The sequence below is a fragment of the Pseudoliparis swirei genome, chromosome 3 (assembly GCF_029220125.1).
Source record: "Pseudoliparis swirei isolate HS2019 ecotype Mariana Trench chromosome 3, NWPU_hadal_v1, whole genome shotgun sequence".
In the NCBI taxonomy this organism is placed as follows: Eukaryota; Metazoa; Chordata; class Actinopteri; order Perciformes; family Liparidae; genus Pseudoliparis; species Pseudoliparis swirei.
Window position 1 is genome coordinate 10,286,692 of NC_079390.1, and position 72,089 is coordinate 10,358,780.

General features: G+C 40.8%; 2 protein-coding genes across 3 annotated transcripts; both read left to right on the plus strand.

The window, feature by feature from the left end:
- The first annotated feature begins 11,424 nt into the window (after positions 1–11,424).
- Positions 11,425–47,052, plus strand: fgf11b (fibroblast growth factor 11b). 2 transcript variants are annotated; one of them, XM_056408012.1, is made up of 5 exons: positions 11,425–11,617; positions 37,069–37,179; positions 37,990–38,093; positions 46,596–46,794; positions 46,896–47,052. In XM_056408012.1, exons 1-5 carry the CDS (start codon positions 11,425–11,427, stop codon positions 47,030–47,032), a joined length of 744 nt encoding a protein of 247 aa, XP_056263987.1. In that variant the 3' UTR covers positions 47,033–47,052. The 2 variants fall into 2 exon arrangements, with proteins under 2 accessions (XP_056263987.1, XP_056263996.1); XM_056408021.1 differs by lacking the exon at positions 11,425–11,617 and adding an exon at positions 35,847–35,877.
- Positions 47,053–60,349: 13,297 nt separating this feature from the next.
- On the plus strand, positions 60,350–64,364 carry LOC130190431 (claudin-7-A-like). The gene is made up of 4 exons (XM_056409846.1): positions 60,350–60,798; positions 62,858–63,022; positions 63,110–63,194; positions 63,452–64,364. The coding sequence occupies exons 1-4, from the start codon at positions 60,576–60,578 to the stop codon at positions 63,600–63,602; spliced, it is 624 nt and encodes a 207-aa protein (XP_056265821.1). The 5' UTR covers positions 60,350–60,575; the 3' UTR covers positions 63,603–64,364.
- The last annotated feature ends 7,725 nt before the right edge of the window (positions 64,365–72,089 follow it).

Consider the following 72,089-nt stretch of genomic DNA (forward strand, 5'->3'; position numbering starts at 1 on the left):
GTTCTTTAGCCCAAACGTGTTTGGCATTAAATATGATGGACAGTTATGTTATCTGTTGCAACCGAGACAAAGGATTGCAGCTCATATGTGAATTCAAAATCCATGCCCTATGTTTTAGGAAAATATTGTTTTTCAATTTGCAAGTATATTTTTCATAGTATGCTAACACTATTTGGATGTTGCCATATTTAAAAAGAAAATGCAATAGGAAGGAGTGTTTTCCTATTCTGTATTCACATTTCAAATCTTTCTTTTAATGAAATATGTTATATAAAGGTGCAAGATACGACAGATACAAGGATTTTGATTGCTTCTCAATGGTTCTCAACATGGCGATAACAAAAAAATAAACTATTGCAAACATGCAAACAGAGCTAACAGTGTTTACCTGAAGGGGAACCGCAGCTACGCTTCCGCAACAACACATCTGCCAGCTCAGATTTCACCCCCGATTGTTGGGAGGGGTGAGTGGGGCCAAAACTCCTGTAGTCTGAGTACAGCACTACATTGTTTTCCACTGGAATCTCTTCAATATCTCACAATATATCCTGTACTAGAGCAGTGATTCTAAAGAAATTTCAGTGATGTACCCCTTTTTTAAATATGTTTTCAGCCAAGTAACCAGCGCAAAATCAGGTAATACACAGCGTTGTGCCATCAGTGTCTGATTTAATATGGAATATATCTAATTCAGTTAATTTACACTTATATTGTATTGAATATTTATTATATAACTATTTTTAAATGAATCTTTAATGGGTAGATTTGTTCTACTTTTTTCTGTCGTAGAGGATATACTGTATGCAGCTGTCTGGGTCTAATGCAAACCTAATAATCCACAAATCCCTGGATATTCCTCTCCCACTGTGATTGACAATTTATTAGCATTTTGTAGAAGTCTACAATTATTAACCCACATAAAAAAATACTTCAAAAATAATAACGTATCATGTTCATGTAGACACCTGAGAACTGTGGTGCTATCAACCTAATTTCATAAACCGTTGACATCCATTCTCCAGATGATAATCGTGTTTTTTAAAGGTCTACCACACCTATTTTCCTTATAGTTTGATCTCTTCCTTTAATTCTCTCACCCTTATTGCTCTCCAAAACTGTAAAACGGCATGCTTGTTTAATGGAAGTTTTCTGTTCACAGCCCTCTGCAGTATTATAATCAACCAATGTGAACACATTATGTCTCCAACTGTAATCTGACTAAAAATGGCCATTGCGCTAAGCCTCACAACTAATGCTTTTATATAAAGCTCTAAATATATATTGGATTAAAAGAAGAACAAAATTAAAGCATATTTCAGAGCTGCGGTTACTGGTTTCCCAAAATACAGGAAATAAACTGACTGGTGCTGCTTTTAAACAAATATTACTAATTCATTTAGTCTAATAATAGAGATAAATTAGTGTTACTGACCCCTGTGGGGGAAATGAGAGGACAGTGCTTGCCTTGTAATGCATTTAAACAACTGAGGTTTTCCCATGCCAGCAGATCAGACTGGTTAGTGGTTACACTGGGAAGCCTCCAGGTTTTTACTCTCTGTGTAAGAAGGGTGATCCTGAAAAAGAGTGAAACTACCATGGGCTTGTAAAAGATCAAATCTAAATAATGACATGTTTTCACCTTTCTTCTGACACAACCCTGGGGACATCAAAAGTAGCACTAGACACAATTAAACCAGCACTGAAGGCTTTAAGTGGATTTGTTCAATGGCTGCTCTGACCACCTGATATGTGTGACAGATGAGAAAAATAGCTGGAAATAGTTTGTGACCACAGACTGAGGCCCATGCCAGCAGTGTCAGTGACACAGATGAGCTGTGCACCTTTCACAGAGATCAAGGGTGGAAAAAGAACCCCACAGAAATAGAACGCCGCTCCGACTGTGGAATGAAAACATGTTAATATAAATTAGATGAACTGCCTCCAAGTTATTGCAAATCCAAGATTCAAGATTCAAGAGTGTGTGTGTGTGTGTGTGTGTGTGGATCCTTCATGATTTTCTCACCAGAGTGTCTGTGTTTGTTGACCAATGTAGGTAATCTGAGGTCATTTTTTGACAGAGAAATCGCACAGAGATGCTTCACCTGCAAGGCATTGTATTCCAGTCGCGTGCAAACCTTTCTTGCTTTGAATCTTTTTTCCTGGCATTGTTTTTGGCTGAAAATGCATTGGGCAATGGGCATTTTATCACCCATCAATCATTTTGCATGTTTGGACAAACGTTTCTGTAACGGAGGCGAAGCAACACTCAGAAACCAGATAGGATTAACATACCCATACTAACGTATTCATAAATATGCTAAAAATAAATTAATACGTCTCTCAATACATTGTTTGTGCAGTATGAAGTATTACTATTTGCTACTCAGTACTAGACCAAATGCTGATGCTGATGGGAATTTCATTTTGTACGTTTTTTGTCATAAACTTCTGGACAAATTGAAATGACCTGATGATGTCACAAGATGAAATTACCAAATGGGATGTATGTCTGTACCAAACATTGTGGAAATCTATCTTATAGACCACAAATGTCAACCTCATGGTTAGTAGTGTTGGATGAAAGGTCACAGGATCACCAAACTCTGTAACACCCATCCTCTGGAAACCATGAATGTTTCATGGCTAGTTAGAGATTTCTGTCTAGACCAAAGTGATAGACTGACCAAAAGACTGACATTACTAACATTTGTTTATTTCACATTGGTTAAATCATATTACTATTTCGAGGTGCTTCGATATGAAGAAAAAAACACATCTTTTATATAGCTTTGCCTGACTGATCTTAGATGTGAGGAGGAGGAGTTTGTTTGTGCTCCTATGGCCGCATACATGCTGTGTCACGGACTCAATAATCCACAGAATCTCGTCATGGATGTGTCATGTACTTAACATGCCTTTGTTTGTCTGCTCCCACATTTAAGAAGAATTGAGAAAAAATGAAGTTAGTACCTTGTGACACTCTAGAAATGTGTGAAATAACAGTAGAAAGTAGCAGAAAGTGCTCAGTGTGGGGAGAACAGCGGTGGTTTCGATTCCAGAAGTTAGTTTGGAGCCTTTTCGAGGTGGTATGATCCTAATTCAGCAGAACATCTGTGATGGGAGGTGCCCACTTGATAACCCCAAAGACATGCTAGCTTCTACCAACTTCTCTCCTCCACCGTCCAAGCTGCCTCTCTACAGCAGTTCCTCTCCCCAAATTGGAGTAATGTTATATTAGCCTGTGTGTAAATATGTGCCAGAATCACACATATAAAGATATCTATTTTTTACAATTTAATTCATTTTGGCATGGTAATCTGTCATCAGTAGAATGAGAGAAATCACATTTCTGAATGTGACTAATACGACTTCATACAGTCATGTGTGGTGAATCCTGAATAAATTATTCTTATGATCTGCAGCACATGTGGTGCAGTGAAATGCCAACAAGACTGATGGAACACCAGAGAGACCTCCGGCAACACAGAATCAATATTTATATTGAATACAATCTCAAAACCCACTTAGGTGACCTCATTTTGCTGGCATTGAACCATGTTATTTTTGCATGCCTGTTTTGCTTTGGTTCTCTGTGGAACCTCTTCATATATTCATGAATACATCATAATAATAAATGCAAAAACTGCAGTATTTACACATTTGTGCACACTGAACCCACATGCATAGAAACTTTTATTTCCACATTCCTTCACTTTCTGTGTTTACTGAGAACAGTGTTGGAGGGATGATACGATTTGGGTTCCAGCTAGATTAGTTCATACATCCAGAGTCAATATTTAAACCCACACAGTTCAATCCCATTCCTAATCCATGAAATTAAAGGTCATCCTCATCTGACATTGCTGCTTTCATTCACTTCATTCATGCCATAGAAATGAGGAATGAAGAAAGAAGCAGGAAGAAATTTATTGATGATATAAGAGCAGAGATCATCCCTGCATGCTTGGATTAATCACACTAAACATCACTGTTGCATCTGACTTTGTAGTTAAACATGTCTCCTAAATGCATCTTTAAACCAATCAGATGGAACTTTTTCATGTCACACAGTTAAGTGCTTTGAAACGATCATTAGACTGATTTAACAACTCCTAATGCTGAGTGACAGACATTTATTATAGAGGATAACAAATGCAACCATTTACTCCATCCAGACCTCGGCGTTAAATCCAGGCTGCAGACTGAAGGCACCACTTATGGGACTTTCATCAAGCTGGTCTTCTTTAATAGGAAATATATGTCCTCATATATTTGTATTTAATTAAAATGTAATCTGTTTAGAGAGCTAAGCATAACAAATATTTTGTATACCGTAAACTGTGTTTCTCCAGATTACGACAGTCACAAGGCTGCGTAATTACTCCTATATTAATCGAGATCACAATTTGAAAGCAAATAAATAAATGATCTCAATCAACTGCGAATTTGACGATTAAAAGCCCAAAAAATTAATAAAGCAAGCTCTTCCTAAACGAACATCCAGCCACTAGGGGGTGATAGAGAGGCGCTGTCATGCTGCTGCACACACGCGGTCCAAGTGCAGTCTGTATAAAACTGTCCTGAATGCTGTGGCAGCAGTCCAGAGTTGAACTTTAATACACTGTATGTTACTCCTTTTAACGGAGAGCAACATTAATTAATACATTTACTGAAATGCAAATATTTGTACATTAACGGGAATGTGTTGGAACCAGTTCATTTGTAGGCTATATGTTATATGTCCATTAGCAACACCTAGTGGCGTTTGTAAATAGCTGAACGAAGTAAATCATAAACACGGAGTAAACGGAAGTTACGTACAGGAAGTCCCTTTTGGCCCACGAACTCACGGAGTGACAATCGATGTACGTGAAAGTTTAACTTTTGTGCGCAAAGGTACAACAATGAAATGTTCATGGTGCTTGTGGGGACACAGGTCAGATACAACATCTTTAGAGTACCCTTAGTCTTCCTCATCATCAGCAGCTCGATCAGTCATCACAGCGGTGGCTGCCAGCAGGGAAGGGTATCCAACAGGAGAGAGAGTGACGGTGTTTAGGGTGGTGATGGTTGAACCAGCTGGGGTGACACTGGGCTTTAAACAGCATCAACACAACATCTGCTTTCATCAAGAAATCTTTCCTCACTCTGACAGAGGCAAGCTTAATCCTGCAGATTTACCTGCTGAGATTTGACCTGAGGCAACAGTGGAGATGAAGGCAATGAGGAAAAATAGCGCAACACTTGCAAATAGAATATGGAAGAGCTGAGTTCCTGTTTGTTCATTCTTACGGTGGAGAATAATGTTAGAAAAGTTCAACCTTTGAATTTGTTTTTAGGTCACATGGTTGCAATTCAAGACTATAACGCGAGACCGAAGTCTGTGATCGCTGGAAGGGAACAACAGATGAATAGAGGTTGCTCGGACTATTAATAATAATAATAATAATAAAAATAATAATAATACTACAATCGTATATAGCGCTTTTCGAGACACTCAAAGACACTTTACATAAGGCATAGACAAACAGAACAAAACTAAATAGAAAGACAAGGAGCAAACAAAACAAACAAACAGAACATTTCTGGTAAAAAGGAAACCAGTGGTGGCAGAGGACAGGAAGGGCCGATGAAAGAGGCAATGTTCCTGAGATGAAAGAAGGCCGTTTTGTGGTTGCTGTGGGATAGGAAATTAGTGAACATATTAGTGGAACATATTGTGCATGCTGGGTCTACATGACTTCTTAAAGCTACAAATCGTTTCTCAGAATATCAATATATCAAATGACAACCATGAACGATTACTGTTTCTAATTTGCTTCTGTAACACAGCTTGGCAACACAAAATGTCAAATAAGTATGAATATATTGAGAAAAGCATTCATGAAAAAAATCCAGCATAATTGGCATTACTTAAAATGCTAAACACGCAATGTGGAGAAGAGAAAAAAAAGAAGAGCAAATTCGCAGCGACTCGAACTCAAGATCAATTTAACAGTAAAAGAAAAACACAAAAGAGAAAAACAGACAGACAGGGGAAAAAATCTGCATCTATCTCACACACCAAGTAATTCTCACGATTAAAACCTAATTACGCGGAGACTGATCTGAACAGGGCTAAATAAAGAATGAAACTGAGAATGATATGTGCTGCTCAAAGTTAATGAGCAGCTCACCTATGGGTCATGGACATTGGAAATATTATTTTTGGATGCAAGGAAGCGGGCCTCAGTCAGATTCCACATGGTCGCATAATGGAGGGGGATTAAGGGAGAATACCTCCTGTCATCTGCGGACAGCGCGATCAGCTGAGAGGGGACTGAAGAAGAGAGAGAGCGATAAAGAGAGGAGGAAGGAAATGACAGAACAAGGCCAATTGTTTGGATGTGCTTAACTCTTTCTGGCTTTGTGTGTTTACGTAAACACGACTGAACGTCTGAACTCTGGCTTCTCAGGATAGGTAGATTATATTGAAGCACATCTGGTTGAAAGGACACATTCCAGTATCAATGAACATGGAATCAATGTAACAATTGGGGATTTTTGAAATTTATTATTAACATTATTGATTTATGTCAATTTTCTTTGGGATCAATCAAATAAATGTATGATATATTAATCATCTGTATCCATTGTTTACTTGATCGTTTATTTAACGCAATACAGACTATAGCTTATCCTTGATTGGTGCAGAGAAGTATGTGACATTACCTTCTTCCCCCCCGATGAGAAAAGAACTGGCATAAACATACACGGAAATATAATTTTTTGAAATAATCGAAACTGTATGGAAATTTGGTGGATTACTTACAAGGTAGCGGAGTAGAAGTATGAGGTACTATGGTACTTGATTACATTTACGTGGTTACTTTTCACTACTGGGATTAGAAAAGAAACAAAACATTCATCAAGCAAAAACCAAGAATCTTAAACTCCGTCACATTCTATTTATTCGTCTATTCGTCTATTTAAAGATATGGAAGACTTCGTTCGGTATAACACAGAATGCGGGAACACACGGAAATTGTTATACCAGGAAAAAACATTTCAACATGAAGCACTTTGAAAGCGGATTTACTTTTAACACCCTCGGCTTCCACGTGAATTGATATGCATGTAGGGATTGGGACATGGATTGTTTTTAGCAAAACATCTGCATGTAATCCCCCCCGTGTGTGTCACTCAGATGATGACAATTCTCACATGGACACGTGGCGGAATGCTTACTTGCTATTATTTTAAATGTTCTTACATTCATTTTGATTTATGCACATTGTTTCTTTTCCACTTCACCCGAGAGGGTTCGATAAAGACAGAAGGGCCGAGGCAGTAAATCCTAGATAAGATGTGAGTTTAAGAACCTTTAACGGAGCGGATGTGCTCTGATCGCTCTTTTAATGAAGTATCGATCCTAAAAATAGGCGAAATCACATCGTTTTTAACGTACGGGTACTTCGCAGGGGCGTCTCTAGGATTTTGATACATCTGGGGCTTAGCCCAGAAGAGTGAAGCAGATGAGTGAAGCAGCGAAATGTTTAGATATAGAAACACTCTCAGACAGCAGCTTGCTGTTACGTGCGCCTGCTGCCAGCCTGACTCCGCTGTTTTGGGTGAATGACGTCACGTGCGACCTGGAGGTGTTAACCACTTGTGTGCCAAATATATATATATATATTTTTTTTTTAATTAACATTCGGGGCTAATTAAAAAACATCCGGGGCTTTAGCCTAGGGACGCCACTTTGTTAGTATCGCTACACCGTGCAGCGTGACAGCAGCAGATGTAGCGGACTAACATTCAAGCTAACCTAACTTCCCAAACGCTGTGGACATCTGAACGCTGATTGGCCGAGACGCGACACGTCCCATCAAAGATGTTTTATTGCGAAGAGCACCACTTCACATTCTCTCCGCGTCTCACTGCAATCTCAACGGCAGCGGGCAGGGTGAAAAAAATAATAAATCGGAACGCGTCTCTGGTATTGTTCAGGGGGCCGGTCCAAATGTGGAGGCGGGCCGAATCCGGCCTGCGGGCCGTAGTTTGGGGACCACTGATTATAATGATGGAAACACTTGTTAACCTTGAGATTGTCTCCTGTCTCAAAAATCCCCACTTAGCTTTCTTTTGGTGTAACTTGGCATGTACTCGTGACTGGAGAAAGCGAAAAGGAGAACAACCTTTTGGCAATGTTTGTAAGTCCATTACGAAATTGATTCTCCAACCAACGAAGAGAGGTGAGCACGTGGCTGAGAATGATCGGAGAACGCAGGAAGGAAAGAATCATTAAAAAGGCAGAAAAAAACATCTTTTCTGTTTACTCGTCGATACAAACCGCATTATCTCATCGGAGACCAGACGTCCGCTGTCACCTGTCAATCAAGCCCTGACAGACAGTGACCTTGCTCGGCATTGTTTGAAATGATTTGGATCGACCGTGCATATTTAAGTGGCTTCCGCTGCTTGTTTCACTGGCAATTGGCTTTTTGAAAGAGGTGGCATGACAAATAAAATTGGATTGATTAGCTTTCAGATAAGTTGACTTATTGGGTTTGAGTCTGAGGGGGCCGGACTGGAGATGTTTATCGTGTTTTGATGTCTAGTTGTACTACAGATACATGGCGGGCAATGACGATATTTCTGACAGTGAATGAGTTTTGCACATAATGGCCCTCATTCACCAGGCAGTTGTTCTCTTACGCTGAAGGTGAACATGCTAAACAATTCATACTATTAGCATCCTATTTACATTTATCCATCAGAAAGTAGGGCCTGATATTAAACATTGGGCAGCACGGTGGCTCAGTGGTTATCACTGTCGCCTCACAGCAAGAAGGCCCTGGGTTCGAATCCCGGTCGCTCCAGGTCCTTTCTGTGTGGAGTTTGCATGTTCTCCTCGTGTCTGCGTGGGTTTACTCCGGGTACTCCGGTTTCCCCCACCATCATAAAGACATGCACCGCAGCCTCACCCCGGTTCGTATGGATGTGAATGAATGTTGGTGGTGGTCGGAGGGGCCCTAGGCGCTGATTGGCTGCCTCGCTTCCGTCAGTCTGCCCCAGGGCAGCTGTGGCTACTGATGTAGCTTACCACCACCGGGATGACTGTGTGTGTGTATGACTACTGGACTCTGGACTCTGTAAGCGACTTCTGGTATTTAGAGAAGCGCTATATAAAATTGAAGGTTATTATTATTATCCCGCGATAAATTCCATTTATAGAAATATATATAAATATTTGAAAAGACTTGCTATTTGTATTACTCCAAACACACTATGTGTCTAAAATCAGGTTGTTCTGGAGAATAAAGATGGTAAGCATAAAGCTTGTTTTTGTTGCAACTCAACAAGATGAGAAAAATGCTTGACCGCAGGGCAATGTCATTTACCTGCTATTTTCTGCCAAAGTATGTCAGCATGATTTGTGCTCTCTACTGATACTTGTGGAAGTTCCTAAATTATTAAAGAAATCTCTTATGTCAGCCCTCACATTTGTATCTAAATACAAATGAGGGAGCTGGATGAACACACTCTGTACAAATATCCATGTTTGCTTTTTGTTATGGGTATTTTGCAGGTGGGGAGAGCTAGGGTGATATGAGTGTGTGTGTGTGTGTGTGTGTGTGTGTGTGTGTGTGTGTTGGCGGGGTTAGCTGTCTAACTCAATCTGTCCAAGCTCATGTTTCTGTCAGGGTTAGCGTAAGCCAGCAGTCAGATATGTCAGACACTAAATGCCAGTTTCAGGGAACAAAGTCACTTGATTTTTTGCCTCCATTTCATGTGAAGAGGAAACAAATCTCAGACAGAGCGTGGAGGTTATTGCTATATGAGCGAGTGTCAGCGAAGGAATGGAGAAGAATACTGACTAGGGACAGATAATCATACAGCAGGCAAGATACAATGTAAGCTGAGGTGCCCTGTGTGTGTGTGTGTGTGTGTGTGTGTGTGTGTGTGTGTGCGTGCGTGCATGCGTGTGTATGCATGCGACAGAAGGTGACACATGGTGATGGTGTTCCTCTTTTGTAGACAGAGAACTGTCACAATCTGCACCTTACGTGCTCCCTCTCTCTCCCTCTCTCCCTCTCTCCCCCTGGCACTGTCTCTCTGTTTCAGAAGAGCAGTCAGAATGATTGAGTTTTCTCCTTTTTTTTTTTTTTGAAGGGGGTCGTTGCTGTAAAAATAACAAAACTGTAGCCTCCGCGAGCAGTGTTTTTGGTGAAGTGGCTGTTGCCCGTCTCTCACCCATTCCCTCTCTCCCAGTCAAGATCATTCTCACACATCACAGCCTCTACCTCCCTCCCTTATGTCCCTCTCGCTCTTTTTGCTCTCTCTCTCTCTCTCTCTCCCTCCCTCTCTCTCTCTCTCTCTCTCTCTCTCTCTCTCCCTCTCTCTATCTCTCTCTCTCTCCCTCCCTCTCTCTCTCTATCTCTCTCTCTCCCCCCCCCCCTCTCTCCCTTTCCCTCTCGCTCATGAATGTCACCTCTACTGATGGTGGCTGCTGGAATTCACGCACACATACTCTCACAACCACTCGCTGACTTTGGATGGGAGGAGGAGGGGGGCGAGGAGGAGGAGGGAGGGGGGGTTCGGTGAGGACTGTGGGAAAGGAGCGTGCAATCGGAGGCAGAAGAGGAATCTCTGTCTGTCTGTGTCCATGTCTCTGCTCTGTTCCCGGCTTCATTCCTACAAAGACCTCCGATGTCCCGCCTGCTGTTCTACCTCTGGAATTAAATCGGCTGGATTACCGCTCGGACTCTCAACTCATTATTCCATGCTGCCACATTTAAATGGGAGGCAAAGTTGGACCTCCGTGGACTGCACAAATGGTGACAAACAGTTTGATTCTTCTTGCGCTTTTAAGAGCTTCCTAGCATTCAAAATGACTTCACTTTTCTTCAGTAAAAGCATTTTTATATGTAAAACTATTTGAGCTCCTTCCCCTTTGGTGTCGTCTCATCAAAGTAGGTTAATTATTATTTTTACAATATTCGTTTTTGGAACTTAGCTATTGAGGTGTATTTTAATGTGCAAGATGAGTGGGGAAGAAGGGTAGAAACATGTCTCCATTGTCACCCTTTTGAAAATCCGTCATTCTAACGTTGGTCTTTCTGTTATTTTTAAGACTGAAAATGTGACTGTGGCACTTTTTCGTGTGCTCTGTGAGGGTCATATTTAGATTTTTGGTCCGAGTGAAGTCTTTACAAAGGACTGCAGGTGAACTTGCAACTGATCCAGTTCTTCACTCTCCAAGGGAACCCTCCAACTAAACTCTTCCCTGTTAACCCACTTTAACGCCCCGGCCTCCCCTGTGGGGGATTCTCTAAACCGCCTGTCCTACTCTAGTTTTTGGTGGAAAGCAAACGCCAAACCAGCAAGGGGGGCTACTGGAAACGAAGACGCCCCTCTCCCAAAAGGTGAGAGGGGGGGAAGATGGCAGCTCTCGCCAGCTCTCTCATTAGACAGAAGCGGGCGGTCAAGGAAGACCCGGGCAAACGACCGGTCGTCAACAAGCGCAAGCCCTGTCCTAAGAGCAACAAGTCCCTGTGCCAGAAACAGATCCTGGTCCTGATCTCCAAAGTACGACTATGCGGGGGTCGGAAATCTCGAAACGAGAAAAGACCAGGTGAGTCCTTGCTATCCTTTTCATCTTTCTCTGCTTGTTCTTGTTCTCGATCACATGTTGGCATATTTGGCTAGAAATGAATGTTTTGATTTTTAGGAAACAACTGAAAATGAAGCAAATGACATTTAGACTTTTACAATGGATTATATTGTTTTTTTATAGTCAATTGGAGAAAGAGTCCTGCAGTGGTATTAAGTCTATCAAAGATGTGCCTATTCAAAACTGCAGATCAACATTATAACAAGTAACACACCTTTGCATTAGGAACAATAAATCCCCCCAGCATTACAGACAGTTGTTATGCACAAACAATATGTTTACCATATATCCCCAGATACAAGTTATCAACTTAACATCTGTTGGCGTAGTTTATCTTATGGGAGCCACCTCTTGCAGCTTCACCGGTTTGATACACTGACCAATGGTCGCTGCTGCACTCAGCTCGGCAGAGTACAAATAAAAGTCATTGAATAAATGCAAAACCCAGATGAAATGGAGCTTTGGCTTTCCCAAACATATACTTACGCAGAGACTTGTAGGAACAATAATATGTGAAATTGACCAAAACCATCCTTACAGTTTTATGCAGCACTCGTGTGTGTATTGTGCTCCTGCAGATTGTGGAATTCAAGGCAAGTTCAAATGCACATATTTCAGAAACTAATTACCACGTTCACGTGATTGCATATGTTCCACAACAAAGAGATGTTAAGAAATGTTAACATATGTTTACGCACTCAACTACTGACATACTGATTTGAGTTTGAGGAAGTTAAGATTCCTGCTTTAAATGTATGAACTGAATGTATGCACCATCCAGTAAGAGACACACACAGGCGGAGGAGGTCAATTGAGATTTGGATATTGATGAAATATGAATCAATGCACGTTATGTGGATAAATCAATCAGTTAATTGTGTGACTATATGTATAATTTGTGGTTAAAATAATAAAAAATCTCCGGCAATTAACAATAAATTAATAAAAAGGCAAATTCCGTTGCACTGGGCTGCCGTACGGAGTCACATCACCTTCATGGATGCAAACCTTTTAAAGTTAAATCTATAGCAGTGGGTAACTCCGTCTGGTTCTCTGATGTGCTTTCTCTTTGAAAGCAAAACTTCAACAGAGAATTATGTGATGTGTTGCCAACTTCAGCTTCTCTCTTATCGATGAAAAATAAAAATGTGCCACCGCACAAATCAGCACAATTAAAAGTAAAAAATCCCCTTGATGTGGTGCATGTGGATGCAGTGTTGTTACCTACTTGTTACATATTACGATTCATAAATGATTGAATGTCTTACTTTGTTTAACATTTAAAACAAAGTAAACAGGTTTTATTTCTACATTTGTAACGAATTGTGTATTCCTTTCCATGATAACCTTTCCCCTAAATGTGCTGTTGCATTAACTCACACTCTAAAAAAAAAAATTTGAGTCAACTTAAAAAAGTGAGGCAACCAGCTGCAAAGCCTTTTTGAGTTCACTCAACTAAGGGCTAATGTGTTGTGTCAACTTATGATCAGAAGTTCACTCAAAGTGATATCTTAAGTTTGTCAAACGTAACATTACTATTCAGACGTACTTATGTATTTAAGTTAACACTACTTAAAATATTGCATTTGATAGTTACATCTACTCATGTACTTAAGTTCAAAACACTTAAAATATTAAATTGGAGAAACTTTAAATTGTGTGTTCTTGTAGATTAAAAACATACATCAACAGCACTGATCATTTTTTGTTGATAAATGTTTTGTTGAGAGAACTTACTTTTAACTTAAAATGTTTTGTTGAGAGAACTTACTTTTAACTTAAAATGTTTTGTTACTAAATTTCACTGCCCATTATTTGAGTTCACTCAACATTCTTTGCAACGTTGCCTTTATTTAAATTAATAAAAAATGTACACCGTTTTCTTTGGAAAAGTCAACAGTTAAAGAAAACAAACTTCTTCAAACACAAAATGTTTATTAACAATAACTAAACATTTGTTTGCATAACTATATGAATTCCAGGTGTCAACACTTGAACATAGACAGCAGAGGGTCAACATCCTTAAAAATCAAAATGGCTGCATAAAGAAAAAAAAGAAAAAATCTGTTTTGTGAATCCAAAATCAAGGCCTTGAAACAAGCTTTGGAACATGGTTGTGACACGTGTGTAGCCGTCACGAGTAGGTTCCCCCCTAAAGCACCAATAAGCAACAAGTAGCCAGAGGGATATTCGGTAATAAGGTTTATTCCGACAGCAGACTGTGTCTCTGCTCTCCACGCTCCTCTCATCTCCTGTCTGTCCAGCTCCTTTATGGAGACAGACTCAGATAACCAACACAGATCGTCATCAGCTGGACTGATTACCAATCTGATTACCATTCAGTCCAGCTGATGACAATCAGACACCGTTCCCTGAACCACACCCCCGCTCCACCCACTCTGCAGCCGAGCCTTAACACCCCCCGCTGCCACAATGGTATATGATGGAACATATATACAACACAGAAGGACAATGGCATTCCCTTGAAACTGGGCTGCTTGAGAAAACAAGCATAGAGACTATAATAAATATTCACCGCCTCTTTTAAATTTTCATTTTTTTTCTTCCCATTCTGTAACAATACAATTTAAAAGTCAAAAGACATTTTTATGCCGATTTTTAAAACTAAAATATACCACTTTCATACAAGAGTCACCTCCTACACATTAGTATTATAGTATTTCAATCTTCATAGTCTGTTAAATTAAATAAATAAATTGAGCAAAATACAGGGAAACATTTGCTCTCACGGTACAGGCTCCCTTTAATTCAATAAGTACTACTGACAAAAACCTGAACTGGAGCAAGTCTGCCTTTAAACAATGGACAATATCCTTCCAAATCTAATCCATATCTAAATATAATAAACAAACAATGGTATCAAAAACCAATGTATTTTAAACAGGGGCTAAAGAAAATATTTTTATATTATTTTATTATTTAAAATATGAGATTAAAGTAGTATATATATGTATTTACATATATATATATGTATTTATATATGTATTTGTATATATATATATATATGTGTGTGTGTTTTCTGACATACATGCGCAGTGGCCTTAGTTACCTCAGCAGATGCCCAAACCACTATAGTAAGTTTTCTCAACTTAACATTTTAAGTGGATTCCACTCTTTATTGATGAAATTGACATTTTGAGTTAGTTCAACTTTTTTCAAAGGCATTTGTTGACTCAACTTTAAAAAATGTGTTAGGACAACAAATTTGAAGTTGGACTTTTTAGAGTGCAGGAGAGAGTTGTGTGATTTCCTCTTTACATGTGCAGTGTTCTTTAGACTGATATAGACGGCAGAATCTTTGTATTCTTGACTGAGAAATGTTATGCCTTTTTGAAATGCACAATTTGTAAGTATAGTCTGCTTAAGTTAAATGATGCATATTAATGTTGCTGAACAAACACCTTTCATAAAGATGCCACATACTTTCATGGCTGATTGAGGAAGGAACTGCCTTCCACCCCCTGGAGCTAAAGACTGCATCAAAGCAGACTGCACATGAGAATGATGAGCGATGAGAAGAGCTTTGTGCAAAATGAAATGAAAGTCCTCATTTCATTCTGCACCACGATGCTACATATGTCTGCCGTGCTTCAAACAGCATTGTGATTCAAACACTTTGATGGCCACCCTACGGCGAAAAGACCGATATAATGTAGGATACGATACCGTAAAGTATTTATTGTGAACATTGTAGAAAGCGCAACCTGGAATTTGTCTGGAGATTAATTAAGTCCTGCTTCTTCTGTGGCATGTGTGCTACAGTCGGGTAATAGACATGAAAAACTCTTGCTGGTGGCTCAATAGGCTTCCCCTAATTTACAGACTTTGCAAATGGGACATAACAATGCTAACATCCTGTAATATTACAGCTTTGTTTCATAGAAAAAAAGGTCATTGGAATTATTGTGTAGCTTCTGTTCTGTGGAGCTGGATTTAGGTTGTTTACATAATATTACCAGATGTTCGTCTGGTGTGTCAAAGGAGCTGATTGTGGACATGAATGAAAAGGCTCTACGCTCACATGAAGTCACAGTTACTACATCATGGTTTCATGAAATCATTATCAGTTCCTGCCTGGCCTAAGGAATTGTTTTGTGTTGCTATCAGCTCTTTATGGCTGTATGAAATGCTAAGTGCTAATGGTAGCATGGCAAGGTGCTCACTAGGACAATGTTAAAATGCTGATGTTTAAACATGGTAAACATAATGTGTACCATGTTCATCATCTCAATCAAGCATGTAAGCATTAAACACAATTGCTAATCAAGGCTCTACTTGTTGTACATGGATGGTAATGAACATAAAGGAGAAATTGAAACTTTAAACTCATGATAGCACTATGAACACCAACACTGTCAAACAATGATCTTCTGGGCAGCTTGGCTTTTCTGTCAAATTTCAAAGCAATCTATTCATTACAGAAATGTCACTAAAGTCTAAACATGTTGGTGGTGGTGCTTGTGGTGAGGTCGGCGTCACCAAAGACATTAGGATTCATCCTTTGGGTGCCATGAATGTATATGGTTACGGTCAGAAATATACTCATCTGATTGACGTGTAGATGTACTGTTCATGGTCTCATACGGGCAAAGAAGGCAATACTTGGTACAATTTACTCGACGGTTACTCTTGTTTCAAATTGAGAGCAAAGAAAAATCTGCCCGACCCGTTTAAAGTACTGCCTGAAAGACATTGGGACGTGGGTATACATACTTTTAAAAGTGCTGTGGGTCTGAAAAAGGTTTAGAGATCAGACATAATTCATCAGCATTTATGCATCAAGTGCATAACTTCCGCTTGTTGATACCTTGTTACCAGGAAATACAGTGAGACATTGCCCATCTCCACCCATCACTCTCCTCATCTGCTGCTGAAACTTTGATCCACTCCTTCATCACCTCCAGAGTTGACGATTGCAAGAGTATTATTTATGGCATCCAAAAATCCTGAATACACTCCAGTACATCCAGAACTCTGCCGCTCGCCTGCTCACCTACTCCCGCTCCCGTGATCATATCACTCCTGTTCTCCAGAACCTTCACTGGCTCCCCATCCCACAACGGATCCAATACAAAATCCTTCTCCTCACTCACAAAGCCCTGCATAATCAGGCCCCCTCCTACCTCACCGACCTGCTGCACCACCACACTCCATCCCGTCGGCTCCACTCTTCTGATGCCAATCTCCTATCCATCCCATAGGACCAAGCACCGGACATGGGGTGACAGAGCCGTCTCTATATCTGCCCCCTCCCTCTGGAACTCTCTCCCCAAACTCATCCGAGACTGCACCGACCGTTTCATATTCAAATGATAAATCAAAACCCACCTGTCCAGAACTGCTTTTAATGTGTGATTGTGTGCTCTATGTGCTTATCGTTTTTATTGTTATTGTATTGTATAGCTTTTAGGATGTTTTAAATATTTAATGTAAAGTGTCTTTGAGTACCCTGAAAAGCGCTATATAAATTAAATGCATTATTATTAATATTAATATGTTCTCCATGCAGCACAGCCATCACAGGATTCTGTAGTTTCTCCCCCAGCTGTGTGTTTAGTTTTTTTAAACAGGAGAAGTTATTCTCAGCTGTCATCATAGCAGCACACCAGCAGCACACATAAGCTATATTTACTACTGCCATAAAGCTACACGCTGGTGAAATGATAGGGACGGACATAAACCCTGCTGCTTATACATGTGGTTAGCACAAAGCTCACACTGGATGAGATCCATGACAAACCACCTGCCTTTCTCCTCTTCATCTTCCTCCTCTATAGGTGTCCTGTACTGTCCCTTACTATACAAGCAGTGTTGGGCAAGTTACTGAAAATTAGTAATTAGTTATAGTTACTAGTTACTTCTTTTAAAAGTAATTGAATTACTTTACTAGTTACTGTATATCAAAAGTAATTAGTTACTCGGGAAAGTAACTTTTAAGTTACTTTTATGTCTGCTTTTTTAATGTCATGAACAGTACTGAACAGTCAAACACAATAAACATATGTTGTAGACCTATTTATTGCAATCAACAGGGCAACAGGCCTTCAAATCAAGCAGGAGTACAAAAGTCCCTTTTTTAGTTAACTTAATACAAAATAACTGTCTCAGTGATTTAACAGTGGGTTTTTTTACCACATTAGGCCCAATGAAATAAAAGTGATTGGCCGACACAGTATTAACACTAATTAAAAGAGAAAACAAAGGTGCCTTGAGGTGCTGCATATAATTGAGGGGGGGGGGGGTGCTAGTGAGGCGTGTACGTGCTGATCTGGAGTCAGTTTGATAGGATTTGGGTATAAATAAATTATTTCATTTAAAATATGGATTTTTATTTAAAGATATTCATGTAATTTGCATGCAAAATAGGTCTACCCGAACCAGCGGACACAAAATTCAACCAGCGGCAAAAACCGCGGACCTGGCAACACTGGAAGTGGCTGTCAATCACAGTGTGGCACCGTGCGTGCTGGTCGAGGCGTGCCTGTGATTGGCGGAGGAGAGGGAGGCGTGCCTGTGATTGGCGGAGTAGAGGGAGGCGGGGTTAACCTGTCGGAAAACGGAAGTTACGGGTGGTTGGCGGAACCGTTGTTGTTGATGACGTTCGAGCTGCTGAGCTGAGAGGAGCACGCTGTCTGTGTTGGTGAATGCCCAATAAAGGGAGGAATAATAACGTCGTCCCGTCTCCGTGTCATCAGTCCATAACGTCCGAGACGTTACATTATCATTGCGCCACCAAGGTCCTGCGATGTCAGATCAGAAGCAGCTAAAGTAGCCTAGCTTGTCTTCTTGTCTGCAAGTGTTCATTTTTCACAAAAGAGAGTAACGCGAGTAACGAACTCATTTACATTTCAGTAACTGTAACTGCGTTAGTTGATTTAAAAAATACTTCGTTACACGCTCGTTACCGCTAAAAGTAGTGGAATTACAGTAACGCGTTACTTTGTAACATGTGTGCATGGAAATGATATGCAGACGTATAAATAAAGAGAGATGCACCAATTGCAATTTTCTTGACATATTCTGATAGCCCGATTTTCAGAAGCCTGACTTGATATTGGGATGTTTGTAGGAATTATAAATAATGGCAACTTTTTTCACCACTGTCCTGAAAAAGAATTTCAAGCGTCCCAAAGTCGGTGGAAAAATTCCCTTTACTTTATTATTGTCATCGATAATGGTTATTGGCATAAGAAGACAATTCAAATATTTAGGAAATAAACAGTCCTTTTTACTGAGTAGAGCTTGAACGCATCACAATGCAAGTCAATGCAACCTCCATTAACGTTAGCGGTCTGAAGATTTTTTTTGAGGTTGTTCCTTCTAGCATTTTGGTGATTTTGTTGAAGACATGTTGCGTGTGTGTGTTTTGGCCGGTTCACTGTCTGTGCAGCTGTGTGCCGACGTATAACCGTGGCCCATTTATGTAAATGTGGCCGGGGAAAAAAGAGCAGAAATATGAGTCTAATGTGCAAAAAAATGGTCTGCCTATCAATCGGTGCTCTAATTTAAATGTAAAAGGAGCCAGATATGTGCCACAAAGAAAGAATCCACAAACTTTGAGTAGAAGGGATATGTCAGTAGATGTAACAGTGTTACCACAGAAACACAAAGATGCATTAAAAAATAGCAGCACTATCAACTAAGTGGGTCGAAACGAATGCATGCAAATTTAGTGCAGACAGAGACATCTTGTTGCATCGTGTCGACTGTTTGGCTGGGAGGCGCACAGTAGTATGTTGTAGGTGTAAGCATCAAAGGGGCCAGTCGACGGTCGGACCACAAATGTTGGCCCCGGCTGGCGAGCAACAGACTGGGTTACAAGGAGAGATCCAGCAGAGGATAGCATTTAACTGAGCCCAAGAGACCGGGGCCACAAACTCGCTGACTCAGCAACACCTGATCAGACAACGCAGTATTAGGTAGCTTCTCCTCAGAACCTCACTGACTGTGACAGGGGTCAGAGACAGAGAGGGGGGCTGAGACAGAGAGGGGGGGTGAGATAGAGAGAGGGGCTGAGACAGAGAGGGGTCAGAGACAGAGAGGGGGGGGGGGTGAGACAGAGAGAGGGGCTGAGACAGAGAGGGGGAACAATTGTGCGGAGGTAAACAGAGGTTTAAAGAGAAAAGTATTGCTGGTTTCAGAGAAAAAGTGTATCAAAAGGTGAAGGTGGGTGGCAATGATGAGGGTGAATGCGGATAAAGAGGTAATGAAAAATACAGGAAGAGAGGTGGAGAGAGAGTAAGCAGTCGAGATTAAAGGGAAGAGAATTGCTGTAAAGTCCGGCTCCCTGTCGAGGCAGCATGTAGAAACCTGAACCCATGAGACGGGAAGGATATGAACGGTCACTGTGAAACGTAATTGAAGTGCTTGTTTAATAATCTGTCTATGAAGTAGGTTGTTTCTTCTATTTATTGAATGATGCAGTGTTTTAGTTGGTTACATTTGGGTGGGTGGTTGGAGAATTCTGTCTCCTGGAAATGATGCTTAGATGATACTTATTTTAACAGCAGATAAGTTGTGTGTTTTTTGGAGCAGAGTAAGTTCTGTGTTCTCATATGTGTGTCGTAGGGAAGGACTTTGCATCCTGTCTCCTGTATGTGCTTAAGTTACACATCCTTAAAACAGATTCATTCATGTGTAGAGGTAAAACCATCTCATTAATTCAAGCTATTGATAAGGGACCAAAGCTGAAATTTAGCCTTAAGAATAAGAATAAGAATATACACTTTTATTAATCCCCAAGGGGAAATTAGTTCTCTGCATTTAACCCATCCTTAGTTATTCAGGAGCAGTGGGCTGCGGTGAAGCGCCCGGGAAGCAACTGGGGGTTCAGTGCCTTGCTCAAGGACACTTCGACTTGCAACTAATGGGGAGAGCGGGGATCGAACCCACAACCTTGCGGTTGCAGGTCGGCCCTCTTACCCCACTGAGCTAAAGCCACCCCTTAGCTAACGTTAACACATTTACCCATGGGTTGATTAATGTGTACGGTCCCTTTACAAATAAATAAATAAATGAAATGAAATGAAATAAATACGTTTTGTATATTGTTGTATTGTATACTTTTTTTCACATCATCTTTGGTATATTGCTGTAATGGTACAGTATACTTGGAATAATAAAGACACACATTTTCAGTTTGGGTATTTCAAATAAATATTTCTATATGTTCTATTATTTTGTCTGACCACTACAGACTGCTTTGAAGGGGGCTGTTGCAAAAAAAAAGAAGAACACTTGACTTTGATCTTAAACTTTAGAACCAGCAACCTGTGTTGAGTTCAACAAAGCTGCATCAACACTCTTCAGTTTGCTAGATTTGAGCAAATCCAAGGTAATTGTGTTGTTACGTAATTGTACTGTATCTTATATCATAGAGCATATGAAACCATTCATCTTCATAATCTTTAGAATCTTAAAAAGAAGAAGAAAAAGATTATTATTTACAACGTTTCGTTTCACAGACGGAAACAAATCCATCCAGACAAGAAGAATGCATGAGATAAATTGGAAGGAGTGGAAGTGTTTGGTTACTCTGCAGAGTTTATGAGCCACTTGTTTGTAATGGAGGGAGTGTCCTCTTGGTCACTCGTGTCAAATGTTCCTCCCTTCCATTAACTAGAATGTTTCACCACGATATATACTGTCGTAAAAAACCTCTATTTTCTGAACTAAAATACAAACGTAGTAAAAGTGGCATGACTCTGCTTAGTGCTCACAATATCCAGCCAAATCTAATTTTGAGAGATTCCCGAGAAACAACAGCTTTCTGTCAGTCTGCATCTCGACTAGACAAACAAAAGATTAGTGGGTGATTGCTGTTGATGTCATCTAATTTCTGGGGATTTTAAGCTTTCAACGAACTTGTTTCATCAGAGGGATACCGTATCTGGTATAAATGACATCAAATGAATGGAATGGGGAGGCAGCTGTTGTGTAGAAAAGTAGGTGATCTGGTTAATCCCTTAAAATGTCTCCAAGACACCCACTTCAGATTAAACCACAATGAAAAAACAAACTGTTGAGCTATAATCTTTTAGCTTGTCCTATATAAAGCAGAGCCCATTAGAGATTAAAGGATGTATTACTTTTAATTGTGAAGGATTGTCTAACTTTATGTGTCTAGGTTGCAGATGTCCTTTAGACTGTTGAGACAATTACAGTCAATGGCCATAAAGGTATCAGTGACTTTTCCTATGGGGTCGGCTGTAGCTCAGTGGTCGTCCCGTAAGCGCAATGTACCCGGTTCGATCCCCGCTCACCCCATGCATGTCCAAGTGTCCATGAGCAAGACACTGAATCCCCAGTTGCTCCCCGGGTGCTTCACTGCAGCTCACTGCTCCTTAATAACTAAGGATGGGTCAAATTCAGTGAGAAGAATTTAAATTTAAGAATTTGAATAAAAGTGTGCATTTCTTTTCTTTCTTTGGCTTGTGAAAAGATATTGAGCCGCAGAGAGGTTGTTGACAATGGCCTTAAGTCTTATTCAAAGTGAGGCGGCGGATTGATGTGTGTACAAAGAACAGCCTTTTTTCCCCCCCGTCCTGAGAATACAACCTTAACCTCCCACACACACCTGCTCAATTCAATCTATGGGTGCTTTGATTAAAGCTGACAAGGACAGATTTAATTGACCTCTAACAAGAGAAAGACAGTGAGGATGGAGGACACCTACAGAGGTAATGATGAGAAGACAAGGAGAAGTAGAGAGGCTGTGAGAGGAGGAGGGGCAAAAACGGGAGAAATACTGTAGCCACTTCGTCGACTACTTTACAAAGAAGATAGACGACATACGCTCCTCCTTTACTAATCTTTTTTCTATTACTACACTTACATCAACTTCTTTATCCCCTTTACCTTCCTCTTTCACCTCCCTGTCTCGTTCTTACCGTGGTAATCTCCGGCCGCCCGACCACCTGCATGCCCCCATGACCCCATCTCACATTCTCCAGGCTATTGCTCCTGACCTTCTTACCCTTCTCACCCATTTTATTGACAGCCAGTTGAGAGGTCTCAAGTGGCTGTTTCCCTAACTCTGAAGGAGGCAAGAGTGAACCCTCTCCTGAAGAAACCCAGCCTCAACCCGTCTGAAGTCAACAACTACAGACCTGTCTCTCTTCTTCCTTTTCTTTCCAAAATTCTCGAGCGAGCTATCTCCAACCAAGTGCCCTCCTATCTCCACAGTGACAACTGTCTTGACCCACACCAGTCTGGATTCAAGGCCGGCCACTCGACAGAGACTGCCCTCCTTGCTGTCTCTGAGCAGCTTCACACTGCTAAAGCAGCCTCTCTCTCCTCTGTCCTTATCCTTCTAGACCATTCTGCAGCATTTGACACTGAACCACCAGATCCTTATTTCCTCCCTGCAGGACCTGTGTATCTCAGGCACTACACTCTCCCTTTTCTCATCCTACCTCAACGACCGTGCTTACCGGGTAACATGAAGAGGATCTGTGGCTGAACCTTGCCCTCTCTCTTCTGGGCTCGCTCAAGGATCCGACATCTTCTCTCCGTACACTAATTCTCTCGGCTCTGTCATTCGCTCGCGTGGCTTTTCCTACCATAGCTATGCTGATGACGCCCAACTGATCCTCCCGTTTCCCCAATCTGAAACACAGGTAGCAACACAGATATCTGCCTGTCTGATTGACATCTCTCAGTGGATGTCTGCACACCACCTGGAAATCAACCCTGACAAAACGAAACTATTTTTCCTTCCAGGGAAATGTTCTCCCACCCACGACCTGACTACCACTTTCAACAACATTACTGTGACAACACGTTCCTGTAGGTACATGGTGCACAACATCAGGAGAATACGTCCTCTTCTTACTCAGAAGGCGGCACAGGTTCTGGTCCAGGCGCTGGTCATCCCACCTCTGCAGCTTATCCAGAATGCAGCAGCTCGACTACTCCTCTCCTCCGCCCCTTCACTGGTTACCGGTGGATGCCCGCATCCGCTTCAAACCGTCCTGCGAACAGATCGGGTCCCGTTTACATCCAGAACATCGTCAAGCCTTACACCCGAGACCGTTCACTCCGCTCGGCATCTACCAATCGACTTGAGACTCAATCACTTTTCAAGATTCAAGATTCAAGATTCAAGATGTTTTATTTGTCACATACACACACAGGGTGTGCAGTGAAATGAAAGTGGCAATGCTCAGCAGGAATGTGCAAGGGCAACAAGTACACACTATTTACAAATAAAAAACAACACAATATTTACAGTAAGTGTGTGTGTGTGTGTGTGTGTGTGTGTGTGTGTGTGTGTGTGTGCCTAAGAGGGGCAGTTGTGTGAGCTAATCACTCGACAAAATCCAGACTGTTTGCTGTCCTGGCTCCTCAGTGGTGGAACAAGCTCCCCACTGACATCAGGACAGAAGGAAGTCTCTACATCTTCCACCAGAAACTAAAAACACATCTTTTCCCACGATGACTTGAATAAAAACAGATTAGCACTTCAGTGGCACTTAGTTATGTATTACTTATGGTATTACTTGTGGTATTTTTGTAGTTTGGCTTTCTTTAAGAAATGTTACTGTAGCAGCTCCATGGCCACTACCCGTGGGTTTCCCCCCCCCCAGCACCAAGGATCAGCCCGGAACCACGAGGTTTGGTTGAAAGCCATCATTTATTTGTCAGCAAACAACTCAGAAGCAGACCGCAAAACCTGCGCCTCTGCTCACTCTCCCTTCCCTCCAGCTCTGCTGCCCTTTTATACAGGCAGCATCGGCTGCTGACTGATTGCCAATCAGTCAGAGCAGCTGACTGATTGTCAACCAGCCAGCAGCCGAGGCCAGATTGGGGACAGCTGCCACAGTTACTTTCTTGATTCTTGTTGTTCTGAGTTTGTAGTCATGGTTGAATGCACTTATTGTAAGTTGCTTTGGATAAAAGCATCTGCTAAATGACATCTAATGTAATATATACATACATATAAATATATATATAACATGTAATGTAATGTAATATACAGATACATATATATATATATATAAGCATACATAAACACACACATATATATATATATATACACATACATATATATAAGCATTAGTGCTGTGAAAAATAACGCGTTAACTCAGTTAATCCAATTTCAGGTTTAACTAGTTTTTTTTTTTTAACGCATTTAACGCATGCGCAGAATGAGCTTCCAATCCGTCTGTTGTTGGTCGTCGGGACGAAAAAAAAGTCACTTGCAAAATGAGCTTCCAATACACCACTTCAATCTGAACTCTGTCCGCTCTCATGCAGACGGTCTGTTCATCGGTAATGATCCTTCCGCAGGTTCACCTACGGAAACGTTGTTACGACTTTTACTTCCTGTAGATCAGGGTCTCAACACGTCGATCGCGACCTGCCAGTCGATCGCGGCGTAGTGTCGGTAGATCGCATGACATTAAAAAGATTGGCCCGCCCCCTGACATGTTCTCTATAGCACGTCTTTGTTCTTTTATTAAACTAAACGTCTGTTGTTGATCGTATCTCCACAGCAGCATGTCATTTCTGTCTCTTCGCGTTGCGTTAACACTTATCGATCTCCGTCTCGCGCGCCACAGAGCTCCGTGCGCGCGCATCGGGACCGAGCAAAAAAAAAGTCACTTGTCAATCTGTCCCCGTGTCCGTGTCGGTGAGGTTTCAGCTTTGCAGCGGTGTCCCCGCCGTCCCTTTCATCACGGCCCAGTTCATGAAGAAAACCCACACAGTCAGTTTGCCTCAGCAGCTGCTAGAGGAAGACTAGAGGCCTTTAGATTGTATCATGGTGGAGTTAATGGTTGACAAACAAGAGAAAAATGTTCTGTTTAACCCTCCTGTTACCTTTACATTTAATCACATATTTTACCCTCGGGGTCAATTTGACCCCAGCAATTAAAACCTCCAGAAAATTATTAGAATTAATATTGTTTGCCAAGTTTAAGTGTGAGGTACTTTATGTTTGTTTGTTGACTACCTAAATAGCCCTTTAAATATATAAAAAAGTTGATATTTCTTATATGTTTGACACAGTGAAAAACAGCCTGGGGTCAAATTGACCCCAAAGAACACCGACATTAAACATTGAATGGGGTCAAATTGACCCGAAAGGTAACAGGAGGGTTAAACATTCTGTTTAGGATGAAGATGTATTAATGTTCCAGATGGAAGAAAACTGCTAAATAACTGATGAGTTGCAGCACCATTGTATAGAAGAATGTATAAATGTATATATCCGTCTTTTGTCATAAATCTCTATGTTCTCACAAAATATACCGAGAATATCGGTAATATGTGATTAATCATGATTAATCCACAAAAACCTGTGATTAACCCGATTAAAATTTTTAATCGTTTCACAGCACACACACACATATATATATATATATGTATATATACTGTATGTACCTGCAAGGTCTAGTCTCTAGTCTCTGCCTTGTTTTACACTTGTTTTACAAAACTGGGAAATTGGATATTCGTCATTGAAAAGAAGAGCAACGTATGGCTGACTGGGGGTAAACATCCTTTTTCTGCATTGTAGGTGTGTGTGGCATACAGGGCCGTGTGTGTTATACAACAATGAGAAATTGCGGCCGACTTCGATTTTCTTTGACATTTTCTTTTGATGACCTTCAGAATCGTTTAATAAACAGTAGAGCCCCGCTCGCAGAAAGAGATCGACAGAATGGAGCAGAGAAAGCACTCAAGACTGACACCAGACCGGCGTCCCCACCGCAGACCAACTCCCCAGTGCATCCCTCAGTGGCCCCGAATGAAGCAGCTGCCGGCCGTGCGATCTCTCTACTTCACACCATCAAAAAAACATCCAGCTGCTAAAGTCGACTACTCCTAAATCAGAAAACTGACTAATCTGGTGGAATGCTCTAAAATGTAGACCAATATAGCAACGAGTTCTGGTTGTGCTGCCCCACTACGAAGTGTAAAAAAAAAAATAGATCACTGCTCCTGGCATGCATGTCTGCGTACGCGTACTGTACATCAAATTCTTCAAGCCTACTAATGTGCTTGCTTCCTTGTGCGTCATATGTTTAGATGCCATTGTGTGAGTATCGAAACTGTGTCAACTAAAATGACTGAAATCCAATAGATTCCCTCCTTCCATGAAGAGCTGCAATGCAGAGTCTCTACTCATGGTTTTCTTCTTCTTCTTCTTCTTCTTCTTCTTCGCACCATATAAGGACCATTTCAAAGTGTTTCAGAGAGCGAATCAATGCCAGTTTAAATCCTGAATGCTTTGTTGTCGTTCACTGTGCTGTTTAGCTCAGTGGCTTGTTTACTTGCGTGATCATCACACGATCTGACAGAGGTCTGGACCCCTGTGGGAGTGCAGAGGAATGTTTGTGTTTGTTCTGCATATATTAAAGTGTTATTTGTGTCCTTGCCGGCGGGTCCTTTGGGAAAAGGACAGGTGGGGTGCTTTGGAGAACTGTTAGGGGAAGAATAATCAGATTTGAACCTGAAGAAATCAAATTTGATGCTATAATGTTATTGATTACGGCTGTGAGGCTGTATACGCAGCTGCACCGCATCGCACTGAATCGCCCTGTGCCGAGCATCTCGTCAAGTGTCACTCATATGTACCTGTCATAATGCTAATGAAGGACATACGTATGTGAACTGAATATTGAATTTGTCAGGGAAGCAGAGCGAGTCCCATACGCCTCTGCTCGTGTTTGACACGCTCTCACCGTTAATGAGCGGCAATGACTGTGTCTTACTTATGTGAACCGCTGCCAATGTCACATACAATTATGTATTGAGCCTTGAATTTATATTCAGAGGCCATTGTAGGTGATGTAATACACCTCATTCTTTCCTAGTCCTCCTTTCACCTCGCCCTCGTCCAACTATCCCTCTTCTTCCTCTTTTCTCAACCTGCCTTCCTCCATCTACTCTCCCCGCTCCTCACGCCTGCTCGTCGCACTCTGTATCTTTGTCTCCATCACTGCCCTTTTCTCTTCCTCTTGCTCCCATCCATCCCTCTTTTATTTTCGGGAAAGACGTAGAGCATCCCTTGGTTCTTGACTCGATGTTGTTAACTATCTTCCACGACTTCCTTCCTCCCTTGCTCCTCTCCCTCTCTCTCCCCTCCCGGTCTTTCTTCCCACAAGGTTGATAATTACCCTACTAGCAGCACCGTAGCTCATGGCCCAATTTAGAGAGAGAGAGAGAGAAAAAAGGAGCAACCGTGTTCTCCTTTTATTCGAAGAAGAATCAAAGACTACACAAGAGACAGACTCCATCTGTAGTGCATTCATGAATTGCACATGCAGATGCATGCATGCATTCAAAGAGTGAGAGGTAGAGCGAGATCAGCTGAAAGTGAGACAGCTTGATGAGAAGGGAGGATAGAGTCTGGGAGTCCTGAAAATATAAGCCAAGGAAAACCCCTGTTGTGTGGTTCGGTCAGAGCAGAAGAAGAATTGCCCTTGGCTGCTCAGTGATGCAGGCCCCCGGTAATTACCTCCAACCTTATCAAGAGGAGCTCGGCTACAGGAGATCAGCAAGCAACATACTGAGGTCAAAACAAAGCAGATAAATACATTAGTGCAATGATAACCAACACCGAGCCATACACTACGCTGATTAGCGATAAACCTCTACACCGCTGCTTCTTTCTGGGAGCAATTACATCGCAGCGAAGGGTTTAAGGGTCCTTGATGGCAGCCGTGATGCATGAAGTGATTACCTTGGGTTCTTATGTGCATTGACCTCATTTATACAGACACACACATAATTGCTGTGCGAATGCTTGCACTGTAAGACCAGGCTCCCCCAGGTGATTTTCAAAATGATTATCAGTGCTGAATGTAAATTGATGAGGGGGCATCACTGTGTAGACAGTGACTGCTGGGATTAGAGGAAAACACAATTTAATGAACAAAATGCTCTTATGGCTATAATCTCTTTTGTTTTTCTAAACTTGGACCGCTTACCTGATCATCTGGTAACCTCAGCCGGAAAGTTGCAAATGAAATATTCCTCCCAAACATAACAAAACGAGAAACGTTCTCTGTCGACTGGGAGTTCCATCCTACTCATAGATAAACTATGTGAAGCGTAACTAAAGGTCCACGTCCAGTAAAACTTTTGCAAATAAATAAAACTTAATAAGCAATTGTTCGTCAGTTTAACAGCTACATAGAATTAAATGACCACTTAAGCCCTGGTTAAACTTCCCAGAGAGATGGTCAAACGCACATGAGCTGAGGTGGAAATCTTTGGATCTATATTCTCCTGCGGTATTCTCCTCGCGGGTAAAGTTGTCCATTATCTCATCTCTGGCTGTGGACAGAGAGGTAACAACCTGCTGCGCGACACCCCAACAAAGGGCCGTGTGTGACGATGTGTCACCACTTTGGCGGTGCAGACAGGCGCGACCCTTTGACTCATAGAGTCATCTTTTAGAGCCACATCCCTTCAGGCACTCTCTCTACACACAGTCGCCTTTCCGCTCAACTGCTAGTGATATTTTGTGAGGAGAGGTCACTTGGAAATGGGCCTGCTGATGAGTCAACATGTTGTGCGCTGACAACATCTGCGAGCCGATGTACATAAACAGACGGGGAGCTTTCTTTGACCCACACTCCACTGACCCGGATCAGTGGCTGTTCTTCTGTCACTCAAGCCCACACGTGTCCCCGGGGTGATGAATGTCGTCGCACACCTCCTCTCTGCGGGAAACCCCCAGGACAGTCGAGGCTGCAGGTTGTGTTTCTGGCACAGCTAGTGAGAGTTCTGCAAGATTTATGTGTGTCACCCTGAAAGATAATGCGCAGCTCCTGCTGTTCTTTTAACTCCGGAACAGGAATGCACCTCACAGTAGATGACTCACACCACACCCTATAGGACTCATGTGGCACAATTAATGGTTATGAGCAGTCTCAATTGGCTCCAGGTCCATTTACGGTATCGTCATGGTCACAATGTATTACTTTGCTCACAGGAGGAAACACGAGTTGGGAATCCAGGCCTGACAATGTCAACCCACTACCTTTCAGATTACGAGTCCTTAGATGCATCTTTTCCACACAAGAATAGGGCAACTCTGAAACACGGCTTGATTTTCAACCCCTCAGGGGGATTTCATTCTCAGGTTGTTCTCTCACATGAATATCAAATCACCAGGGGTGTCATTTATATCCATTGCATCTGCACAAAACGGGGCCAGAAAGGGGCGTACACCACTTCCCTAGCACAAGTTGTGATCTATAAAAACAAACTTGCCGCGACCTGAACGGAAACTAACTCTTACTGAAGCGTACAAACATTTTGGGGACACGGGGAAATTGCATCATAAGGATGCCTTTCATATTTTATTTCCCTTTATTTCACACGTTACGTTGCACTTATATATTCTATTTATCATAAGCAGTCAAACCAGCAGTGCTATTTGTGCTTGTACTCACGAGCCATAACTGTATAAACGCATCTCAATTATAAAAGATATAAACAAACTCAAACCTCGAATCAAATTTAGCTTCATATTTTATTATCGCTGAGGAGAGGGCCGGACCACCGACACTCGACTGTGGAGAAGCTAATAAAATGATCAACATCCATAAGATAACGTCAAATACCGTTAAAGGAGTGCAGAACCGTCAGTAGTTTTCAATAACCTTCGAATACTGTGCATATACTTTACCACCAAGTACAACCTGAATTTTCATGTTGTGAGTAAAATCCCTGCAGAGAACACAGCTTCATTTATTCCTTCATGGTTGAACACAGATCTGATGATTATCTCTGACACGAGTATCTGAGCTCATAGAGCCTCTCCAGTCACCTGACTTAGCACATCTGCACGTACCTGCTCATAATGATTGTGGAAATGATCAAAGTGTGTGGAAAAAGCCAGACAGCTCTCGCACTATCACTCCATAGCCTCATTATTAGTCCTCTTCACAATGCCATGAGAAAACACAAGTACATAAATACATTGTGTCCACCTATCGAACATTTTGGAAGCAATCAGTCTGATTGCTGTTAATATCTAAATACTAAGGTGACACTTGTGATGTGTCATGTTGCACGATAGATACACTGTCAAGACTGCGTAAATGGAAGAATTAGGAGGGATCAAGTTTCCTTCCTCTCTGTAGTTACCCTGACACAGTGTTGATCAGCAGGCTCATCTCTATGCATCAACATCCATAAGGTGCTTTGCGTTGAACATTAATGGTTAAATATGGGCGTGTACACTCAAAAAAACGATTCAAGCCCTTCTTAGAGGTGACACATTTAAATATTGTTTGATACATTTAAATAAATCAATTACAAAACGAAGATATTTATTTTGAATGGGTGTAACACAAAATGTATGAATACTTTCATTTATTAGATTTATTTAGGTTACACTCACAAAAACGATTCAAGCCCTTCTTCGAGGTGACACATTTAAATATTGTTTGATACATTTAAATGAATCAATTACAAAAATAGATATTTATATTTAATGGGTGGAACACAAAATGTATGAATTCTTTCATTTATTAGATTTATTTAGGTTAGATGGTGTGCATATCAACTCAAAATAAATGTGTTTCATTGAGGACTACCCTTTGCGCATGCGCCAGCTGAAAATCAGTTGTTTACAAGGTGAAGACACTTTCAGGGCTGTACGGTGGTGTAGTGGCTAGCACCGTCGCCTCAAAGCCAAAGGTCTGTGGGTTCAATTCCCAGTCGGGGCATTCCTTCTGTGTGGAGTTTGCATATTTTCTTAGTTAGTTAGTTAGTTTATATTTTGAGTTGGACAAACACAAATTAATTTAATTTAATGAATATCGTTATTTTATTTTAGATGTATTTGATACAAATGAGTTGGACTAACTTAATTACATTGTATTGCACTGATGTGCTAAATTTGAGTTGGAGTTGCATTTAATTATTGGATGGAAAACCTGCCAACAATTTAATTGAGTTCATCCAATGAGTCATTTCTTTGAGTGTAGAGGGCAGGATGTGAGCCCCAACCAGGTGTGCATATTTACAGGTTGATTTGGGATTTATTAAAGAAAATAGCTCACTGGCAGGCATGTAAAGGTTTTATCAATCTGAATATTTTTTCGTTTGAACATACACAAGCGTTTATAAATGAGACTCCGGCAGTCTTTGGAGTTGTTAAATATTTAATATAAAAGGCACATACTGTTTTACACTGAGTTAAAGCATTAAACTCTGAAAACTATTTTGATAATCGATACATTTTACATTTTAAAAATGCCAATTGTAAATGTAAAATTTCTGAGTATAACCGTTAGATACAGGTCTATTTTACACTACATGTTACTTCTTGTTATGGTGGAAGAGGTATTCAGATCTTTCATTAAAGTAAAAGTATAAATGCATTAATGTCAACATACTTGCTTACTTTTAGTAAATCCTAAGTCTTACTTAATTGTACTTAAAGTATCGACATTAAAAGTATTCATTACATAAATAGAAAACTACTTTCGATACAGTTCAGTTGGTTTGGCCTCTCCAAAAGGGTCACAAGATGAACCTGAAGGGTCATGACATGATTCATTTGTTACAAAAGTTGACAAAACAAAGTTCTGTTACATAAATGAGTATCTGCCTTTTGAACTTTTCTTTCATCTTTGCTTTTGCTATTGTTAAATATTGGAATCTTTTACCTCTAAGCTATTTAAATGGAACTGCTAACACCTCATAGACATCTAAAAAGGAGCCTCAACTTGCCACTCATGTAATCTTCATCATGACTTTTTATTTTAAAAGCCATTTTTTATGTAACGAGTAAAAGCAAATATTAACTCCAGATGTCAGATAAATGTCACACAGAAAATAGTTAAATATTTCTCTCTGAAATGTAATGGGTTAGAAAAAGGAAAAGGAAATCTTAGGTACTTACTCACAGCACTAAAGATGCTTCACTTCAAACATTAGATTGGTTTGGGTTAGGGTTTTATAAAACGGACTGCTTTTGGCCTCCTGCCATATGAAACATTTTTACTTAACACACACAAGTATGACCTAACATACCCAAATCACTAAACAATGACCTTTGAATCCGTAGTTCTCCGAGTTATCCTCTTCTCTGCCGTGGAGCAGCAGAGACCACATGTGCACACTCCACAAGCCCAGGCTTTTTGCTCTTGTAAACAACACTGTGAAACTCCAGTGATGTTATCCATGAACGTGAGTTTAGTCATCGAGGAGGAGGACTGTTAAACACTGTCTGTGAAAACACGAGCATGATATCTTCTGTGGCTGGAAAAAGTTGGAAAATAGTGGTTGGACTTGATACTGAAATTGAATTGTTTGAAAGAAGTGCCCATTGAGGGAAGATATATATATAAAACAACGCTATGACAAATTTCCCCTTGGGGATTAATTAAGAATATATCTATCTATCTATCTATCCAGTCGCGTTATAGTAAATGTAGCATACAATGCCCTTAGTGCTTGTGCCATGCTGGAGATTAAACGTAAGACATTTCTGGGCTTTTGCTTTTTCTCATTGTAACCAGTGCTCTCTCTGTCGGGTGCCCCTTTAGTAATGGATCCCCTGCAGCAGATTTAAAGGTACACCAAGCCATATTCCACTTCATTGTGCATGAAGACATCATAAAAGATGTACGATTCAAGTACCGGGTATGAAACATATACAAATACACACAGACTTTCTGTACTGGCTCTGGTTTATAGAATGGATATGTATTTTCCAATCGTTTACTTTGACGATCTGACCTTGGCAGGTTTTTGATGAAAGGGGCGTGTTGCTAAGGTGACAATGTGACATGTTTGTTGAGGCCTTGATGTATTCACTCCTCGTTAAAAGCCTTGTTGCTGCACTCAACTATTGGAGCCTGATGAGAGCTTCAGCATTTCACAGCAGATGCAATCCTACGTGGAAAGAAAAGCAAAAAGCACAAACTATTTTAAAGAGGAGCACTGAATCCACTCGTACTACTACTACCTGTAGTCACTTTAACACTATTGATCCTGGACCCATTTAATTGTGTTCATTGCAGCAAAAGTCATTTAGTTTTGCTCCTGAGAAAATCCACAAATGTTTCCTTCAAGAACCTAAAATTCAGTATATAATCTGTTCGGTACCACGGGACACTCTGTCCCCAAACTCGGACACGACGTCCTGTCCATCAACATTAGCTTGGAGAGGCTTCAGCGGAGGTGAAGAGTGACAGAATAAGGGATATGAATCTGTGGCACAGAGGGTGGACATTTTCCCCAAACATTGTAACATACTTACAAACAGGAGCACATGTAGTATTTTACTCCAGTAGTAGTTCTACAACTGCTACTCTCAGTTGCCCACTCTCATGCTTTCATGCTCATTACCGCCAACAATGCTGATGGGTATTTGTTGTAGTTACACGACGGGTCTTCCAGGCATTTCCTGCTGGATTCCCTCCTGTGGGCCTGGTTTCCTTTCTCAACCAAAATCAAAACACGATTTGTTGATGATTAAATGAGTCCCACAGGTAAGGGGGCATGGGATGCCCGTCATTGATCTTCTCCAGAAAATAAGTCATTAAAATCAAGTCGGTTAAGGTTAGATAACCTATTTATCACAGGCAAATACAGCTGTGCATGTTTCTCGTGGTAAAACAGAATATATTTGACTCCAACTGCTCTGTACATCGACATTCACACACACACACACACACCCTATAATAACTTTACTGACATGTACCTTCCAGTTTTAAATGTTCACAACTTCTTCAACAACAAAACAATTTTGTCTCAGTAGCAAAACAATGAGTTGACTTTCCTTTATGTCCAAATGACCACGCTGATATAATGAAGGCACACTGACTTCTTGAGTACAATGGCTTATAAAATATGACTTTAGGCCGTAATATTCCAAAGTTGCAATATCTATATGTTAATAAGGTGACAAGAGCCAGAAGTGTTTTATTATCTCTCGGAATCTCTAATACAGCTGCAGTGAAAGACTTTTATAGTTTTAGCTGGGGAGCTTTTATTACACCATGGATCAGAAATTTATTGTGCGCCGGGATGAGGATTTTGAAGTTTGAGCCAGCTCTGCTAAGTGAAACATTAGTTTTAGTGCCCCCGACACCAAGCATTGGAGTTTTGATTGCAGCCGTATTGCACAAGCTGCCGATTGAAGTTGTGCCTCAATGTTTTTTTTCTCGCGTATATACAGCCGTCACTCTTGATGAAATGACAGTGTCATCTCATTCACTCTGTTCCACTGCCATCCCTCTGCTCACTTCTCTCCTCCCTGATCCTGCCATCTCCCGATCTCTTTCTCTCCCTCTCATCTCTCTGTTTTGCATCTGTGGGGACGAGTAATGAACGGCGCCCCCTGCTCTGATTGGACCATGTGTGATGTTATTAGGTGCGATAAAAGCATACATAGCTCAAAGGACAATGAAATGGAGAATAGAATAAAGAAGAAGAAGAAGAACGTGCAGGAGTAGGAGATACTGAAGTGTTTTGACAAGCGGCTTTGAAAGAGAGCAAGAGGGTGGGGAATGCTGCAGATACTTGCATGTAACAATGGGAGTAGGTCACACTTTCACTGATGCCTCAACCCTGGCACACTTCCTCTGGGACATAGTCTTACAGATCTCCTCCCTGCATCCTCTGCCACTCTCTTGCTTCCTGTGCCAGTCTGAGGAGACGGGCAGATTGCGCAGTGCCCTAGGCCCCTCCCCGGGGAATGTGCGTGAGGACATGGTTGAGGTTAAGCAGAGGGGGAGCTCTCAGATGGCCCCAAATTCTCCAGAGGCTATGTCATGAAGTGCTCCTTCATCCATGTGTCCCTCTCCATTTCTTTAAGGATGCACCAAAGGAGACTGGTTAGTTCACTGTCTGAGCTTTCATCTCAGTCAGTCGGGCCGACCGTATCCTCCTCGCTGTCGGAGCGGCGTGGCCGAGGCGTAGAGGTGCTGCGCTCTGGAGACAACTTCGATTTCCTCAACACAGAGAGAGAGTACTTTGTGTAGTTGAGGGGGTCTGTAGTGACGTCTGAGAGCTGCTGCGAAGATTCTGTCCGTTTCTTATATGAACGCAAAGTAGGCTGCAGGGACTCCACTCATGAAACATTCAATCTCTCTATTCACCCTCCATCCTCTCCTCCACCACCCAGCCCTCCTTGATTATGTATTTTTTATTTAGTGGGCGACCGACCAACTCTTTCACTTGACTTCATCCTCTGATGACCCCAGCTCTTCCTAAAAATACCACTGGCAAGTGGACTGATGCCGTATATCTTATTTTATACATGCATTACATTCATTGCTTGAATTACAAGCAGCTACAGAATATAGAATGTGCGTGCATTCCCAGTGTTAGATGAATGAATCCCAAAATGTACCTTTGGCAATCCATTAATTAACTAATTAATGTTAAAGACTTTGTTGTTGAATAGTGAAAGCCTAAATACTCTATTTTTTGTTGACACTTTCCATCCTCCAGAGAAAATCTCAAACAAGAATTATTCAAGACAATAGCTGTATTCTTTTCTTTTGTAGAACAGTGAAGTGTTTTAAGTTTGAATAAGTATTCCTCTATTATGTTAATGATATCTGAGATCAATCATAATCTGTTCTTCCAGACATCTTCCCTACTGGGAAAACTCCCTGAAGGTGTTACCTTGATGCTCAATAGGCCTTTCACGGGACTTGATTTCTTAAATGCTTTTGTTATTCATATCCTGGAAATGAAGGAGGCTGGTAATGACACTGCACAAGTCTTATATGTAATGTTTCCAGACCAGTTCGACACTGGTTGATGCTATAATACGGGTATAACGCCACGCTAGCAACTCCATAAGGCTGCATGCTAACATGCTCACAATGACAACGTTAACATGCGAGTAATGGTAACGTCATCAATTCTGGAGCAAGTATTGGGAACATTTGAATTCTGACTTGATCATGGCACAAGACAAAAAGACAGTGGATGACCACATTTTGTCCGACTTATCCGTTGGATACCTGCAATCCCATCCAATGATTCAAAGTTGTACATGGTTAATGGGGGGCAGCTGTAGCTCAGTGCGGTAAGAGGGCCGTCCTGCAACCCCAAGGTTGTCGGTTCGATCCCGGCTCTCCCCATTAGTTGCAAGTCGAAGTGTCCTTGAGCAAGGCACTGAACCCCCGGGCGCTTCACCACAGCCCACTGCTCCTTAATAGCTAAGGATGGGTTAAATGCAGAGAACTAATTTCCCCTTGAGGATTAATAAAGTATATATCTTATCTTATCTTATATTGCCATGTTCTAACTTCAGATATCACACAAAGTAAAACTCCTCCGTGGTTGGTGAAATGTTTGACAACCCTTTTCTTTTTCCAGGTTCAGTAAACCAGTGAATGTGGTTTCTGCTCTGTCGCTGGCACCAGTCTGATGCTGTGTTGTTTTCCTGTGCTTCCTTGCAGAGCCACAGCTGAAAGGCATTGTTACTCGGCTATACAGCCAACATGGATTCTACCTGCAGATGCAGCCTGACGGCTCCATGGACAGCACAAGGGATGAAAGCAGCTCATTTTGTGAGTGTGTTTCTGTCTCTAGCCAACGTGTCTTTGCTTGTGGCCGTGTTGCGTCATTACGAACAAATTATTCACAGAGGTAGACTGCATGTTTTAACCCTGATACATCTCATATATGGAACATCGGCAGCAGGTGTCACACTGGGGCATAGGAGTCAAAGCACAAGTTAGGAATGTCAGCTCATGTCTAAATTTGTTCCAATGTACTGTTATTTTAATCTTTTAATGGGTAACATCCCATCAAACTGCCAAACTTTGGTAATTGACTGGGCCCTTGCTCATATGCAGAAAGGCTTGACATGTGCTCGTGCTTACAGGCCATCTCTACTGAGTTTCAAATCACAGATAGCGATTGGACCTAAAACGTTGAAGTTTATAAATCACAAAAGCTGCTCTGAGTGCTTCCAAGTGAAATATTGCCACCATTGAGATGATGTGAATGCTCCTCCTGACCTTTTGCAATCTAGTTGTGGTTTTCAGATCAGTTCTCTTCCTAGTATCAGGTCTTTGTATTTGCCTATTTGACCTTCCAGACTCAGACATTTTTCAGACTGTCATTTGAATAGGGCTTCTTTTTTTTGTGCAAAGTTTGATCAACCCATATACTGTATCTATCCTCTGCTCTAAGCTCCATTTGGTGAGTCAGTGTATTTGGCCTTAAAAGAGATATAGCATCAGAAGTGAGTGCAACCATTCAGCCTCATACAATGAAGACAAAAAAAGCAAACTCTGTTTATTTTCACACTCGTTTTCTCTTTTTCTCCCTTTCTTCGTCGTTCCCTAACTCTCCCACTTTATTCCCCAATTCAGCACAGTTCAACTTAATTCCAGTGGGACTGCGGATTGTTGCAATACAGGGGGCAAAGACAGGATTATACCTTGCCATGAATAGTGAGGGATACCTCTATACCTCGGTAAGTATGCGCTTCTGGATTAAGAGATTGATCCGGCTTTAGTTGAGTGGATGAACGGAGAGACAGAAAATAGAGAATAGTCTGATGCATTGAAGTAAATGGGTGCTGCGTTTAACAACATCACAACAATATTCAAACACTCACTTACAAACTCTCACACAACAATATAATCCAAGTCCCATTCATCCAGTTGTTTGCTCAGTAGTTCCCAAACACTCGCATCTTCACTAAACTCACCGTCTCTTTAAAGCCCTTCAGACTACTTCAGACTTGCACCGATGGTTAGCATGGCTGCACAAGTGAGAGACTGTTTGTAAAATAGATGCATACCACAGTACTTTAATAGTTCTACATAACATGTAAAAGTATGTGTGCTGTACACATAGTTGTGTTTAAGTGTTTAAGTGTGCATGAATGAAATTGCAAACAGGTTGGTGCATCAATGAAACAAAAATTGCAAAGAAGTGCAATTAAAATAGAGTTACAGAATAATTGAGGATGTGCATGAAGCATGACGTCAACATCAACAAAAGCCTCTGCTTCTTTTCTCAAAATTGCTTTTAAATTTGCAATCCATTTTGGTGAAAAGCCGGCTATAGAGACGGATTGAGGGGAAACCTAGATGATAAGCCTTTAGAGTACTGGCATGAATATTCCAATTATTTTTGTAAAGAGAGGGAGGGAGGAATGGAGAGTGGGTGTGAAACTACTTTTGGATAATCTGGGTTCTCTTGAGTACAAAGACTGATAGAGTTAGTCCAGGGCAGTTTGGAAAGTGGCAAGAATGCAAGTTATGTGCATTTAGTTTTGTTGTTTGAAGTACATTTGCACCTGTTAAATCTCCAAAAACACTTAGTGTGTCAGTATAACAACTAGCTTTGTTGAAATGCAGTCAATGCTGCAAAGCACCTCTTGAATATAATTTCAAGTCTATCAAACAAAGTGTCAGTATGGTATTAGCCATCAGGGCTTCATCCAGTTTATTTGGCAAATCGGTGTATTCAGCTGACTTAATATGAGAAAAGATCTACAACTGGCAACCAATAGATAGGCTGCCATATTAGCAAAAGGCATTGTGTTAATTTTCTGTCAGTTTCAGGAGCAAGCTGCAAGCTGTGATTCTGGTAAAAACATGTGTGCGCTCACTGGACAGTGCTAATCCCAGCATGCTCTCTGATCAGTAGTCACTGGAGACGGCTTTAGGCGACACAGTCTGATCAGCACCTTGGACAGCACTTGCAACATCGCTTTAAGTTTAGCAAGATGAAATGGCCCAAACAATTAAGATCATGGACAAGCATTAACTCGTTTAGCAAGGAAGCGTTGAAGCCCATCTCGGCAGCTGGCGGAGCTGTTAACTCTGATCAGCGCCCTGGACGGTGCTCATAACGCTGCTTACATCACCATGACAAACATAATTCATAATGCAAAGCTATTGCGGGAAATTTACTATTTACTTGTCGCATATCCATTTATTTATGAGCTAACGGCACAAAAGAAATTAATTAATACACATGTTGCTATAAATAACAGTGACCAGACTCAGAAAGCAGTCACCAGACATCTTTGTGGCCAGAATACAGTAAAATGAGTAGCTTTGTGGGTAATATTTTTAAAATGTCTGCCCTTGTTGACATTATGTCCTCACTCGGTTGTTCCTCTTAACCCTTGTGTTGCCTTCGGGTCATTTTGATCCGATTCAATATTTAACCCTTCTGTCGTCTTCGGGTCAATTTGACCCGATTCAATAATGTTTAAATGTCGTGTTCTTTCAGTCAACACAAACACAAAACAACCTCACACTTAAAAAAACAAAAAAAAACAATATTAATTTAATTTCTGGAGATTTTAATAGCTTATTGGGGACAATAAAAAAAAAAAAATAAAAATAAAAAAAAATAAAGGTAACAGGAGGTTAACATTGAATCGGGTGTCGGGTGACCCAACAGGGAGAAAATTGAAACGAATCAAATTGACCGAATTGGCAACAAGGGGGTTAAAACACTCACACATAACAAACACATGTACACTATATACATACTTTTAATGAATAAAAATAGAATATATATACGAGGAAAATCCAAGAGCATGTTATTGATGCAGAGTTTACTGGTGATAAATAAAAAGAATGGCCAGAGCGCCTGTATGAAGGTGTTCTCTTTAGAGGTCACCTGTGTGTCGCGTCCAGCAGAGTGCCTGATTAAGCATGCATTAGACGTTGGTGCTCTGTTCTCGGTGAGCAGAGGCAAGAAGGGATTTCCTCAGCACCAGTCGATAGCTGCACTGCCTCCCACACTGCCCTCTCGCAGAGACTTCCCTCACTCCCAAACAGACTCAAGTTATATTGTCGGTATAAGTGCAGCACAGATATCTTTTTGTGTAATATCATGCACGTTTAATTTTATGACCGAATAGTGTTCTCTACAGTGTATCTAATGTGCTAATTTGCTGCTTGCAGGAGGGACTGCAGGTGGCACGATATGGCCCTAGATACATCTCTGTGTGCGCTAACAGCACGTTCATATATGCTTTTAAAGGCACGTCAAGAGAGTGCGTAACACAGACGGTAAATGTTTTCATTTACGATCAATAAGTTCATCACTGTCCCTCACGAGGTGACGGAGAGTGGGACTAGTCGCCTTCTGCCCGCTATTTTCTCATGTTCTTGCACAGACTGCCACTTCTGCTGCTTAATGGTGGCAATTATGTTTTTTTCTCTGCAATACACACACACACACACACACACGCACACACAGAGGTCAGGTTGTGGAGTCAGGCTCTATAACAAGCAGACCAAGTCCACCGCTGCCTTGTCTTACAAATAAATCTCAGCCCCACTACCTGTATTGACTACAGCAAATGGCTGAATCCTGATATAAAAATAGACCTCTGCTCATTCGTGCCCCATTTTATAATCTATGTGTTCTGGAAAACTCCTCATAGACAGAGCGAGTAAGAGAAAAGAGAGAAAGGGGATTGTGTTGAAGGTGTCAAACTGAAGCAGTTTTTGTGCCAGTCAAGATTTAGACATGGGCTTTGCATGTTATTGTAAATATGTGGTTCCTTCATGCTGGTGTTTGTGCACATTTTAAATAACAGGAACTGCAGATGGACATTAGCCAGTTGCTACAATACATCTTATTCTCTTGTCTGAGATTATTGTTGTTGTTGTTGTTGTTGTTATTATATGGGCTCTGACAAATGTAATAACCTAAACTGAATTAAATTAAACACGTATTTCTTGCAATCTGTATCAGACTGTACAATATACATTTTGACATTTTCTTATGGTAATAGTCGCTGGCAGCAGGTCACATCAGCTGTCGCTTGCTATCTACCGTTAGCAACTTGATGGCGGGGAAAAACTTTGATCCTGCCTGGTAAAAGCCCTCCATGTCACTATTTGTGAGGGAAGACTGCCGACACATGTGTACAATCACAGATGGCCGAAATGTTGGACCATGAGCCGTCAGTGTATAGATCAAGTAGCTTGTTTTTAGTTGGCTCCAGCTGTTATTCCAGTGAGTCAGAGGCATATTTATTACCTTCGCATTGAAAATGTGGAGTGTATTTATTTATTTATTTATTTGTATGCGTGTACCTCGCATAACAAAAACAGTTTTAAACCGAATCGCATGAAATTTGGTGGGATGATTGGTTATTATCCGGGGACCATTTGATTAGATTTTGGGATCAATCAGGGCAAAGGTCAAGGTCAAGGTCAAGGCCATGGAAAGGTCAAAATCTTCTTTTTACCATAGCACGGTCAATTTATATCCAATTGGCATGCAACTAATGCCAAAATGTTCATAATTCAATGCCCAATCTTGTGATATGCGAAGGTATGCGCTCTACCGAGTGCCCATTCTAGTTCAACATGTAAGTATCAGATCAGACTTGTATCAGGATCAGGGCCAAAACAACTTGATTAGGACAATTCTAGTAGAATAAATGGAAATATGGAAATAAAAGTACACTTTGTGCAATGGATGTTTTTGTTCTTGTTTTTTTCCGCAGAGGTCACACTGTAAAGATGTGGTCACGGGGAGCTCTAAATTGACTGTCGTGACCGTTTTGAATTGAACAAACAATTAACCACGTTTTCTCTCACAGTTGTGCGCTGTCACCTGGGAGAGCGCACAATCACACACCTCATACGGTCCTTTGATGCTTAAACAGACACTTAAAAGGACAACTGCATAATGATCACTATGTTGTTGTGATTCGTATAGGCCTGTGATGTTGTGTGGATGTGTGATAGAGAGAGTGAGAAAAACAGGGCAGATAGACACAGGAGAGGAAGAGAGAGAGAGAGAGAGAGAGAGAGAGAGAGAGAGAGTGAGACCTATTGATGAAAAGCTGGCCCTTGTGTCCTTTCTATTCATTTTATGGTCGCATTACATTGAGATGCAGGACAACACCAGCAGGGAGATAGCATCGCATTTATCACAGAGCAAGAGAAAATGTGGACATTAGAAAAAGTAGCGGAGAGGAAGATTGGCCAGAGCAAGAGAGAAAAGATGAAGTGCAGAAATACAATGATAATACATTTTGCGAGGCAGCAAATTAAGAGCAAGAAAGCAAAAACTACTCTTTCTGATTGATATAAGCATCCCTCCTTCCCAAACATGTTGAATGTAGTTCTTGTGTTTTTGTGTCCTATCTTACCCAGACAATTCAAAGCAGGGTGATAAAGGCAGCCACAGGTCACCTCTGTCACGGAGGGTCGAAGAGTGAAAGTCAGCCAGAATTCCTCTCTCGGCTACATTATATTGACAGGGGCCTTTTATCTGTCAGTCAACGCAGCAGAGGGTCGAGTCCTAGCACATTATTTTCCACTCTGCACTCGCCACGCAGGCCTCCATGGCCGATCATAAGGCATTACAGACAGACCCTACATGTGTTTTGCTAGACAGTATTAACTGCCGGTCTCATCCTCTTAAAACCCCTCTTAATAAGCACGTCTATGTCCTATTGACTTATGTAATGTGGCATGTCAGAGTGTATCTACATCTGTTGTGACAACAACATCAGCAACATTCCCTGCTAGTGGTGTTCTGCAATGCACACACATACACACACACCTACGCACACACACACACACACACACACACGCACATGCACACACACGCACACACTATGTGCATGAGGATTGTTGTGAATGAGCTTTACTTTTCACATTGTCATGTGAGTGGGTTGCTGCAGAAATGATGCAGTTATATGGAAAAACTGTGGGATTACGGCAACTGGGTAGATTTCACAGCTTCCTGTAGATTACAGTAAGAGCTGATTGGTCAGTCAATTGATGCAGGAAGCCTGTTTGACACTGTGACCCCTGCTGTCTAAATAGGGTACTGCATATCAGAAATGCTAAAAACGTGTTTTAGAAGTAGACTTCACGATTTCAGAGGCATTAGTTCCGATTTCACGCCTGTGTAAGCGCGAGGAAATGAAAGTAAACAAGATATTACATATTATTCATGGTTTCTATATTTTTTCATAACTTTCCTGCTCTTTTACTCAAATGCAGGGAAAGACGGTATCGTCATATTGAAGGTAATCTGCCCTTTGAGTGTGTATTATTAGTACTTCACTATCCCTATTTGGTGCTGAGTGCAATCCCTGTGTTTGTTGGCATGGAGAATTAAGCTTCCTGAAGCAGGTAGAATAGATGTAATCAGACAGGAGGGATGAGGAAGGAGGTGGTGTGTGTATGTGTATGTGTGTGTGTGTGTGTGTGTGTGTGTGTGTGTGTGTGTGTGTGTGTGTGTGTGTGTGTGTGTGTGTGTGTGTGTGTGTGTGTGTGTGTGTGTGTGTTTGTGTGGGGGGGTGCTGCTCTGCATCATAAAAAGTTTCTTCCCATCTTGGGGATTCTCAGCATGGATGCCACATATTACCTTTCTCGCCTGCTTTCCTTTAAATTAGTTCTTGGCTTGAAGCGTACGGAAAGGAAAGCTTTCCCAGTCTCTCAATGAGTCGCGGTGGAAGCGAAGAGGTTTTTATTTCATTTATAGTCCAAGCCATTTGGATGGAAATCTTCCCCCATCACTCCTAAACATGTGTACCCCTCGACACTTTGATTCATTTGCGCAGGTAAATCTGCTGGTGTGAGTGATGTCTTCAGTCGGTAACCCCCGGGCGGTCTCGGTAGTTCTGCTTAACTCTGAAGGTTGCCTCAAGGTGAGCTTCACAGATGAGGAACATTTCAGCAACATATTTGTCTCAGTTAGGGACAGATACATCGGCCATTGTGGTGTAGGCGTTAATGAAAAATCAAAACAAAAGGTTCAGTTTTAGGATCTTCAGGACCATTTTTCTTCTTGCCTGCATGCTCTCTCAGAGGGCTTTTTTTCTCTCCAGACCTTTGGAGACTACTTGAATGAAATACAGAAGATGTTCCATCATTTGACTAATTTAAGTTAATTTAATATAGCTAATTATAGGATGATTTGGGAGAGGGGTTATCACTGGTGCCTTCCCGGAGGTTGAGCTGAAGGGTATTTTGTTGGAGTGATGGGTTTTCTTTTCAGAGGGACAATCAGTGTCACATCATGATATGCTAAAGCCCTTGTCAGCCCAGCTTTGGTCCTGGGGGAGATAAAAAGAAGCAGGTCTCTCTCTTCTTAATCTCCTCTATTACCCAGCAACCCCTCTGCCCTCTCCCAACTTCTGCTCTCTTTCCTGTCTCCCCTACCTTTCCCCTTCTGTCTCGTGCACTTCCCACCCTTCTTTCTCTCTGGCCTGATTAATAATGAATGAAGCGGATCATCTATCGATCCCATCCTCTTTGTGTTAGCACAGCAGAATATATCAAACCTGTCAGAGGATCTTAAAATAGCTCTGTGATGTGGGAGAGTGTGTGGAGTTAAGGGTAGGGGCTTCTCTTGCTTTTCTTTTTATTGTGGGAGGACAGCAGGAGTGGACGGAGAGAGGGCACCAAGTCCTGAATTGCCTTCTCAGCGAAAAGGACGACGGCTGTGTGTGAAGGAGAAGGGCGATGATATGTGATAAGTGTGGAACTGGAGGTCTCCTTTTACCTTCTCAATCCACCTTTGGCTCTTAGTGCAAGCCCGTATATGCCAAGTTGCGATTCGTTGGCTCTGTCATCCCGAGTCTCACAGAAATTCTCCACTCAGCCAGTTCTGCCAGGCTTCTCTCACTGAATCAATCCAGCAGATTGGCTTTGCTCTCTGACAGGAGAAGGACCCTGTCAAGACCCTGATGGAGGCTACGAGATGTATACCTGTCTCTATTGGTTAATATCACCAGTCAACATTATGCAGGGTTCAGTAGTCCTCGTGTTGAGGATGCAGCGGGAGGGCACGTGCTGCTGGAACATGATCATTTACAACCACCGGCCATATTGTTGGATTTAAAGAAAGTTTTGTTCATTTGATTTTGTAATGTCCAATCAGATTCAGCCAGTCTCTGACATTTGACGGCACACATAGATAAGTCTCTTTTGAGAGAATGAGGGGAGATTAATTAATCGAACTATTCTTTCTTCATACCCAAAGTCTAAAAACATCTAGTGGTTCTCAATCTACTTGGTTTGTGACTGCTTAAAATATATTTATGAACCGTAATGGACTTAGACGTGTATGAGTTGTAAGCAGTTCACACTGTTGAAGTCTGTGTTTTAACCAATATGGCAAACAAATAAAGTTGTTCAATTAGTGTTGAAACGATTGGTCAAATAGTCAACTACTGGAACAACTTAATGGAATAAATTGGCTACATTTAAGTATTTGTTCACACTTCAAAACCTCAGAATATCTTATATATATATATTGTTTGAGCTACACTTCAGTTCCAACTCCGGTAAATGCTGCTTGCTCCTGTAGCCGCTGGCTGGGCCGTCGCCATGTTGGGGGCCATGTGGAGGCAATACTCTGAATTACGTGAACTTAAACAGAGCATAACATACGACACTTCAAGATCACTCACAGGACACAGCCAGCCATGATGAACAGTCAATAAATGTGGATATGCATACTTCAGAAAAACTGATTCCAAAATACTATTTTTGGAGAGGATTTTGTTCATGAGGATTTTGTACATTTCCTTAAGACCGAACTCATTACCTGGGACCTTGGTCATTATACTGTTGGCTAAACTCGGGATGCCTCTGACGTAGTCACTACAATTTGATGTCAGAATTACTCATTTATATATGTGCAGTATGTAATATGTGTGTATACGCTGACTTAATTTTGGTGTAGGTGTGAGTGTTTCAGTGCTTTTGATCTTCTATGGGAATGTGTTATGTTTAGCAGAGATGTTAGGGCTATTTCTCTGTCACATAGTTTATGTATTTCACTTCTTATATCCATGTTGTTGTTGTTGTTGTTGTTGTTCTCTTCAAGTGAGTGCTCACATGCATATAGTTCATGTTCAAAGATTCAAGAAAACATGTTTCACAGTTTACAATCCTTTTTCTTCTCTTTCTTTATTTGCTAATATGAATGCACCTCTTACCCCCTTTTCCATATTTCATTTCAGGAGCACTTCACTCCGGAGTGTAAGTTCAAGGAGAGTGTGTTTGAAAACTACTACGTTACATACTCCTCCATGCTCTATCGCCAGACCCAGTCTGGCCGCTCCTGGTATATCGGTATCAACCGTGATGGCCAGGTCATGAAGGGCAACCGGGTAAAGAAGAGCAAAGGAGCAGCACACTTCCTGCCTAAAGTTATAGAGGGTTTGTGTCCTTTGTGTCACGGTAGAACAATGTAAACCAGTTGCTTACTTATTAATCGCCTCATTTATTATTAACCAACAGCTTCTATCTTTGTCTCACAGTTGCGATGTATAAGGAGCCATCGCTACACAAGCTTGCTGCCGAACCAGTGAGTCCTCCTCGGAAGACAGTGAAGACATCAGATTCGCCGTCCGTGAAGAACGGACGGAAAGAAGCTCCCAAGGCTGATGCGTCATAGCACAGGAGACTGAGGGTGGGACAAAGGGCAGCAGTGACACTGGGAATACAGTTGCCCATTATGCACTGAGGGTTGGCTGAGGGAATGGCACCTCACTGGCCACCACATTCCAGAAGTGCACGACGAGATGCTGAGAGATAATGGGGTCGGAGGTCAATCAGCAGCCGAGAAAGCCTGAGAGAGAAGTCCCCCCCCCCCCCCCTCACCCGTCAGGAAGCCTACGGCCTGAGCCGAAACTACGACCACCTCCCTCCTCCTCCTCACTGTCTCTTTCTCTGTCCCGCAGTGACTTGCTAATGCGCAGTCTTCTTCATTTCTCTGTCATGCTCAAGCTTCTTTGTCCCACCGACAATGTCATCTTCTCTCACAATGGTCTGCTCTATTGTATTGTATATTCACCACTCACGCATTTCCAGCGCTGACTCGGCATCATAATCCTCACCCCTAGGCCCCCCTCTTGAGCCCTAAAGTTGGTGACAGTGTGGCTCCGCCAGCTTTCCACCCACCATCTGCCGTATAGCTAAGCTAATCACCGAGGTCAACTAAAGCTCAATGTGAGATGAAACGGCTCACTGAGGAGAGCTTGCTGCAGATATCCTGGGTCAGGTCAGGTCACATGAGCAAAATGAGGGTTTGAGAAAGATATAGCTATATTTAAAGACTTTATGACATTGAAACTAGGAGAACATTATTAGTTATGTATTTTTATTTTGTGTTTATAATATATTAGAACCCTCCTGTGATAAAAAATGTACATTCCCGACAGCCCGGATGGAAATGAAGATGGATACGGAAACCATAAAATAAAATATGTTTAAGATGATAATAATGCTCAAAACCTAAGAGCAAAACAATAGCAAGGCCATGATGATAATGACAAAATCAGGAGTTCAGAAGACATTCAGATTGAAAATGTATGTACCTCACAAGAGAGACACTGCTTGCATAAGTGTCATATAAAACTAAAATATGATTTATATAAAATACTATTCCCCCTGGGAAGATTAGCCATAAAATAGAGCATACAGAGTGTTTACTCCAGACTCTTAAACACGTGAGCAATATTGCACCAATAAACCAGAAGATTAATCTCAGTGTGTGTGTGAACGAGTGAGAGTGTAAGCGTCCCCCTCCTTCCAGCCTCTCTTCTCGACCAGGCGGCTCCTTATTATTGCTTTATAATAATAATAATAACATATAAATGGCATCTAACAAATGGGTCATGTTTTAAATCCATGGTGGATCAGAACTTGGCTACCTGAAAAAAAGGAGCCATAGTGTATCCTTCACTCAGCATCTGCTGTCAGCATCAAGCCAGGTTTGAAGCCGAACATCAAAGCCAGAGGAGCCTCTGAGCTGGAGCACTTGTTATTCTGAGGATGTCGGGCAGTTTATCCACTCACTAGCTTTATCAAATCACCTTGGAAGAATCGCCCCTCAAACATGTAGTTGTCTGAGTGAATGTTTCGGTTTGATTGTGCTTTAACCCTGTATGTGTGTGTGTGTGTGTGTGTGTGTGTGTGTGTGTGTGTGTGTGTGTGTGTATTCTACAGTATGGATGCACTTTGTGCAAATGAGATCCAGTGCAGAGGAGAGCTACATAGATTCTGTGGCTAACCTCTACCGTGTCCTTGAGACGGGGCACGAGATCAGGAGGAATATCCGTCTGGCCTTTTCCACTGGCTTTAGATAAACGTGTACATTCTAAAAGAGCAGAGAGGACCCACCTATGGTACTTCATTGATCTAATATTTTTCATAAATTTGTATTTGCCCTGGGTCTCTTATTAGATCCAATTCTAGAAAAAGACATGTAATGAGCTGATATAGACGTCAAGGCTTCTAAATGGGAGCTGTCAGGGTCTTGGCTTGTAACGTTGACGCCGGCTGCTGTTGGGTGCTGTCTGCTCCGGTCACCCACTGAGGGGGAAACCACCGAACACGAGTCCCCTTGTTATGTCAGGAAGAGCGACGCTGGGAGAAGTGGAAGGCAAACTGGAAGAAGAAAAGAAAGCTCATTATATGGTCGCTAGCCATCACAGATAATCTCTAGGAGGTTCAAAGCATTGGGATGGGGTCCAATTTGAATGGTAACATAATGTGAAGAGGGGGTACAGAATGTGAATCGGGGGCTTTACGAATGTGCTGGAGTGAGGACGGGAGTAAGTCGGAAACAGTGTGTTGAATTGTAAAGAGGTCGGCGCACGGAGGCAGTTATTTAGAAAGAGTGAAAGATTAGCAGGTGTATTCTTCAAGGAATGTTGATAAGGAATTTCTGCGGCAAAGTAAGCGAGATTCTTGGTCGGGTTTTATGAGGCATGTGGATATGATAATTAATGTAAGACAAAGCGGCATGTAAGGCACTGTGAGCTATTTATGACAAGGGGTCTATGGAGGAAATTAGTTGGAGAGCTTTGCATTTTTTCATTAAGTCTTTCATTTTCTGGGCTTTTCCAGGAGGAATATCATACAGTACAAATTTGGATATTTTGGTCGTGTAGCAGATTTTGCATTTTAGACTTACAAATCTCTATTTTTGACAAGCCAGCACTCCCTCTCTCTTGTGAATTTGGTACAGCCTGGAATGGTTTCTAACTGTGCAACACTAACTAATGTACTATATCACAGTGTGTATGCTTTGGGCTTATTTAGTCATTACTTCTCATATAATTTTCAATTTTTGTGTATTCCACCTGGGAGCTTCTTCATACCAGATCACATTTCAAAGCTGAGCATAGGTCCGCTCTATGAAAGGAAAGTATTTGAAGGTGCAAAGCAGTGTGTGAGTCAGCAAGGGAATATTGAATGCCTAAATGAGACTTTTTCTCTCTCTTCGTTAACATAGTGGGGCTGCATCTTAGAATTACTTTCTTTATCAATTCATCTGCTTATAATTTCCTTGGTTAATCATTATGTCTCATAACTGTCAGTGTAGTTTCCCTCATCCCAGATGGAAATCTACAAATCATGCAAATGATTTTTTTTAAACTGCTTTAACCAGCATTTTGTTAAATTAAATTAAATGTTCCTTGAACACATCATAGAGATCCAAATCCTCCATAGATTTCTTGACCAAAAAGGGACCAGTGCTTGTGGTATGACTGAGAAAGGCCACAGGAAGTTGTGCGATGGTGAAACTGCATGTAAATGGACAGGAACAGAGAATGTTGCGTCATCTGATGTTGAATGTTCAGTGAAGAACGAAGTAGAATGTAGGACAGGAAGATTCAAAGAGAACGTTGTTGCGATGAATGTGAAAGTAAAGGATGTTGGGAAGGTTTGGAGAAGTTAGTGCAGCAGTGAAGGCGACAGAAAGTAGACATTTCATGCAGGACATTGAGTGAAACTAGCGCTGCTGTTGAATGTAAAAGTTACGAGGGAAAATGTTCACGTTAGGTAGATAGCAAAAGCTAGTTGGATGTCGAGTATTTTGAAGATGTCAGAAAGTGTTGCGTGAATATGCGTTTACCTTGAAAAGCTAACAGCGAGGTGTTGACATTGAAAAATAAAGGAAACACAGATGTGGTTTATGTGCCCTACTCACCTCTCTTTAACCACAGCCTACGTAATCTGCAGCCCATTCACTTTCTTTTCAACACTACATTGTTTGTGGAGGTGTGTCCTGACTGTGTGTGTGTGTGTGTGTGTGTGTGTGTGTGTGTGTATGCGTGTGTGTGTGTGTATGATGAAGAGTAAGATAAGACAAGACAGAGAGGCAAGGAGAAAAGGAAAGGGCAGGAGATTGAAACGATGATCGATAGACTCAATAAAACACAAACGAGAGAACAGCCACCCTGTGATGGGTGTAAAAAAATGTCCCTGAGGTCGGCCTGAGACAGCAACATCCATTTGCTCATAATGAACTCTTGATTTCTAACTGAAAACTCAACGAAGAATCCAGTTGGGCAAGAACAGAAGTTGTTTGCGTGTCCTCTTGTTTGAAACAGTGCGAGCATCGGCAGCAATGCTTTCCTGTGAGACACGTCTCTGCTGAAGGTCAAGTGGGGAGGAAGTCTTAAGCACTGGGAACTGATTGAAGCGTTTAAAAATTACAAGGCAGATCATTACAAACAAACAGGGAAGATCCCAACTTTGTCAGCATTAGTGGGAATAACAGGCAATAATGGATATTATACTGCAGCGAAGTCATCACCCGTGTTTATGTTTGAGCAGTGCAGTAGAGATGTAATACTTTTATTCCACTGTACAACAGCTACCGACATCCAGGGGCATTTTTTCAGAGCAATCCTTGGTGGCTTCTGATTGGAAGCGTATTACAAAGAAAAGAAAAGGCATTCAAATCACACTGAATACAGTATTGCAATACCATGCGCCGTTAGCATAACATAATGTGCACAACATGAGCCATGGCTCTGTTAATTTATTAGGTGTATAATTTTTTTTTATTGTCTTTTTTTTCTTCTTTTTACAAAAAGGGGCAAAACGTTTTGAAAACTTCAAATGATGCTCTGGTCCTTTTGTGAATAACCAAAAAACTATTCTCACAAAGATCCAACTTAGAAAAACAGATCACACAGAAGCTCGTCCCTGTCCACATAACAGTTCATTCCAACGTTGAATTCTAACATTGTAGAACGGCAATTATTCACAGTCGGTCTCGGCCCCAAATACTGACGCCAACGTCTTCTGAACCATAATTGCATACTGAAATGTTTGTCATGCAAATTTGTCTAATTATAGAGAATCTGTGTATAAGTGGCTCCCACTAATGGAAGCACTTGGTTGATGAGGGCCCCAAAGAAGCATTGTATGGTTTGTCGGCATATTTTCTAAACATCAATCCAATCACACTCACATTTGCTCACATTTCACAATGTCTGATGAGGTTCTGTTGTTTACATCATGCTGTAATGTTATGGTAACTGTCGCTGGTTCTAATGCCTTGTTATGCTTTAAGTGCGACACGTCCAAATGTGACAAGCTCCTTACACTTGATTGGTGCTCTTCTATTGAATCATTTTATTTATTATAAGATAAAATATCACTGCTAATTACTGATGGTACGCCACAGTATTCCGTACCGAATAATTGTTTCCAATAAATATATAGCACTCTACTTAGCAGTAGGAAATACCGTTTTGTTTTTTTTCTTCTGCAAAAACCTTGCAAAACTCAAGTGGGATTAGAAATTAGGGATTTTTTTTTTTTGCCAATGAGTAATCAAAACCCATAAAAAAAGAAAGAGGATAAATCAATCTTCAAATTAGAGTGCGAATGGATGTGTGCCATGCTCACAGTTCCAAAGTATTCAATATTGAAAGCATGATACTTTCCTGATTAAATTTGATCTTGATCTCTCTACAATGTAGCAGCATCCTTCCAGACAACCAAACATGTCCAGAGGGACAACATGTACGGAATGCAGCCAGTTTACATGTATGTTATGTCAATAATACAATTAGTTTATATCTGATGTACTATGTCAGGTCTATTCTTGTCAGAAATGTATTTAAATAATCGGTGTTGAGGATTATTTTGTCTTTCAGTTGTTCTACCTTGTAATGTTTCCTTCCTAATGCAAACTCCTCCGAATTGTTGTTGCCGTCCAAATGTTGCTCCCTATTTGGTGTGTTTTTGTCTTTGGTCGGCACTGTTTTATCCGCCCCCCCCCCCCTCGAATGAACTGAACACAGACTGAGTCCCACCTTGTGATTGAGTTGTGTGTTCGTGAAAGATGCAATGCATTCAAGTGAAAACAGCAGGATTACAACCTTAAACCAATATGAGTCCTGTCATACACAGCAATGACCCTGGTGGTCTCAGAGTTATGGTCACGCAAGTCTTCCAGGAAGTTCCCCCCAACCTCTATCTCCTACTATAACTATACTATAACTCCAATCTTCTTGTCTTCCATATAAATTTAAAAAATGTAAAAAAAGAAGAAGAAAAAGAACCACAAAAAAAAGAAGAAGCCATAAATAAAAATGGGCCTCGGCACTGATTAGCCACAGAAAGACGGCCTGGATCCTCAGGCACCTCCCGAGTGTCACCAGGGATTCAGACACGTGTTGGACTCCTCACAACAAGAGCCAACGCAAGTGGCTCGGAATGTACTGGCTTCTTGGACTACTTCAGGAAGCAGCAAACAGGAATGAAGACCAGCAATATGCAATGAGAACTACCGGCCTGCACTCAAGGAAGGTAAACAAACAGGCGAACAAACTACAATCAGGATTTGCAGGCTACAAAGTGAAAATTGTCTTAACTGACAAGGGAATCTTTTTGCAAAGCATGCATACGTCACTGTTCTTCGGCTCATGAGGGATGACTCCCTGTCAGTATCTACAGACTCAAGCCCTCGATTCACCCTGTCTCCATGTTTGCCATCAGACCTGTGTACATTTCTACAATAACTCCGACATGAATTGAAAGGAGATGTCTTATTCTTGAATATTATTCAATAAAATAACAATATATTTGTATGATTGTAAGCACTGCAGTGCCCTCTGATATTATGTCATCTTTTTCCTTCAGTTTCTTTAAAGTCCCTTAAATGCTGTAGTCTCCTATATAGGTTGGTGGCTCCCTAGGTCCCAGTGCAGGACGCAATTGTATTGTAACAATACAATAAAACCAAGTCACACCACACATTTAGTATCTAGAGTATCAATTGTGTGCAATTTAATCCTGAGACTGGCCTGCTTTTAAACTGCTCAAAAAAGCTGATACCCACACACTTCAACTCTTTTTTAAAAGTTGGATATCAGAGTGGAGGTCGTGATCATATCAGACTACAGAGGCCGTATATGCAAACACTCATTCATCAACACCTGCTTATGTCAGATTTCATCAGTGAAAGACACACATCTTCAGCTGCAAAAGAGGATCAAAGGAAACAGAGAAAACTTGATCTGAGCACATCAATGAGTTCTCTGCAATGTTTTTGTGCGGAAGAATCCGCCGCACTACATCCCGATTACGCCCCCACATTGATGTGCTGGCGACGTTTAGGTCCAGTCGGCTGGTTTCACAGGATAGTTGATTCCATCTTTAGGGTCACTGGCAATTATTCCAGTGTCACTGTGTGAGGCCCTTGAACGTTACATATCTGGCAGTGCCACCCAGTGGCAGAGAGCTCTTTCCTGATGTGCACAAGATCCCAGACCGAAGACGCCTCTCCTCGAGATCCTGTTTCCATGACAGGGCACAGGGCATACATCATATATTAATGTATACTTTGTTGTATATATATATATATATACACTACCATTCAAAAGTTTGGGGTCACTTAGAAATGTCTTTATTTTTCAAAGAAAAGCACTGTTTTTTCAATAAAGATAACATTAAATTAATCAAAAATACACTCTATACATTGTTAATGTGGTACATTAATATTCTAGGTGGAAACGTCTGGTTTCTAATGAAATATCTCCATTGGTGTATAGAGGCCCATTTCCATCAACGATCACTCCAGTGTTCTAATGGTACATTGTGTTTGATAATCGATAATGGATGATTAGAAAACCCTTGTGCAATTATGTTAGCACAGCTGAAAACAGTTATGCTGGTGATATAAGCTATACAAGTGGCCTTCCTTTGAGCTTGAAGTTTGTAGAACAAAATTTATACTTCAAATATTAATCATTATTTCTAACCTTGTCAATGTCTTGACTATATTTTATATTCATTTGATAAATAAAAGTGTGATTTTCCATGGAAGACACAAAATTGTCTGGGTGACCCCAAACTTTTGAATGGTAGTGTATATATATATATACAAATACACATATGCACAAACAGGACCTATACACATGCATTAATTTTTATATATATATATTATACACACACACAGAGCATGTAATAATGTATACTTTATTAATCCTACAATCCTAGTGTTGACATTTAATTTACATTATATATATATAATGTATACTTTATATATATACAAATACAGATATGCACCAACAGGACCTATACACATTCATTAATTAGAGATGTCAGAGCCTCACACAATGGGCAGCATGAGTTTGCTTCCTTGCTCAAAGGCACCTTGGCAGTGTCTGCAGGAGGAGAACTGGCACCTCTCCAGCTACCAGTCCCCACTCTGTCCTTAAGTCCTTGCTCAAATCAACGGAGTTGATAGAAGCTTCCTGATTTGTTGTTGCCCCCCCCCCCCTCCTTAATCAGATATCTATGTGTAGTGAGTGTTGTGTACTGCCTACCAGTGCTTGTGGAACAATGGGGGTGTATTTATAGTGTCATGCAGCGACATAGAAACAACATCGGTAAGCTTATCTGACTCTCGGCACACAGGGTGAAGCAAAATGCAAAACACGTTTAGTAGATGCTTTTATTCATTAAAACTAATTGCGCCCGCCACAATCTTGGGATTAATTTTGCCACCATCTTTAAGAAAGATGAGCTATTTAAAATGGCTTGAATCATGGCACATGACCTTTCACAACCTCTTTACATTCCCCGTCTAGCTATTAAAGCTTTATAGTAGAAATACATATCCCCGAACACGAATACAGATAGGTCATCTGTCAGGTAATTCCATGTTAAGCATAACAAGGTAACGGGAAGCATGAAGACGGATGAGAAAGCGTTGATGTAAATCCGCTCAGACATTCCACCGTGAGCATCTGGTCCAACCAAACTCACATCCGTCTGAACTGCTGAACAATCTTCTGTCTTTTCAAAGAACCAAGATTATTTAATCAAAACATATCTGAGGGATGAATAGCTGCAATTACTTCCAGTTCACAACCCAGCAGTCAATTAGACTTTACAGTCTCTCCGTGATAACCGTGGTAAATGGATGATGGCTCGTGTCCCACCGACCGGGATAATTAAGCTACAAGTCATTATCTAGAACAAGCTGGAGTCGAGCAGCATGTGATCTGGGAGATTATTGTGCGCTCCTGGTCGTCACTGACTTTCACGACGGGCTCCCATTGGAGACGTGGCCTCAGCACGGGTCAGACAGTCCTCTTTCCTCCTCTGATCCCCCTGTGCTTTACTGGGACATCTCAAATCTCATGGAAGCATGACTCGTGCATTTATAGAAGATTATTCTTAGTAAACCCACACAGAGAGGAGCAGTCTGCGCTCAGACTGAATGGAGCATTATATTTCTTAATGCGGCAAATAAGGATTATGGCATTAAACCAAAAATAGTTCTCACGATAGCTGAAGGAACCAATTACCCTCAGCATGCCCATGTTTCCGTTAAAGGAATTTACATGCTGAATTCCAACTGACGTGAGAAAATCACAACCTTGGGAGGATTAATGTGCTGCATCTAATTATCTTTTCCCAAACACTGAATGTCTTCTGACTATATACAGGACTGTCTCAGAAAATTAGAATATTGTGATAAAGTTCTTTATTTTCTGTAATGCAATTTAAAAAACAAAAATGTCATGCATTCTCTGGATTCATTAAAACTCAAATATTGCAAGCCTTTTTATTTTTTAATATTGCTGATTTATACACAATCGACGGCTCTGTCATTGATATGAATGGCAATAACACCACATCGAATGGATGGAAGCCCCACATGATTAACCGAGTCCCCAGAAGGTGACGGTAACAAACATGGAACTATATCATGTATCAATAACTGCTCTGAGGCTAAATATATTAATGAGAAACTAAGACATAGCAAGATGTCTGACAAAGAGATCATGAAAAAATAGCCTTTTGGTATTTCATCATGCTGAAAAATAATCTATAGAATTGGTATAAATTGAATAATGAAGTAATGTTGTATTAAATATATTTTAAAAGTATCTAGAAAATAGAGGGAGTAAAATCATTTTAAAGGACGTCAATAAGTAAAAGATAATGGCTGTCACCTTTATGTTCCAGCAAATTACCTTTATGTATCTGATCTGATTCTTCATCTTTTACAACAGGTGTTTCACAGTGTACAATGAAACACACATTTCTGGCACATTGGGTGTCAATTTTTTCTTCTAACAAATATTGCACAATGAAAAATCTAAACCGTATTTGACTTATTAAAGGTGCCATACAGTGCATGCATGTTTTTAACTTGAAGCATTGTTTTTCTGCTTAGCTAATATATAAGTGAAGCATCATTTCAAGCACAACACAGCAGCAGCTTAAATCAAGCCATTATACATAATATGTATAATTCTAGTTAAGGGACACGAGTAAATACATGCATATTTGGATATAATTAAAATGCTTATACCTGTCTTTTTTTCTTTACAGGAGATAACTATTTTTATTGAGAATGCTGATGAGAGGAATTGCATGTGTTTGCTCTTTTTACAATATTTACAATATTCTGTGTTGTGAAATCACAGTATCCACCAGATGGCAGCATCTCTCTTCAGGTTTAAGATGTTTCCATCTTGCCTCATGTAACCCTTTTTCATACAGCCCACAGATAAGTGAGCCTATTGTACCGTGATTCCAAGAATCACGGTACAATATGCACACTCTTCAACACACAAGTGTCAAACAGAGAGGTTCAAGCCAAATTGGAAAACATCTGATCAAAGGGAAAGAATGATGACTCCAAATATCAAAGGAAGTTAGGGGAAAGATTTAAAAAGGTAATCATTCAAGTCGGATTGAGTTTGACCTCATTAGTCGCTGTAGGGGAAATATGTCTTAGTAGTGTGAATCATGAAATATGAAATTACACTGCCAGTAGATGTACATAATCTCAACTAATTATTACAATGTTTTTACTGAAAATCATTAAAACCATTCAAATCTAACATAAATGTACTTGTGTCATTAAGTTAGGATTTGAGCATTGTAAATAAAAATTTTAAGAGGAAGAGGAAACACACTAGACACATGTGAATTATTCCATTCAGTGTCCTCTGTTTCTATTTACTTGAGTCATGACTCATCTGACTCGTCAAGAAACTTGTGACAAGTAAACAATATTTACGTCCGACTTCCTGTGTCTTACCTCCAGTATCAGGGAGCGACTGCGTGGGTATCAATTGGAGAGGTCGAAATATTGCGCAAGTATCATAGAAAGTTCTGAACCTGACTATCACTGTTTATGTTTAGACTTTTTGATGCAATCCAGTAAAAGTGTGTGAGAAACTCACATGCCTGTGCTTGTTGTTCGCTTGTGCGTGGAGATACATTTTGATGGCACATTTTAGCTTCCTATAACTCCATAGGCATCATCAGCTGATCAATAACACCGACTTGAAACGCATTTAATGACAAATAAAAAATGGCACAATACACCACAAGAGATTTAAGTTGAACATTCAGTTCTCAAAAACAAAAGCAAAAAACAGAAAATATCAGACATGTCGAACAACACGGTATCTCTCTCCGGATGAAAGCTGACATTAAATCCTGGGATTTCCCCTCACGGTGTCATAGTGAACGAGTGAGAGCCCACTGTCATCTGACAGCAGTTCTCCCTCAGGGTGCTGTGTTCCTGAAAAGGAAACTTCCAGCCTCTTACATCTCCACCGTGTACTCGTGTGTGAGGAGTAAGGATTTGACTTCAATGAAGGATTCGACTGAACGGTTTGCCTGTAAGTCCTCACGTGATTAGAAATAAAGACTGCATTAAATCTGATGGAGAGTAATGGTTACAAAACTGTAAAACATATACCAACTAATTATTTACAGGAAAAGCTGAAAGGGTTTTTTCTTCTTCTTTTTACCACAGATGAGTGTCGAAAGGGGAACGTGATACTCATAATAACGACAGTCAGAGGTGCAACTGGCTGGGTCGAACACATTCAATTGGCCAGTGCGTATAGGTGTACTGGAAAATGCCTTGATCAAAGGCCGAGTGTTTCTCATTCACTTTGACAGGTTTCAAGTCAAACATTCTTTTTCTTTCTTGAGTCAATACAGGATCAGGGATCAGCCAAACCAGACTCAGAAAGCCCTGACGACTCACACTCTGATTCCCAAGTGTAACCTGTTATCATTTCATTCACAGTATACAGGACATCTACTGGTTTACACATGCACTATATGTTATCAGGATGCATTGTATACCTTAGACCTGTGAAGCAAACAGCAGCCTGTGAGCCACACCTCTTGGGTTTAAATGTACCTCCTCCATGGCACACATGTGTGTGTGTGTGTGTGTGTGTGTGTGTTCAGCATAAAAGTGACAAAGCCAACCAAACGATATGTGTAAAAGAGGTTTCCTCTATAATAATATGTTCTGGTTGCGGTATTGAATACCTAATGCTTCGGCACCCAACTAATATATTGATGAGGTCAATGTTGATGAGGTCAAATCTCCCTGAAGTTGACAACTGAAATGAGTACAACAAATACATATTATAGTTTAGTTGAGTGCTTACTTGCAGAACATTTTCTTCCTCATATAGTCCGTAAAGTATTTTAGGAAATGGCTTGTGATCATATTACACAATAACATAACAATATAAACTCCATCTCCGGTATGAAATAGAAAAAAATACCTTATTTTACTCATGTGTGACTAAATTGAAGTGAATTTTTCCACTCAACTTCCGCTTAACGTAATGCAACTTCTCTTTTTGGACAATTTTCAATTAGGCACCCATTGAGCCAACACCATTAAACCAACAGGGTGCTATTCGATGCATACAGATATAATAAAAGATTCTTTTCTAGGTCCTTACCTGTTCATAAAATATGTGGACAAACTTCTCCATTATATATGAGGCTGGAGTAATAATTATGTACAAATACATGAGATTACAATTTACTTTATGTAGTACATTGTTATAGCCATATCTAAGATATTATCATAGTATTTCAAAATGCTTTGTGGTTTTCTGATTTTCACATGTTTTTATGCTTACGAAGCATCTCATGAGAATCAGAATCAGAGTCTGTTACACATATAATGAATTTGACTTGGTGAAAGGTGCATAACAATGAATAAAAAACACAGTGCAATGATGAGACGTAATTCAAAAATAGACACATGTACAATAGAAATATGGTAAACAAAGAAATAACAATACGTTAAACAAGTGTATTATCAAGTGTATTAGTCTTACAATGTTTTGACGAATGCTGGCTTTTAGTGTCCCCTTGTATTTTGCTAGTATCAATTAGTATGATCATTTAAAAAAAGGTATTGTAAATATATAATTCACAACATTAACATTAGTTTATGTGTCATCATAATAAAAATAGCAAAAACAGATGATCATTTTAAAGCCAAATATAGATGATGTCATGGTGTCTATCTGATGAGTCGAAACTACGTGCACGTCCCCGCCCACCTGTGACAGAAACCGCCCGGGGAAAAAAAGCTCGCTCTGGTGACTCCCTCCCCCTTCAAGGTGCGGCAGAGACAGGTGCGTGACCAATCTTTGAGAGACTTCATAAATTGAAACAACACCGTTCGTCGTCTGCACACTTGAGTTCAGAAAGCAGAGGGACACAGAAAAGAAAAAACAGACCACAGCGGAAGAGTCCACTTTTTCTGCAACTAAAGCTAACTTCGATAAACACCGTCCGTTCGTGAGGAGCGAGGCGGTTTGTACCTTCACAGCAGGTGGACGTCGTCTTTGTTGCGCCGTCGTCGAAGAAGAAGTTAAAAAAAAAAAAAAAAAATGGCCAACTCTGGTCTGCAGATTTTGGGTTTCGCCCTGGCCCTTATCGGCTTAATTGGATTGATAATTGGCACGATTTTGCCCCAGTGGAAGATGTCCGCTTACGTTGGGGACAACATCATCACGGCGATAGCCATGTACGAGGGACTGTGGATGTCGTGTGCCTTCCAGAGCACAGGCCAGATCCAGTGCAAAGTGTACGACTCCATCCTGCAGCTCAACAGTAAGTCAACCCGTTGTTGCATTCAAATTTAAATGTCGAAGTTTTATCCTTTTCTTTTTCTGTGTCTTTTGGATTTACGTTTTTACATTTTAAGATTTATTTCTTATATTGTGGGTAGGCCCATTGGCTTAAAAGTCCTTGAAAAGCCGTTGAATCTTTCTTTGAGCGTAATGCTCATTTTTTCTTTCTGGATGCGCCTCATAAGTAATTTATCCGACAACGTGTATCTTGTTGACTTTAACTTGTTAGACCGTTTCCTACTCAAAAAGTTGCCGTGTAACAGGAAGTGATGTACAAACTAAAATGCACCTGTTTGAATAGAGAAGCGTCTGTTCCTTTTTCTCTTCCTATAAGCCTTTTCTTTTGAGCGGTCTTTTCCACCTCTAAACGGCTCCCAGATGCCTGAGGCTCGAGCAAACCGGTTCAGTCACTTATTAACGGCCCTTTATCCTCTCCGAATGCCGCCCTTCAGTTTGAGCCTCACCACGAGGCCTCACCTGCACCGAGCAATGAAGGCTGAATGTTTCTAATTCCTACTTTCGTTCCACCTGATGGCAGCACTTTGTGCCCCCTTTTTTTTGTCACACTCTTGCAATGATTACCCTGCAGGCCATTGTCCATCCAGTGCCGTGCGCCTCCTCCCCTGCTGTAAATCCCCAAACGTAGGACTTTCATAAGGCAGCACAGTCCGGTTGAACAACACCTGTATGAGCCACTGTTTAGGCAACAGGTCTGCATACCAGCACCACACACGGTGGCTTTGTGTTTCACTTGAAGGGCATCGAAATATCACGACGCCAGTTTTTGTTGTGCGTTGGCCCAACTATTTAAAATGTTCCATACATAACCTGGAAAGATTGAATTTTAAAATTGAGTTCTCTTTTCCCAAAAGGCCCCTTCTGTGCTGTGCTGTGGTATGGCTGGCAGTATTGCTGCTTAAGAGTGAACCGGTTATTCATGTGTAAACATGGAGGCCATCAGTAAAATATAAATATCTAAAGCTAAAGGGAGAAGTAACGGTTTCCTCTTTTGAAGCTCCAAAAAAAGTCCATGTGCTGTATCAGTCTTTATGACTGTTATTTAAAGCATTGGGTCAAGGGTGGCATGAGGGTTGGATTGTACATGATTCAAATTAAACTTTGATAAATAACACGGTTTACCCTCGGGTGTAAACGGCCTGACTGTCAGAGGGAAACCTGTTGTGCAGTTTAGTGTAGCTGCGCCTCCCTGTGTATCGTGGCGCAACACATTCACTCACTCAATACGCTCACATCTGTATCTGTGGAGTTGAGAGTTAGAGAGAAGTTCATCAACTGGCCATATAGTGTATTTATTTTCTTTTTTGGTTATCAAAACATTTGATTAAATATCTGCGGCACAATGTGTCTTATCGTCCTCTTCAAACATGAACACGAACCAACTAGTATTGGCATTGTGATTAAAGCTGCGGTGGTTAGATATGAACCAAGTGAACAAATAATGGCGTTATTCCAAAAATAACACAAACCTGACTTTTAGGAACAATAGATGTCAAAACAGGTAACTGCGATTAGATTGCATCTTTTTAGTTTAGGCCACATTGAGCATTCCTCACATCCTAGAAAGGATCCTTTTCTTTATGGTTGGTCGAAGCTGCAAAATGTCCACCTGTTGAGAAACGGGCTGCGACGACGACCTAAAATTGGGTGTGTCTTCCTTATAATGAAACCTTGTTAGACCTGTTTCTGACTTGCCACACACCCCCCCCTCTATTTTCTTTGGGCTTCCGGTTGGAGCCGGTTTCTGTCGTTGGTTATAGGGAGCGGCAAAGACAGAAGCCACTCTGTTGTCTGTGACCAGTGTTTTGTATACGCTGCTTTTTTTCTTTCTCTCCAATACGCATAAAAGAAACCATGCAAAAAATATGTTGGAGCTTTAAATCACTGCGGAAATGCATTTTAAATTGTCTTTTTTGTGTTTTACTCCAAAGCCCAAGTCTTAACCCTGTGTAGCGGCTATTTAATAAGGGCTGAATACTTGTCACAATAACTGATGGTTAACCCTATCCTGTCTTATCCAGGCGCCCTCCAGGCAACTCGTGCCCTCATGATCGTGGGCATCCTCGTAACAGCGGCCGGCCTGGGCGTCGCCTGCATGGGAATGAAGTGCACCAACTGTGGAGGAGATGACAAAACGCGCAAATCCCGCATTGCCATGGTTGCTGGAATCATCATCCTGCTTGGATGTAATAATCCATTTCCCTTGGTTCATTTCATCCAGTCCCTCAAGTCCCTCAACAGTTTAAGTAATGTTCTGCTTTACTCTCCCACAGCTCTGTGTGCCACTGTCGCCTGCTCTTGGTACGCTCACGATATCATCCAAGCCTTCTACAACCCTTTCACCCCTGTCAATATCAAGTAAGTTCATCCGAATGTCAGCTGAACTCCTTTATGCCTCTTTTGTCTTCTGCAGAGGCACAAGGCAACTTATGAGAATGAACACGTCTGTTGCCAAACATGTCGGACCTGCTGGCGTATTTAAGATGCAGGCTTGCAGCTCGCCCTCCTTTCCCGTTGCGTGTTTCCAGCCACGCCTCTCGTGCTGATGAATGCAGTCGGAGCTCTGCTGACATCTGTTTACCCTTTTTGACTTAATCCAACTTCTCTCTCAATAGGTTCGAGTTTGGGTCAGCCATCTTCATTGCCTGGGCCGGAGCCTTCCTCGCTATCGTGGGAGGGGGCATGCTGGCAGCGTCCTGCCCAAGAGAAAAGTCAACGCCCAAGTATCCCATCTCCAGACCTCCAAGCAGCAAAGAATACGTTTGATCGGTCAGAAGCAACACTTTGACTTTCATGCTAGTCTAACTCTGATATTGAAACATTGAAAAGATGTTTCCCAGTTTTTTTTATTTTAGTTTCTTCAGGACTTCCCTGTGATGTTACTGTAATATGTCAAACACATTAAAGTTTTTAATAATGGCTGTTTACTTCCTAAACAGTTTATTGGCCTTGCCCTGTCCAGAGCTACCGTTGGTGCTGACTCATTGTATGCTATGTCGTATAGTTCATTTAATTGGCACCTATTAAACACTAAGTTAAATATTAAGTTGAAACTCACACAGTTTACAACTACAGTGATTTGGTGAAAACGTTGTTTGAATGCACTGATTATAAATCTGATGTGGCAATGGACAGCTCTTCCACCACCTGTGACTATAGGTCAAACGCAGTCCATAGTTTTAGCACTTGAGAAACAATTTGCTTCCATTTATTTGTGCTTTTTATTTATATGAAAACTACAACTCATTCAGTGCCATTGTTGACCATTTAGATTTAAGAAAGTGCTGGAGTGACATTTTAACAATAAATTAAAGTATCCTGAATCCTTTTACTCAACTTGCCAACGTTTGTTGCCATACATGCAGAATGACAGATGTGAGCCATCCATTTCTTACCATTTAGGAATAGACCATGATTATTTCTTCTGTTTTGATTTTAAGTCTCAAAAAGTTATGCTGTATTGATTTTTTATTATTTTTTACTTTTGAAAAAATGTTTGTTGTACATAAAATAAAAATGAGAAATGTAGTTTGGGCCTGTTGCATGCCTTTACGAAAATGAATAACATACAGGGAAGTGCAGCTCAGTTTTACTATAGAAAACAGTTTAAGTAGCCTACAATAGTTTGAAAATCAGCCAACAAATGTTGCAATATACACCAATGACACAATATGCTTTCTCTGAGATGTTGGGAACTATATAACATCCAGTATATTTACAATTCGAAATGTTGAGCAAACAGACTCGAAGCATTTAATCCCAGAGGTGGGAACCTGAACTCCTCCGGCCGGAAGCCATCTTGCTTTGCTTTGCACACGGCGCTGAACAAAATGAACGCTGCTTTGCTTCTATTGCCACCTTGTGGTGCGTATACGTAACTACTTTGGGATGGTCGGATGATACTCCTACACGTTCTAGTCTCAGTATTGTTTAGGCTGGCTCAGTCTGCATTTTGTGGTTCATTTGAAGATGGGAGCATTATTTTTTGCCTGAGTCCTTATTCCTGTGATGCATCCCACAGCAATGTGTCGCTCTAGTGCTGCCATTCTTCTTTCCTCCCCTCAGGACAGTTCCACAATAATGGTTTCAACCGTCGAACCCTGCCCGGATACTTAGAATATGCAACCACATCTGAGAACTTAGATGAACCATTACTATGTCTACATGGTGCTGCATTGAGGAAATAAAGGCATCCAGTGTAAATCCAGGCCATCATGAAAGTCTAAATAGAGAATTACTGGGCATCATCCTATTATTACAAACAGTAAAAGGCCATTTATTGGACCGTTAGGTGGATGAGCAGAAATGAATTAATGGCCTTGAACTGCAGTCACAAATCAAATTACACTAATTCAATGATTAAGTCATGTGCAGAGGACCTGCGGCGGCCTTTGCTAAAGCGGCACATGTATATTAAATGTGAGTTGAAGCCAATGCCGACGAACCGAGATCAGAATGATGGAAACGTCTTCACGCTGCACACCTGCAAACTCATGAGGTAACGCCGATTGGCCAGGACTCCACGTCCCATCTAATGTTTTATTGCGAAGACATCACATTCTCTCCCGTGTCTCACTCCAAATCGTAAACGCCGGCCGGCCAGTTGACCGTCCCCCCTACACCAAAACAAAACCTCGTCGGTCCGTGTACGTTTTGTTAGTTTGTTTTTTCGTTTCATTCCAAATACGGAATACGGAAATCACGTGGTTTTTTCGTTTTCCGTTTGAAAACCAAAAACGGAAAAACGGAATACCACCTCCGTATTTCGTTTCTGCTGTCTGAAACCAAAAACGACAGAACGGAAGTGCTTAAAATGAAGTCAAAATAAAAGCCAGTGATACATATTCGTATTAACCTTAGAAGAATATTAATGAATCAATATAAAGAATAAATAATTAAACGGAGATATTTTAACGATGCAAACACATAGCAGGGTAACGTTAGAAGAATATTAATTAGTCAATATAAAGAATAAAGAATTAAACCTGGATATGTTAGCGACAGTGGTGACGACGGGAAGTTTAATATTCATGTACACAGCAAGAATCACCTTCTCACTTAATGTGTGTGTGTGTGTGTGTGTGTGTGTGTGTGTGTGTGTGTGTGTGTGTGTGTGTGTGTGTGTGTGTGTGTGTGTGTGTGTGTGTGTGTGTGTGTGTGTGTGTGTGTGTGTGTGTGTGTGTGTGTGTGTGTGTGTGTTTTGAAACATATGGTTGGAGGGAGCCAGAAAGACTGTCCCACATTTACAAAGAAACAAATGGTCAATTTGACCCGCCACATAACAGGAGGGTTAAATGTAGTTGACACTACAAAGGGTTGCATTTTGGGTAACTGAGTTTATTCTGTGTTTATCTCCCGCAGTAGACGTGTTTGCCACTGCCACCCTTTTGCACTGAAGCACGCAAGATGGACTCCAGCCTGTTACCTTACTTAGATATTGTACAACAAATGATGCATAGTGGCTGTAGTGATGTGGACATAAAAAACCACTTGATATTTGAATGTGGCTTGCGTAGAGGAACGTCCGTGGCCAATATTCGGAAGTTTTGTAAAGACCACGGGTTAAAAAGACAGCGAGTGACGGACCAACAACTTGAAGCTGCAGTCTCCAATGCAATAACACAGGTAGGGTGCAGTTAATTTATTTGCGCGAAAAAATGCATATGTCTAAGGTTAGTATGTTATACTTTAACCCTCCTGTTATGTTCGTTTCTGACATACAGCCGTCATGCTCCCGGGTCAGTTTGACCCAAAAGTGGTCAGAAACAACAACATCCTAATAACTATAGTTTGTACCTCATCACCAACACCATTACTAACAATCCAATCAGTTTTAGTGGAATTGAGTTATTCACCCTCCATAGATTTAATGAAAATACATGTTCAAACAATTTTTAGGTACATTGAAAAAATCTAAATCTAAATTAAATTGCATTAGTTTACTATAACATGTATATTCTCCTACATTTTATTACCATTTAGTAAAAAAATGTCATGGGGTGATGTAGATAAATAGAGATGAGACACCTGTGTTCAGGGTCATAATGACCCGCCCACTAAAAATCAAGCCAAATGAGTCATAAAGGATTTGTATTGAAAGTAAACTTTAGTTATGTTAATTTATAGTGTTGATATGCATAAATTATGTTATAAAAGATGACCAAAGGCCAGCACATAGTCATCCTCTTGGTGCAGTCGTATGGATCTGTAGAAATGTCACTCTTGCCTGTCTTCAAAACTTGAGAGCCCTGAACAGGGTGTGTGTCACTCTCAGTCACCCAGTCTATTAGAAGTACTAGAGCACCATATTTATTAGGAGAGACATGAAAGAAAGCCTTACCTTAGTGTCCCATGTCCAATAAAGGTGTATTTAGGGGGAAATGAGAAACATTTGTAAAGTGTGGTTCTCGTGGGGTGATGGCCGGGCACACAGGCAGGATATAGATGGTTCATACAAACAGATGGTAAGAAAGACTGTCCCACATTTACAAAGAGGGGGACTCCATAATAGCTATTGTATTTAGTAGTTATATAGTTATTGTAACACGGTCCGAAAACTGTGCAGCTCCACGCAGCTCCAGCCGCAAATACCTGCCGTAAAGTGTGATCCATGTGACGTCATTCTGTAACTTGCTTGTATTTATTACAATAACAAATGATAACGACATCTTTTAACATTAAAGTTAGACACAGATCTGATTAAAGGTCAACATCTGAATCCAACTAAATAATGTAGCCTACTGCTAATTAAATTGGTCTCTTACAACTATGAAAATGTAACGAGTAAAACATGTTTAAACTGCAACTAGTTTTCATAATCATCTATAATTCAAAACACTTAACAATTAATAGTAATTTAATTGGAGTTGAAGTTGACATTTCATGGCTTAACATTACAATGCAACATGTATTCCTTTCTTTATCTTCAGGGTGGTCCTACCTATGGCAGGAAAATGATGACTGGGAGTCTTGCAGCTGCAGGTGTCTTCGCATCAGAGAGTCGTGTTGGAGCTGTTTTGCAACATTCACCCACCTTACCATAAGGCACGATGCCAGGTTTTTTTTTCTCAAATTAGAATATGTTGTGCTATTCAATAAGGTCATGATGTTCTTTTTTGTCTGTGTTTAAGGGAGCAAGGAACCTCAACCCTCTTCCTTACCATGCAGCCTATGTGGGTCACAAAATCCACATGGACCAAAATGAGAAGATTGTCATGTTTGGCGTGACTCATGTGCTGGCAATAGATGGCTTCTCCAGCAAAATTGTTGGACAAGCTACTATGCCTGTAAAGAACAACCTCACCATCTACAATGACGTTTACAGGTAATTGAAAAGACTGTTGTCCTTGTACCCTAAACATTACAAATCATCCCCATTTTATGAGGTGTTTTAACAGGGTGTCTGTGGGTCCTTAAAACAAAAAATGCATTTAAAATTAAATATCTTACAATTTCTTGAATACCATTTTGTCAGCTCTGAAAATGTACTTGATTAGGAAGAGACGCACATTTTCGAAAGTGGATTTAAATTCAATATGGCTTGTTAATGTATTAACCCTTGTGTTGCCTTCGGGTCATTTTGACCGAATCAATATTACACCCTCCCCCCGCCTTCGGATTAATTTGACCCCATTCAATGTTTAATGTCGGTGTTCTTTCGGTAGTCAACAAACAAACATAAAGCGCCTCACACTTAAACTTGGAAAACAATATTAATTCTAATAATTTTCTGGAGGTTTTAATTGCTGGCGTCAAATTGAACCCAAAGGGTAAAATATGTTAGTAAATATAAAGGTAACAGGAGGGTGAAACATTGAATCGGGTCAAAATGACCCATAGGCGGGGGGAGGGTGTAATATTGATTCGGGTCAAAATGACCGCAAGGAAACACAAGGGTTAAAAGAAAATGCTCAATTTAAGTGGGATTAGTCGCATGTGAAAACCTTCATAATATATATTTTTTTAGTTTGGATTTGAATCAACGTATTAAATTGCATTCATATTGGTCTAAAAGAGGACTTAAATTAAACTTATTGAAAACTACAGAACCCCTTTTTAAGCAGCAAGTTAAAACTCATCTCACCTCATCAGTATCTGATAACACAAGGCCTACTACACATTTTGTAAATGTATCTGACACCATTAGCCTTACCCTCCATACTGCTGTCTGCCAATGTTATGTTTTCTTGCAGGAGTGCAGTAATGGAATATGGGATGTGGGACCAGGTCAGAGTGGATCATGGAAAGGAGTTCTACCTCACTCTTTTCATGCAGGAGAAGTTGGCCAGCCACCGCCACAACACTGAAAGGCCACCATATCTCCAAACACCATCAACAAAGGTGATCAACATACAATGGTTTTGCTGATTATAAAGTTAATCAACATGTTTTACTATTGAATGTTTCTTAAACACGTTTAATCAAATACTAGAAGGAGCATGTTGCAATACATGGCATGGTTGTGACAGCCACATTGAATTATTATTACAGGGAGGGGGATACCAAATTACTTGGCCAGAGATGGATGCCCAAAGAAGCTGTCGACAGACCTTTTGCCAAATGCATCTGTGGCTGCAGACTGGTACGACCAGGAAGTGGGCTCACTGACACGAGTGTCAGACTTTGGCACCAACCCATTTCCAAGTTTACAGGACCAGGAAGCTGCAGTGAGGGGATTTGTTCTGCAGTGCCCTGATACAAGTGTCCTGCTGGACAATGCAGTGAATAATCTGCCACAACCGTTCAAAGATGGACTCAAAGGCCTCATCGACATCTCAAGGAGAAATTGCCAACGCTGATGTTTTTTTGTGTGTCTAAGTTGTTATTGTCTGTGCTTTTTAATTAATTGGTTCAACTGATGGGATGTTTTTTTCTTTTCTTCAAATGTTGGGGGTTTAAAGGGAGAAATATGTTCTTTTTGAATAAACACTTTTGTCTTTAAAGTCTGGCACGAATTTCATTTTTAATCTGTAATGGGAAAGTCTGGACCTGTAACACCAACTATTGATAGTGACACGGTGTGTTGACCCCCTGCCAGTGTGAGTAAGGCACTGGAAGATGGCTTGTTCAGTGACCTCTGACCTAGGTAACAAACCTACACCCCAAAATATACACACACAAGACGGTTGCAGCCGGTTTCGGCGGTGAAGCCATGATAACTTCATACATCAGCCACCATTGTATCACTTGTTTCAGGCTCATAAGTCGGTCTCCCTGACAGCCGGATATCACAGATTTGGACCCAGTGTGAAGATTTCCCACTGGAGGAGGACCCCTATGTGGTTGGGAACCTCGCTTGTTTATGAAGGGCAGCTTAAGGACCCTGACACCCTCAGTTTGGATGCCAATCTGATACCTATTGCTTCACTAAGAACACAGCTGATGTCTGAGCACTACAATCAAACAGCAGGAACAAACATCAATGATAAACAATCTGAGCCAACCTATAAATCACATAATACTAAACACCATTTTGACCTGAGCTTGTAGCAGGTATAAAGCTTCAGTGAAGCTCAGTCAGGACGGTTCATACATCTGACATTCACTTTTCATTTGGATCAGCTCTTGGAAGGCAAAACTTTGATGATGTAAATCATGCGAGCAGATTGACTGCAGATGGAAGAATCAGAGGAATTGAGATCCAGCAATACAATTCAAATACAGGAATGTAATCCTAATGCAATGCTACCACTAATTCTGAAGGCTTCCTCTTTTAGGGGAGTAGTTAACTTGTGCTTGACATAAAGAATTAGAAAATACCAAAGATTGTCTTTCTTTACTAATCTAGAAGTGTGCAGATGTCATTGGATCAGATATAAGTAGCCTACATGTGAGCTACTGCTCTGAGCTAAAGAAGGCCACGACCTGTTAGGCCTACTCTGAGCTAAACCTGTTGCTATTAGCTAAACAAGGCCATGACTTGTTGCTCTGAGCTAAACCTGTTGCTATTAGCTAAACAAGATCATGACTTGTTGCTCTAAGCTAAAGAAAGCTCTGAGCTGAATATGGCTTATCTAAATGTACATGCAGAGATATAGCCATACGGCTAAACACAGGCAACAACACCGAACAATCACTACTATAAACTATGTGAGACATGTTAGAGATGTGAGAGGAGCTGTGCTCTCCATGTTTCACTCTGATACAATAACTCATGGAGTCAGCTCCTCAAAACATGTTCACACAACACAGAGCTCCATCCTTCTGGAGACCAAAGTACTACATGATGATGATGTGATGTAGTCAGAGGAGTAGAGACACTGACAGCAGAGTAACAACAGAACAGGTTACATATTTATGATGATTTAGTTTATTTCGATCAGCAAAATATACAACAATCATAATTCAACAAAAGAAGAAAGTGGCTGACCGAAAGGGTCGAGGCTGAAGCTAACGAGCTTATAAGTGCCCGAACCTATGATTTCTCGAAAAAACTTATTTCAAAGAATCATATATATATATACACACATACGTATACATATACATACATATACACACACATATATACATATAAACACACACACTATACATACACACAAATGCATATAAACATAAAACGAAAAACAAAACAAAAAACTTGTCCCCATTAACCGTTGATGTAATGATGATGTAGTAATGAAGGTCACAGGTGAAGCACAGGTAGTGCTGTGACTGGGTGCTAACTGAACGCTGCTTAATAAGAAAAACTCAACTGTCTCTTTATTTTTCAATTGTCAATATGTATTGCCTCGTGGTCATCATATCCTCACTCTTCCATGTGGGAATGTTTAGTTCCAAAATGACCCAAATAAAACAAGGAAATACATGATGTATACAACTATGCTGGAAATTAACCATGAACATAAATATCAGAGGAAATAAACGGCATTAAATACATATGTATCAATAACAGGTATACTGCCATCTAGCGGTATAAAGGTGAACCGTTTACTCTGCGGTGGAAATATAGTCTCTGCACAGAAACATTACTTTGATTAATCTATATTAGGAACTGTGTTGCATCAAACAATGCAACGATTAAGTGAGAAGGTGATTCTTGCTGTGTAGGCTACATGAATATTAAACTTCCCGTCGTCACCACTGTCGCTAACATATCCAGGTTTAATTCTTTATTCTTTATATTGACTAATTAATAGACTTCTAACGTTACCCTGCTATGTGTTTGCATCGTTAAAATATCCCCGTTTAATTATTTATTCTTTATATTGATTCATAATACGAATATGTATCACTGGCTTTTATTTTGACTTCATT

Excerpts from the sequence above, each read along its gene's own strand:
- fgf11b (XM_056408012.1), top strand. The coding sequence starts at position 11,425 with ATGGCAGCTCTCGCCAGCTCTCTCATTAGACAGAAGCGGGCGGTCAAG. Across the intron at positions 11,618-37,068 it reads TCGAAACGAGAAAAGACCAG|AGCCACAGCTGAAAGGCATT; the intron begins GTGAGTCCTTGC and ends GCTTCCTTGCAG. Across the intron at positions 37,180-37,989 it reads GGATGAAAGCAGCTCATTTT|CACAGTTCAACTTAATTCCA; the intron begins GTGAGTGTGTTT and ends TCCCCAATTCAG.
- LOC130190431 (XM_056409846.1), top strand. The coding sequence starts at position 60,576 with ATGGCCAACTCTGGTCTGCAGATTTTGGGTTTCGCCCTGGCCCTTATC. Across the intron at positions 60,799-62,857 it reads CTCCATCCTGCAGCTCAACA|GCGCCCTCCAGGCAACTCGT; the intron begins GTAAGTCAACCC and ends TGTCTTATCCAG. Across the intron at positions 63,023-63,109 it reads AATCATCATCCTGCTTGGAT|CTCTGTGTGCCACTGTCGCC; the intron begins GTAATAATCCAT and ends ACTCTCCCACAG.